Consider the following 72,089-nt stretch of genomic DNA (forward strand, 5'->3'; position numbering starts at 1 on the left):
AGACAATTATTTCAGGTGAGAAACACATCTGTTAGAAAATATTTCACAGTATCGGGGCTCCTGGGTCGCTCAGTCTTTGGGCATCTGCCTTCGGCTCAGGTCATGATCTCAGGGTCCTGGGGTCAAGCCCCACATCGGGTTCCCTGCTCAGCGGGAAGCCTGCTTCTCCCTCTCCCACTCCCCCTACTGTGTGTTCCCTCTCTTGCTGTGTATCTCTCTGTCAAATAAATAAATAAAATCTTTTAAAAAAAAGAAAAAATATTTCACAATATCTAATAAGATAATAGTAAAAATTAAAATTGCATTATTTTTCAATTCATTGATTTCCTACTTTGAAACTAAGAAAAAAAATGAAGCATAATATTTCCCTTCAAGTTTTAGGCCTGTGCATAAAGACCCTCTCAACCATGAACTGAACAGTAGCTCTCTTTTTTTGGTTTATACCTTCTCCTTGCTCATAGAGCTGTTTCCTTCTACCTTGTGGCACTGTAACCACGGCTCCCCCATGCATCTTTAGTTTTAGGGTTATGTACCAAGGCTATGCCAATGTCATACCATTTCTTCTTTCTCTGTACATGGTTTTCTAAGAACATTTCTGCATTCATATCCAGGGAGTACTCTCCTGCCTGCCTTGAAATTTAGGTGAAATTTTGTATTTCAGGATTCAGGAATTTAAACAATTAGACTTTCACTAAAATGCCTTTTCCTTGGTGCTTTAAAAAAGTTGTTTATAAACTATTACTAAAAGTCTAAATAAATCATTATGTTACAAATACTATAATGTTAGACTTTTTTTTACCTTTCTATTAAGAATATATTTATATTATATTTTTTACATGTATATTTATATGTAAGCGGTAGGCACTGTATAAAACATAAAAAAGAAATGTTCATAATTTATAACCATATAGTGGTCATGGAGTCTGCATATGGGGGAAAAAAAAAAAAACTTCCTTACAAAAGAACTACACAGAAATATTCAAACTACTAACTTTTGAAAATAATCAACCGCTTGATTAAATGAAACTTTTTTTTTTTAAAGATTTTATTTATTTATTTGAGACAGAATGAGAGAGAGAGAGAGCTCATGAGAGGGGGGAGGGTCAGAGGGAGAAGCAGGCTCCCCGCCGAGCAGGGAGCCCGATGTGGGACTGGATCCCGGGACTCCAGGATCATGACCTGAGCCGAAGGCAGTTGCTTAACCGACTGAGCCACCCAGGCGCCCCTAAATGAAACTTCTTTACTCCAAAAAGTCTGTAGGAAAAAAGCAATGAACTTGAATATCAATGTTTTGAGTTATTAGCATATTAAAATGTGGATGAGCATTTCATGAAACAGGTTTAGTTCTGATAATAGAATCGATTTAGTCTAAAAGTTGCCTGTGATCACTTTTGTCACTTTTCTCTTTAGTGCCACCTTGTGGGTTAGCCAGTAACAATAAATATGTAGGGTTTTGAGTGGGGTTTTTTTTCCTGGGCTGTGTTAAAGCTCATCTTAGAAAATATTGCAGTAAAACTCAGATGTGAAGCAATTTCTTTGTCTTCTCAGAGAAGCAAGCACTTCACTAGAAGATATTTGCCATAATTCAGCAACTGACCATTCCAGATACCAGAACAGTTTCTCGAATGTTGGAAATACTGGAGTCTGTACAAAAATAGGTATTCATTTAAAGGATAATCACCAAACTTATCTTGGGTAACATAAGTGGCAAGCTGCGACTTGTGATTTTTCCATAAGAAAAAGTGTTTTCTAAACTCAGTGTCATCACTTCTACAACAGTGTCCCATGAGAATTGATTCTAGGTGATTTGAAACACTGCTTAATCCTGTTTTAGAAGAATTTCCCATATCTGCTTTAGACTCGTAGTATGCAGCTTATTTCTAGCATCATATTTAATTTGCATTGAGTTACCTGACTCAAGTTTACTTTTTAACTTTGCTGAAGTTATAAGGGAATAAGGAAAAAGTACAGTATGTTGAAATGTCTCTTTTATTGGAGACACACAGGAAATGTGTTCTATGTTCTCTAACATTCTCCATATACTAGAGATGCTATAATAATCTTTTGATTAACCAAACAAAAAAGAATAGCTGTTCCTCTTTGAAACAGCTAGGCATGTTAGAATTTTTGCTAAGTTTTTTGTGGTATGATGAAGAAATACATTTTGAAATTGCATTTATGGAGTCATTTCAGAGCAAGTGAAGATCGTGTATTCTGGTCACTCTGAAAGTGTAAATTCCGTATCTGAACTCCTCCTGCCCTAACAAGAGTTAAAGGTTGTACTAGGTGTTATTCAAAAAGTAATTTCCCCTAACCGTGCAATAAAGCATCAGATTTGATCTATAACCTGAATATCATAAGCTATCAGTTACCTATCCTGGAAGCACACCACCGACAAAAAAAAATTCAAGTATTTTTATAGGCTTGCTAAAATCTTATTATAGAGCCAAAGTAGCTAAATAGTATCAAATAAGGCTGCAAAAACTTTAGAATTTAACTCCCTAGTCATTTTTTAACTTGAGCAAGTCTTATGCTTTGTCTCTAAAAGTCGTATATTGTGCTTTCCAATTCAGGAAATGCATTTTAATTGTTCATTTTTACACCCTTTGATATTTCTGAATTTTCCCATGACATTCTGACACATAATCAGTCTCCCATGGATATGGCACAGGAGCAAATTAAAAGGTGCCTTAGAATGGCAACATTCAATATATAGTCCTCCATTTAACCTTTATATGACTATCATTAAACATGTCCTTGTTCTTAGAATTTATCCTAAGAAACAAAACCAAAAAACTAGGGAAAGGGCTTTCTTCTCTGGAGACCAAGAAAAGTTGTGACCATTTTTCCACTCCTGCTTCAACATTAGCTTTAATAATAAAAGTGTGTCTTCCTTCACTTTAAACTGAATGAACTGCTGTGCAGTGCCATCCCAGAACACTCCTTAGACACGTGTGTTGGCCGTGGTGGGGCTGCACTGTATTCAAATAAGCAAGACCTCCATTCATCATACAGCATAACTCTAGGAATGAATTTTAGCCTCTTCTCATTTTTATTATATTCATATTAAACATGTGGGGTTTTTTAAATTTTTTTCAAGATCTTATTTATTTATTTGACAGAAAAAGAGCACATACAAGCAGGGGGAGCAGCAGAGGGAGAGGGAGAAGCAGACTCCCCACTGAGCAGGGAACCCAACGCAGGACTCGATCTCAGGACCCTGGCATCATGACCTGAGCCGAAGGCAGATGCTTAACCGACTGAGCCACCCAGTCACCCCCATATGCGTTTTTTAAATCAGTTACAAAGCAACAAAACACATTTCACATCTACTCTGTTACATATTCCAAATTAAGCAGATCCTGATTAATTGGGTTACATTATATACCAACAGCCATTCCCTTTAATATCAAAAGGCTTTTATGATCTCTAAGCAGTTCCTCTTAAAGTGAGACAGGGCAAAATATTTTCTTGACATTTCTGAGAATTTCAGTTTCAAAGGATCATGTATTCCTTTAATCTTCCAACGTGGAAAAGTAATGAATATCGACTCGTTTTTAGAAGCGCTAACATTCAACTAGGTAAACTTAGTAAGTGATAGCTATTAATGTTCTCTTTTGTCTTCTAGACAGAAAAATCAAAGCTATTTAAAGTAAAGGATGTGTTTAAAATCAATTATGTCCAGAAGTTAAGACAGTAATGTTTACAAACACCTTCTGTGGTCATTATGTCTTTTTTGGGTGTGTGCATGTCTTTATTCATCTATATCTATCTGTAAAGACAGAGATAGAAATAGATGAGAAAAGTATATATGTTTCTATATGGTCTGAATAGGTGTTTTATTTGTCACTGTGCTAACCTGCAGTGTTATAAAGCACACAAGTACTGCTCTGTGCCTCTCCATTTTCAGTGCTTGCCATGATAGTCAAATTAAACTGCTGGCATGATAGTCATCCAAATATATAATTCTAAAACCGTGATTATAGGATCATTTCTTTATTTCTATGAGATTTACCTCTAGTAATTATCTGTTCAATGGTCAGAGCTCTATAGCAGTTCTCTTTTAAATGTTCAGAGCAGGAGCTATACCTTCTAGGCTGTGCAAATAATCAAGTCCTAGCAACATTATGAAATATAATCCACATTATGAATTGAACAGAATGAGCCCCCAGATCTGATTGCCTAAGGCTCAAAATGTTAATGCTCATGACACACCTCATACATTTTAGCGAGTTGAAACTGCATTAAAACAAGAGAATGAATTGTGGTCTTGACCTTAGACTCACGTCACCAGCCTTTCTGCTCTTGCTTACCTGAGAAGGGAGTTTCTGCTCTGCAGACACAGGGCTGGCTGCAGATGTTCCCCTCCTGTCTGTTTCCACAATTCCAAAAAGGATCGGCCTCAGGAACTTTATCTTCTGATGTTCCATTGTGAACTGACTTAATTAAATTTTTCCCAAAGTGCAACATTCCCCGGTTCTTTCTCAGGAGAGCAAATTGAGGAGACACAGAAACAGGTCTAAATGAAGTGCTTTTTTTTTCTTTAAATTAATTCAAACAATAATGCCATGAAAAAGCACTTTGAATTTTTCAATTCCCAGGCAATTGGTTCTAAAAAGAAAACCATTCTAAATTATCCACACGCTCTCATTTATTAGTCTAGAGCTCTTGCCCAAGGAATTCTTTGCAGAGGTAATATATAGAACATCATGGTGATTTACTTGCTTTTCTAATATATTTTGCCCAAAAACTCTATAGAACTGAAAGTATGTCAGCAAAGAGAAGTGACTATAAGAGAAGGCTCACTAATAAACAAGTAACTAAAAATAAAGATAAAAGAGCCAATTTATAAAAATCAAATTTTGTTGAAGGTCAATGCCACAGACATCACTGCTTATTTATTGATAACGACTTAAGAGTAATCTGTAATTTTTTCCTAATCCTCAAAATAGGTTTCTGCCAGTCATGTTATCTCCTGAAGAGAAGTGTCTTATGAAATTACCACTCGATCTTATAAAGTCCAGACAACCTCTTAAACAAAACAGAATACCCTTCATTTGCCCAATAGCCATTCACAAATGTTAAGATAATGAACAGTCAACAAAATAACAAGTTAACAATGCTTTAATGTAAAGATAATTCTTCACATCCTTTGGAATCCAATCCAGTACCATCAAGATCTAGAAAAATACAACCAATAAAGGCATTAGTTTTTGGTTTTTGTGTTTTGTTTTTTGTTTGTTTGTTCTCTCAAAAAGCCATTATCTACTTTCTTTACTTATTTAACAACTCAAGAAGGGGGAGGGGGGGATATCCTAAGTAGGTTGCAAATTCTTATCTAAATCCTTCTTGAATTTTACCTTTCCAATACAGGACAAATTGTGTGAAATGGGTTGTTAAAGAAGTATTTAGAAGTGACTTTCCAACTCTTATTAACCTTATGGAAAGCAGTTTAGCAACAGCTATCAAAATTCACAAATCTAAAAACTACAGCAAGACTTCTGAGATATCCTATATTATAACTGTTGGAGTGACTCTCTTCTGTTAGAATAAAAGCTTCTTCAGGGCAGGAAACACATATATTCATTTATGTATCTGTAAAGCAAGCAAAGTCTTTGGGATATACTAAAAAATTAGTAAGCATATGTTGAATGAATGAATACTCCATTCGGTAGTATCGTCATCAGCTTCTTGGCCCCTTCTTTCTCTAGTTTCAGTCTTCGTCCTCCTTCCTCTCTTTGGAACACTCCTTGGCCTCCATGCCTAGTGAGGGTATCCTTCAGCATGGCCTACTATGAATTCCTCTAGTGAGCCACCCATTGGGTTTTTCCATGCCCAAGACCCTAGTTCTGGCCTAGAAACATGGCATCGGAGTATTTATTGAAAGCATCTTTATCCACATTTTTGAGGGAATGAACTAACAAACAAAAACGGTATCATTTTCTCTAAATAAGTATATACAATCTAGAATCAGTATCTGATCCTCTCAGCTTCAGTTTTGGAAACCAAAGTGATGTATTCTGGAAGAAGATTTTGAGACAATTTAGGCCACATGGTGGAGTCATACTTTACATAGGAGTTAGATTCTGAAATTGTCATATAAAGTGAAAAGCCCCTATGGTCAAATTTGCCCTTGAAAATCCCCTAAAACTGGGGTCAAAAGGCAGTAAACCATAGTTCTGTGCATCCATTCTTTTATAGCAATATACACATATAGATGAAAATGTAAAGTATGTACAATAATACAATATTTTCAGTATTTTTAAGCCTGCTTCTCCCTCTCCCACTCCCCCTGCTTGTGTTCCCTCTCTCGCTGTGTCTCTGTCAAATAACTAAATAAAATCTTTAAAAAAAAAAAAGTTGAGTAAATAAAATACCAATATATTGTGACTCCACTGTTATAACAACACTGCTACCAATTCACTACCATGTTTCTATGATGCCAAAATAGCCACCAATGCAAAAAGTCCAGTTAAAAATAATGGTAATGCCTGCCTGCCTTTGCAACAGGTAGAATTCAGGGCTCATACAGGGTGAGATTCCGCACAGGTCAGAGGCCCAGCAGGATTGGACAATAAGCTACACACACAGGGAGTCGGGATTTTTAGTGCTGGAGAAAGAAGATACAAATATGGAAGGGGGAAAAGGTTCAGATGAACCCTGTGATGTTGGATCATTGGATTAGAATTGGTAGAGTAGATATAAACTTACGGTTTTGTAAATAGAGAGAGAGATAAAGATATTTAAGTGTGTGTGTGTGTGTGTGTGTATTCATTAAGAGAACCTCAGAGTAACAGCACCTAAGTAGCAATGAGCAAACCTAATGCCCAAGTCTTGGTTTCTAAATACATTTTTCCAGGGCTCACTGCAAATTCTAAGGGAGGATCAGGGAAAGAATAAGATGAGCTTTGAACATATTACTGTGCCAGAAAATAAGGACGTTCTCCAAAGAATCATGGGGACATAACCAAATAACACAGGAGACACAACCAAATAACACAGGAGACATCTTGAAGAAACTCCCACTTACTAAATCTAGAACACTTTGAGCATTAAAAATTTTTAAATAACAATAACGGATTACAATCCACTGAAAAATATGACTCTACACTGATACAATAATAGATAAACAGAAAGAAAAGAAAACTTTTTAAGATTGGAATTCCAATTAATAAATAAATACAGGAGGAATTCAGGCAAGACGCATCAATGAATGCTACAAGTAGTGAATGAAAGTAGGATGAGGAACAGGCTCTTACACAGTCATGATGTATCACTCCACAAACAGTGTATTAAGAACAAAAGGAAAGAAAAAATTAACTTTATAGTAGGAAAGTCTAACAGACACCATCTGAATCAAATGTCCAAAGTTAACATTACCAGTCATGGGGCCAAATCAGTACCACGTGCCACTTAGTAGGATGCAATGAGAAGAACACAACATCACTTCTTTCATACTTCAGCTAGGAAAAAATTCACATCCTAGCTATAATCAGGAAGAAATGTCAGACAAACAGAACTTTAGAAAACTTCTATAAAATAACTGACCTTCAAAAATGTCAAAGTCATGAAAGTAAAGTAGAGACTGAGGAACTCTTCCAGACTGAAGGAGGCTGGAGAGACAGGACAATTGAGTACAATGCGTAGTCCTGAACTGGACCTTTCTGTATAAAGATATTATTAGAATAACTGGCAAAATTTGAGCTAGGGGTCTGGAAGAAGGTATTAAGTTTGCCATGCTATTCATGCAGCTCTTCTGAGAGTCTGAAATTATTTGAAAGTAAAAAGTCAAAAAAACGTCCAGGATCATTAGTACTTTTTTAACCTCCCAATGTGCAGCTCCAAAGTTACACATGCCAGGAAAGGAACATTGGTTGAAAAACAGTAATAACAGCATCAATAACAAGTCAGAGAAGATGAATTAATCATATGATGTCAACCAACCAATTTTTTCACAATGCTTTTTGGGCTTTATCTACTCTCCCAGCATCCCAAAGACCCCGGTTTTGCTCATTCACATTTTTCCTTTGATATATTCCATGCACCCATTTTAAACACAGCAAAAGATATTTTGAGAATACCTTTTGCAACTGCTTTTATCTTTTTCTTTCTTTTCCTCTTCTTCCCTCTCTTCCTTCATTTATTTATTTTGGAAGCAGCATTCATCCTACTAGAAGAACACATCCTAAACATAAAATACCTTGCCTCACCCCATTGACAAAGTAGCAGCTGGTAAGTCAGAAGAGACTAGCACCATTACACATCTACCATTCTTCATCCAGCCAGCAGTCTCTCACGCCTGTTCTTCCTTTCTTCCCTGGACCAGGAATGTAAAATTGTTCTTGAAATTAACAGAAGTGAGCCTCTAGCAACTGTTCTTGCCCTGTAGTCTAAAGTACTCAAACCCCTCACTTAAGATATAAAAAGAAAGGAAATCAGGACTGGAAGCATACCCCCTTTCTTAACTCTATTTTTTTATATTTATATTTATTTATTTTTTACCATCTAACCTATCTTCCCCTACATTAAGTCAGGGCTATGAAACAGTCTGCCACTCTAAACAGCACTTGCCAGGAATATTGGAAATTGTTAGAAGAACTCTCAAAAGATCTAAATTCAAATTACCTTAACTACAATAAAAATAGCCACCATTCTGTAGTAATGACAGGAGAGGTAGAAAGAAGACAAAAAGAGATGGTCTAAGATGTCAAGCAAACTCACAGAATACCAGAAACATCTAAGAAACAACAGCCTCAAGTTATATTTGCAGAGATAGTTTAGTTCTCTTGCCAAAACCTGCCTCACAAAAACTTAGGAAATATACTACTAAAAAGCCTAGTGCTTTCCTCCTAGAGTCACTCTGATTTGATGATGATGATGATGACAAAAACAAAGCAGCTAAGCAGCTAAGCAGCACTATTTGTGGAATCATGAAAACCATTGCTAACATCTTCATTCCCTTTGCGATCCGTAGTCAAGAAGTATTGCTACTTAAACTGCATACCACGTTTATTGCTCATTTCATGTGATACAGTGTTCACACATAGCTAGTATGAGTGCTGTTGCTTGATTTCATCCAGTAGCCCCTCTCATTCAGTTGGATCTCTGTTCTGAGGAGAATCCTGGGTCTATGTTCTTCTAGCCTAGGGTCTGCCCCCACACCTCTCAAAGGACTACAGCTTTCCTTAGGTATTCTGAGTACCACAAGGAGGGAACTGGGATGTGTTCCCCAACTTACATTGATCTCTCTTCAGCATGACCACTAATGTAAGTGTTAAATCATAAGGTTTCTTTTCTGAAACTTGTCCCAAGATTATCATCCCCCTAATTTATTTATGTACTTATTAATTCATTTATTTGGCTAATATTTACTAAGAAGCAAGAGTGCAGCAGGTACTATTCTTGGCATAGTGAACAAAATGGATTAAAATACCTGACCTCATGGAGTTTGCATTCTAATATGGGAGACAGACAATGAAAAAAATTTTAAGTAAAATAAATGACAATAAGAGAAGGGATATAGAGAGTGATAGATCCAGGAATAGAGGTTACAATATTAAAGATGACAAAGAAGTCCTCACATTTGAACAAAGACCTGTAAGAAGTGAGGTGTGTACATCATTAGGGAATGAGAAGAGCAAGAGCAAAGGCCCCGAGACAGGAATGTGACTGGTGTGTTTGAGACATGGCAAGAAGACCTGTGGGGCTGGAGGAGAGTAAGTTAGATGGAAAAAAGAAAGAGATCAGAAAGATAATGTGGAGTCAATATTGTATAACATTTTGTAGGCTTTTATAAGAACTTTGCCTTTATTTTGAGTGTGATGAAAAGCCACTGGAGAGTTTTGAGTTGAAGGAATGACATAATCTGTTGTGAGTTCTAGAGAAATCCTTGTGGTGGATTTGATGAGCATTCACATAAGGATAAAGGAGAAAGAACAGTTTTGAGACAATTGAAATAGTCCATGCAAAAGATGACTGTGGTTTGGACTAGGGTGGTAGCAGTAGAAGTGGTAAGAAGAGATTTGGTTTGCTAATTGTACTTGGAGTATGAGTGAGAAACCTCAAGGTTGATGCCAGATTTTGATTTGAGCAACTAGCTGGATAGGGTTGACATTTATTGAGTTAGCAAAGGCTTAGAATCAGGTGTGAGAGGAAGACCAAGATTTTTGTGTATATATTGCTGATAGTTAAGAATATGTGGTCAAAGAATTGATCATTATATTTGGCAATGTGGAGGCCATTAGTGACCCTCACATGATCAGGCTCAGTAGATTGTTGGAGGCAAAAGCCTAATTGGAGAGGGTTCAAGAATGAATGGGAAGAGAGCAGTAGTAACTGGAGCATACAAGCAAATACTTCTAATGTTTTTTCTGTAAAGGGTGGTAGAAAAATGGATATTATCCAGAAGAAGTTGTAGGATTAAGAGATGGGTTGGTAGTTTGGGGCAGGGGGGTAGATAGGAGTTAATTATAACAGATTTATATGCTGATGGGAATGATCCAGTCAGAGAGAAAACTTTGATGCATGAGAGAATGGGAAGAGTTGTTGGAATTATGTTCTAGAATGGGTGAGAGAGGATGGGTTCTAGAAGTAAAGGGGTGGGCCTTGGTTTGAGGACAGATAATTCATCTATAGGAACCCAAAGGAAGATGGTTAAGTGGGTACATGTGGTAGTGGGTGCTTGTGAATATTCTCCCCCAATTGTCTCTATTTTCTCAGTGAAATTAGAAGCAAGGTCACCAACTGAGTGGGTAAGAAGGTACTGAGGTTTGAGGAAAAAGGTAAAATATATTCTATAATAATCTAAAAGGATGAGTAAATAGAAAATGGAAATGTTGGGCTTTAAGATGATTGGGCCTAAGTGCCCACATGATGTTAGTAGACACAAATTTAAACTTTTTCTGGAGCCATTCTATGCCATGTGGATGCACGTCTATAGCAGTTGAGAGTTGGATTTAATAGGATTAAGGTTCAGGCAAGTGCAATGGAGGGAGAGTGGGGAATGGAAGATAAAGTGTATCAGCAAGGAAGCAACTGTAAATATGTACAGTGGAATCAAGACTGAAGAAGCAGGAAAATAAGGATATGAGAGTTAAAGACAGTGAAAATGAGGTAGATTTAATAGATTGTAGATCCTGAAAAGTTGAAGAAATATTATTGTTTAATATTAGTTATTGAAATGAAGGTATTATATTCTTAAGGCACAGTGAATCCCAGAAAATAGTGGCTCTTGTATCTCAATAGGTAATACATTCCTCTTTGTTCCAGAACTCAAATATACATATATCCTTTTCTATACTGTCACTTATTAAGAATTCACATTTAATTCCACTGACCACCCCCCTCAACTTTAATGCATAGTACAAAATTTCTGTATATTATGAATCCATTCTTTGGACTTTCTTTTCTTCCAGCATTCTTCCTAATTTTTCCTAGCCATGACTGACACTGGGCTTTCCACCAAGACTCCATTTTCATAGCAAACTTCATCACCATAAGCCCTCAACTTACAGAATGAGGTGGAGGAATTGGTATGATTGTATCAATTAATGCATAAAAAGCATTTGACAAAACCCAATACTCATTCATAATTTAAAAACCGTAACCAAGTTAGAGATAGACAATATCTACCTCAACTTGATAAAGAACATCCTAAAAAAAAAAAAAAAAAAGCCCTATAGAAATCATTCTTAATGATAAAAGATGAATACTTTCCCCTAAGTCAGGGAACAAAGCGAAGATTCATTTCTCACCTCTCCTATTCAACATAGTACTAGAAGTTCTAGCCACTGCAATAAGGCAAGAAACGGAAAGAAAAGGCATATAAATTGGAGAGGAATAAATAAAACTATCTGTTTGCAGATGACATGATTGTCTATTTTAAAAATATCAAGGATTCTACAAAAACAAAACTCCTAGAACCTAAAAAATGATTTTGGCAAAATCACAGGATAAAAGATATACACACAGAAATCAATATCATTTCTATATAGTAACAACATATGAAAACTAAAATTAAAACACATTTATAATCGCTCCAAAGAAAATGAAATACTTAGGTATAAACTTTACAATACATGCAGACTGTCTGTATCCTGAAAAATGCAAATGCTGAGAAAAGAAGTCAATAATCTAAATAGACATACCATGTTCATAGACAGGAAGACTCAACATACTAAAGATATCAGTTCTCTCCAAGTTTATCTGTAGGCCTAATGCAATTCCATTAAGTAGATGTGAATTAAACCACAATTAGCTATCACTACATACCTATCAGAATGGCTAAAATAAAAAAAAAATAGTGACAACACCAAATGCTTTCAAGGATGTAGAGAAATTGGATCACTCATACATAGCTAATGATAATATAAAATTGTTGTTTTATACTGGAAAACAGTTAGCAGTTTAAAAAAAATTTAAACATGTGGTTACCTTGCACAGTAATTTTACTCTCCAGCATTTATCTCAGAGAAATGGAAATTTATGTTTGCACAAAAACCTGTATTTGAGTGTTCATAACAATGTTATTCATAGTAGCCAAAAATATGAAACAATCCAAATGTCCTGAGTGAATAGTCAAACAAACTGGTACATCCATACTATGGACTAGAACTCAGCAATAAAAAGAATGAACTATTCATATAGGCAACAGCTAGGATGAATCTCAGGGAATTATGCTGAGTGAAAATAAATTATTCCCAAGAGGTTATATACTATATGATTCCATTTCTGTAACTTTCATTAAATGATAAAATTATATAAATGAAGAACTTCTTAGAGGTTTCTAGGAGTTATACACAGCAGTAAGAGTGAGTGGGAGGAGAGTGGGTGTAATTATATAAGGGATCTTTGTGGTGATGGGATCATGTGACTTGTGATGGTCACATGAATCTACACATGTGACAAAATTACATAGAATTAAGTACACACACACCACACACATAACACACAGACACACTCTCAAATGAGTGTCTGTTAAACTGGTGAAACCTGAATAAGGTCAATGAATTGTATTCAATGTCAGTTTTCCAGTTCTGTTATTATACCATAGTTATCCAAGATGTTATCATTGGGGGACGCTGGGTGATGAATATACAGGATATTTCTGAATTGTTTCTCTATAACTGCATGTGAATCTCAATTATCTCAAGTTAAAAAGTTAAATAAATAAATTATAGTAACACAGAGGGAGAGCGAACAAGAGAGAAGGCTTTCCTGTGAAGAACAGATAATTCAAGCAATCTTACACTTTTGAAAAGAAGCAATCAAAATCAAACAATTTTAAATCTATAACTTACATTAAAAGTTATACACCATTTTGGGCAAAAGTGAAAGTAAAAACAGGAGCATACATTGTTAGCTTCAACATTAATCTTTTAGACTACCTCTGGTTTTGTCTCTGTCCAAAAGAAAAAAAAATCTCTTCGGATCCACTCTGAAGCCTTTCTTAGACCAAGAAGCCTCTGATACCTTTCTAAGCAGCTTAGTGTCAGACATTCTTTGAGTATCCTGAGTCTGTTTGTAACTTATTAGAAAAAAATTGTAAGTTGCTTTCTCACCACAACACAATGAATTCTCATTTTATCCAGTTCCTGATTACTCTGTGATCTTTAGCATAACAGAGAAACACCTTTCAGCCCCTTACAATCTATAAAAGCAAAGTTTAGATGGGAGGAAGTGTCCTCAAAGCTGGATTATCAGACTCCCACTCCAGTGTGATCTTCCCACCATCTTCAGCTGCCTTTCACAGAGTTTAGCCAGGCCTGACATTTCTACATTCTAACCTGCCAGCATCTAATGATCTCTCTCATCCCTGAACTTTTCTAACACTTATTACCTATACTACTGTGTTGATTTTAAACGAAGCCTTATTTATATGCAATAAAACAGCATTCATTTTAAGTGTAAGCTGATGCATGTTGGAAAATTAATTCACCTCTCTGTAACCATCATAATTAAATTATGGAACGTTTCCATCACCCCAAGTTGATCCCTTGGCCTCTTTCTCCACCTCTCAGCCCCAGACAACCATTATTTTGTGTTCTATCACTATGGATTAGTTTTACCTATTCCAGAATTTTACTGAAACGGAAGCAGAGAGTGTATATTCTTTTGTATCTGGCTTATTTGACTCAACATAATGTTTCTGATACTTATCTATGCAATTGTGTGTATTAGTATTTGTTTATTTTCATTCTATTGTATATATATATATATATATATATAGTTATACTGCATATATATATACATGTATATGTATATATAACTATATATATATATAGTTACCCATTCACATGTTGATAGCCATTTAGATTGTTTTTAGTATCAGACTATTACAAATACAACTACTATGAATAATCATGTACATGTCTTTATATAGGGTCATATGCTTTTATATCTCTTGGGTAAATACCTATGAGTGCAGTGGCTCCTAGGAACAAATGGTAGGTATATATTTAACTTAATAGGAACTCCCAGACTATTTCACATTCCTACCAACAACATATGAGAATTACAGTTGTGCCACATTCTTGCTAATACTTGTTTAGTCTTTTTAATTTTAGCTCTTTTAGTAGGTATGTAGTGGAATATCATGTGGTTCTAAGTTGCATTTTCCTGATGATGAATAATGTTGAAAATCTTTCTATGTGCTTATTAACCTTTATATATCTTCTTTTATGAAGTGTCTGCTCAAGTCTTTTCTCATTTTTTAATTGAATTGTTTGTCTTACTGAGTTCATGTATTCTGGATGAAATCCTTTGTCAGGTACACAAATTGTGAATATTATCTCCCAATCCATGGCTTAATATTTCATTTTTCTTAAGAATGTCCTTTGAAGATCATAAGTTTCAATTTTAATAAGATCCAATTTATCATTTTTTAAAATTTTATTATTGGTGCTTTTAGTGTCTTTTTTCTGAAATTTTTGCCTGCCCTAAGGCCATGGAGATTTTTTCCTATATTTTTGTCTGGAGGTTTTATAGTTTTATTTTTTATGTTTAGGTCAATAATATATCCTAATTCTCTTTTGATTTAAAAATAATAATAAAAGCCAGAACTCACCTCCCTCTGTCTTCATTAATATTAAACTTATTTAAATTGAATTTATTAGTGGTTCAGTGTTTTATTTTAAAACCCCAAGAATTACTATCAATGTAATAAATCAGAACAGTAATATTTATTAATGAGGATTTCAAATATATAAACCGCTTAGTTTCTTAGCAAAAATATCACATTTCACATGTACCAAGGTAAAAGCACTAACCATAAGAATTTCCCCCCAATCATGTTCTTATCAAGTACTCTGTCCCTGCTTCTCCTTTTATTCTCAGAAAGATCTCAATAGGTCTATCTTACAAGGAAAAGTGACAAAGGAGAGAGAGCTCAGTAAAAATTCTACCTCCTCTCATACTCGAGAGTTGGGAAAACTACTACACAATCAGTATATTCTAAACCTGCTCTTGCTCTCCATCTTCTTCCCTCATACCCTAATATATTTCTAATGATTTATGCTCTGAAATGGATTGGCCTCAGGAGACATCAGAGGGAGTTTTATAATGACTTAAGAAAAGCATTTTGTAATATTAAGTCATTTTTATATAAGTAATGTGAAAACACATATGAATAAGCATTTCACTCTTTGATTTAAATATCTAATTCCATTAGTTTTATATATATACATGTGTGTATATATATATGTATACACACATACACACACACACACACACACATCTATACACATACAAATACACACAGATAGATAACCAGTGGTCTGTACCTAATGAAAATGAGGTTCCAAGACACCATTCCAATGTCTGCAATTCCAAAAAAGTGATTCTTAAAATTGCTCTGGCCCATTCTCCACATAAAATAACCCTGGTCTATACAATATGGCCTAATATTGTGTTATGTAATTTTGTCTTTTAAATGTTTCTGTGCTTATATATTTTTCAATACAATCCCTAAATAGGTTGTCTACAATGAGAAAGACACCATGCTATGTTCTATAGCAGTGATCTTGAACTCTGGCTGCATGTGAAAATAACCTAGGAAGTTTTGATAAAATACCAATGGCCAGGCCTACCCAATCTAATTGAATCAAAATCTCTGGGGCTGAGACTCAAGTAACCCAAATGATTCTCATGTTCAGGCAGATGGAGAGCCATTGTTCGAAATTAATGGTTTTGGGGCGCCTGGGTGGCTCAGTCATTAAGCATCTGCCTTCGGCTCATGTCATGATCCCAGAGTCCTGGGATCAAGCCCCACATCGGGCTCCCTGCTCAGCAGGAAGCCTGCTTCTCCCTCTCCCACTACCTCTGCTTGTGTTCCCTCTCTCACTGTGTCTCTCTCTGTGAAATAAATAAATAAAATCTTTTTAAAATTAATTAATTAATTAATGGTTTTAAAGTGAGGTCTCTGAGACCCTTTCAGGAGGTCTACAATGTTAAATGACAAAACTTTTCCCCAAACTCCTATATAATTACTGAATAGAACTTTCAGCATGTAGTATATACATTTTGATATATTGAATTGAGTCAATCATGATTTTGTTCTTCGTCCCACTTAATAGAGTGCTTTTGAAACAAGATATTCTTTGTCTGAGAGTAAAAGAATTGACAATAAAACAACAAATGTTCCGGTACTTTCTATTTTACTCAAAGGTTTAGAATAAGAGAACAAATCATTAAAGTTCACTGTTCTCTGCTTATAGAAGCAATTTGTAGGAAAGTTTCAAAAGCACCACCTTAATATAAAGAAGAAAATAACTTTTCTAACACTTAATAACAAAGTGTTAGAAACTAACCAAAAGCAGGAGGAATGGAATGGAAGGTGAGGTGATTGTTCCTTTGGCCCTTCAGGGAGTGTCCTGGGTTTGTGTTCTTGCCAGAAGCAATACCTAGCTATTTATGTTAAGCAAGTCAGCTGCTTGAGGTGGAAGCAAGCAAGCTTGAGGAAGACTATTCTATACACTTTAGCAAAAAAGATGAAGACAAAAATAGAAAAGAGGAAATGATCCAAAACAGAAAACTGGAAAAAAATTTTTAAGAGTCATAGGGGAATCAAAAGCTATATCCAAATAATACTGAGCAGATAAATATGGCCTAAGGGAAAAAGGACAGCAACTTAGTATTACTGAAACTCAAATTAAGTACATGCCTCTTCTCCCAAAGTAATGCACCAGAAGTCAGAGAAAGGCAAATTTAAATATTCACAAGAAATCATTCTTTGCTATTTGATTGGCAAAACATTATAAAAGTTGATTATATGCATTTTTGGGAAGGTATAAACACTTATCTCTTCCACTGTTATTTGGATGTAAAAATGGCACAGTTTTTGGAGGATAATATCCATTAAAAGATAACATTACTTTGACCAAGTAATCTCAAAAGAATCTATTCTTGAAAAATAATCAAACGTGAGCACAGAGATATAGTCACAAGAATGCTCTTTGCAATATTATTTGTGACAGACTAAGCACTGAAAACCTCTTACATGGCCATCAAAATGAAAAGGGTTAAATATAGCATGGTACTTTGTATTTTGTTGTAGTTAAGAACAATAAGGTGGATCAAAAAAATATATACTATGCCCCAATTATAAAAATACCTCAACTAAATGTGTGTGTGTGTGTGTGTATGGATTTAAAGACAGAAAAAAATTTAAATAATTTCCTACATTGGTTCATGTAATATGGGAAAAGGCATTGAATATATAAATATATAAATAAATATAAGGATATATACATGTATTCCTAGATATATGAATATACCCAAATCCATAAAAGTGGACTTTTTAAAGAGAAAGGAATACCCTGCTGCTTTTTGTAAGGGTCAGAGAAGGGAAAATTCCCACAGAAGAGACTTGGGAATCTTCTAGAGAGACTGAAGTCTTAGAAAACAAGGATTTGTAGCATTTAGGACTGTGGAATAGTGGAGTGCTTTCATTGTGTTTTTCTCTCTGAATGTCGGAGTATGGGAGGAAAAAGGAGGAAAAAGTAGTATGTAGGAAGTGAGTAGCTGGAGATGGATATAGATATAGATCTAGATATAAACTCAAAGAATAAGATTTGGATTTCTAAACATAGTGAATTAGGAATGTATTCATGTCGCCCAATTAGTGAGATATTGACCCACACACTACCTGACTTTTTCAAGGGGAATTTATATTGAATAGGATGAGTTGGGAAAAAGAAATATCCAGATAAAATTTGACAATTTTTACTTTAATTAAAGCATCAGTTTCTCCTGCACTCTAGGAAATAATTTTTTTAATTATTAATATCCCTTTCACATTTTGGGGTTAAGGTCTAAAAGTGTTATTATATGTATAAATGGTTGCAAAGGATATAATTTCTTGTGTATTTTAAATAATGACATTTTTAAATAGAATTGTTCCATCATATTTAATGTGAGTCAAATGCATCTAAATGCCATAATAATTCAAAGAATACATGAAAAGCTCTCCTTTGTCATTCTTATATCATTCCTTTTTCTATCTGAATGTACATTTTCATTTCCCAGTCCCAAAGAATTTAATCTTAAAGCAGTATATTGTTATGCTTAAAAGACTTTTATTGATCAACTTGTCATATTCTTAATAAAATATGTATATAAATTAAAATTTTAATTTCCAAAAATTTTATGAGACCATTAAGTATGACAGCCTTTCTTCTGGACTGAATTATCATTAAAATAGCTTTTAGTACATAATCAATCAAAACATAAATATATTTAAAATTATTAGAATTAGTAAACATAAAAGTAAAATTATACTGACAATTCATCCCTTACTGAAATTAAGGTGCTCTTTATTTTACAATGAGTTAATGTGTCCATGGATGATTACTAATTTTATCAATAATGAGGGGTCAGTGGAAATTAACAGCCAAAAAAAAGAGACATATTAGACCACCATTAGGAGCTGGACTTAAAAATAGTGTTGTTAAATGCATCACTTGCTGTAGAATCCACAATGTATTTCTATTAAATTGCCCAATTCTAATACCATATCCCTTGGAAAAGCTCATTTATCTCCAGAGTTAATGTGTGCCCCCATTTGAAAATCAGTTACAGAGTATATCAGGATGACATAAAATGATGGCAAGGGTCCAATAAGTCACATGAGAAACTCACTAAGAAAAGGATCAATAACATCATAGTCTCACATTTATATACCAATGTACAAATAGATAATAAGTAAATCTTAGCATATGTGCTGCCAAAGCGAGCACGATAATAAGTAAATCTAATAACATGGGTGATAAATAGAGCCTCATCCTGAATACTACAGCTAAGTAAATGATGTGAAATGATGGAAAACTATAATGTATTCCAAATAGAGATATTTGAAGGAAGGCAGGGTAGGACTGTACGTCATTCGTCCCTTATACACCTGATTGTGGTAGCATACTGAGAAGCAGTTAGAAAAATATCCCAGAAATCATGAATTTAAATGATACTATTATTAAAATATACCACAGACAACAAAACCACTTAGAATTTGATGATGATTTTTTATGCAGATTGTAAATCTTAAAGAAGCCCCAATAAACAGCATTTCTCTTTCCCACCATCGCTTCTAATGTTATCCCTGAATTAGGAAAATGAGGCCAGTTATTCACAGGCAATTTTAAGGAGGCTTACATCAGCTTACAACAAGGATGAGCAAAGGAAAATTTAACCTTTCTGTGGACATGCTCCCTCCTAAGTGAAATAGGGGAAAGCTGAAATAAACATTCCCATTTGCTCTTGCCAAATTTTCCAGTCCAAGCCCTCTCAGGGACAAAGTGAGTAAATGGAGGAGAGAGACCCATAGTTTACTACTTTAGCTCCCTATATGAAAAAAATCAGGAATAGGAAATAAATATTCCCCAATAATATAGATTATAAAACAGGCAGAGAGAGAGGAGAAGATATTAATTATGAAATTAACTACCTGGACAGTTTGCTGGAGTCTTACTTTCCTCTTAAATAAATTGTCAGTGAGGTTTTAAATTGCACCTGCTAATATTTTCAACCCTCAGAAAGAAAATGAAACAGTAGGTGAAACTATTCTAAAGTTATTACTTCTTTCTCTTTTTTTAATTTAAAATTTGAGTATGGAATAAAAGTATATCAAAATTCATAAGATAACAAGGGTAAACTGTGAAAAATAAATCTGAATGATCTTTAATGAGAAAGGAATAAATGATAGATATGGTGTGTCTTCCCTGTGCCAGCCACTGTTCTAGATGCTGAAGATTCTAGAGCGAATCCAGTAGACAAAATCCCTGCCCTGATGGAGTTCATCCTGTGGGAGAAGATAGAAAATAAATAATATATGATGGTAATAAGTACTATGGAGAAAAAATAAGACAGATAAGGGAGACAGGGTACACACTGGAGGTAGATGGTAAAACCTCACACGCTTTGGGGGAGAAACACGAAGTAAGAACAAGCCCTATGGATATCTGGAAGGAAAGGCATTTCAGGCAGATGGATCAATAAGTACAAAGCCCTGCAGGAGTTCACTGAACAAGTGTGAGATCAGCATGAAGTCCACATGGCTGGAGGGAAGTGAATGAGGGAGAGAGTTGGAGGTGATAAGTTCGGAGAGGTGGCAGGGCTCTGATTTGAACTTTCACTCTGAGAGAAGGTACACCATTGGAGGATTGTGAATAGAGAAGTAACATAATCTTACTTCTCAGAAGGACCATTCTGGTTCCTATTTAAAATAGAGACAGTTTCAATAATACAGGCAATAGATTATGGCAGCATGAATTCAAGTAGAAATATAGAAGACAGTGCAATGGATGGGTTTGGATCATGGATGGTTTTTGAATTTAGGAACAATAGATGTGAGATGTGAAAGAAGGAACTAAAAATAAATTCGAAGTTTTGACCCAAGTAACTTGAAGGATTGAGTTGTCATTTACTAAGATGAGAAAGACTACAGAATAAGCATATTTGGAGAGAAATTGAGGAATTTGATTTTAGACATATTAAGTTTGAGGTGCTTATTAGACTTCCGTGTAGAACTGTTGAATAGCAGTTGGATATATGAGTCTGGGATTCGGTGCTCTTCACTAGAAATATAATGCAAGTCACATATGTAATTTTAAATTTTCTAGTAGCCACATTTTAAAAAGTTAAAAGAAACAAGTTTATTTTAGTAGTATATTTACTTTTTAAGTCTCCAAAGTATTATCTTTTTGACATGTAATTAATGTAAAAATTAACGAGATACTTTACTTTCTTTTAAAAGAAAACTAAGTCTTCAAAATTTGGTGTATATTTTGCACTTCATAGCACAGTCTCAATTCAAAATAGCCACATTTTAAGTGTTCAATAGCCACATGTGACTGGTGGCTATCTTGTTGGACAGCACAGGTTTAAAAAAATAGATGACTACAAAGGAAACAAAAAAGTTCAAATTAAAAAAAAAAAAGTGAATGAATTATAGAAAGAATAATACTGTACTTTAAGATACTTTGGGCAACAAGTAAAAGCCTCACACTCCAAACTTCAAACAAGCTTAGAGGAAAGTATGTTACAGCTATTAGAGGAAGTCCTGAAGTGCGGCAAATGCAATCATGTCATCAAAGACCCAGGCTCTTTCCATGTTTTTACATCATTATCTGTGTGTTGCCTTTATCGCAAGGCTGGTAGAAAATGGCAGCAGTAGTCTCATGTCACATCTTGATACAACAGCATTCAGAAGCAAAATGAAGCATTTCTTCTTGTGTGTCTCTTTTAGTAAGAAAAGTTTGCCAAGAGACCCACCCTCCCCATAGGATTCATTTCATATCTCATTGGCCAAAGTTGAGTTAAATGCTATTCTTTAACTAGTCACTGTCTAGAAGTGGATATGGGGAGTTCCAATTCTGGATAAGATGAAGTAAGCATTTTCTAATATATCTGTAGTAATTAAACCAGGAAAATATAAATGGAAGTGATATTTGAGGACTCTTAAAAGTGAACATCAGCATACAGATTTGGGAAGAAGATAGGGATTCAAATCACCCCTGAATCAATAGTGAGTCTATTTCTTTTTTTTTTTCTCCAGTATCCCACAGCCTGGATTCAAGGTAGGCCAAAAAGCCAGATGTACACAGTGGTGTGGATAAAGAGATCTCAAGAAGAAGCCCTCTAGTCCAATCTCAAGGAGCACAGAAGTCTACTGGCAGGAACCATCATTTCAGCAGGAGCACACAAGCACCTAAAACTCCAAGGAAGAGAAACTTTCCTCTCTGACCAAAGGAGCTGTGGTCCCAAGAATGTGGCAAGACTTCTGTTGTTTTTTCTCTCTGTGTATCTTGATGAAAATAGAAGACTACAGAGGAAACTCTCTGAAAAGTTGGTGCAAGTTTCAGTTTGTCCTGAAGTTGGGTGCAGGTGCAAGAACTGTGTGACAGAGCAGGGTGATAAAACCTCAGCTTTCCAGCCAGAGGACCATAAAAGGGAGCCATAGGAACCATAAACTACTGAGGAGCTCGTGGAGAGGGAGGAGCTCAAGAAAGAAACATTATAAGGTTTTTTTTTTTTAAGATTTTATTTATTTATTTGACAGAGAGAGACACAACAAGAGAGGGAACACAAGCATGGAGAGTGGGAGAGGGAGAAGCAGGCTTCCCGCTAAACAGGGAGCCCAATGCAGGGCTCGATCCCAGGACCCTGGGATCATGACCTGAGCCGAAGGCAGATGCTTAGTGACTGAGCCACCCAGGGACCCCACTCTAAGGTTATTTATGAATTCTTGGGCTCATCCTGGAGCTGCCTCTAGGATCTCTATGGATCTAATCCTAAAGAGTATATTAAATAATTTGATAACTGAACTGAGAGACAAAACCCTACCAGCTCCCAGACTGGCCACTGGATGTGGGACAAATCTGCATAGCTCAGCAAAGGTTTTGAAATCAAACAGGTATTAAAACCACAGCTCATAGAAAGCTGACTGGAATTAATAGCTTGAACTCCAACAGGTCAATTGGCTGCTAAACAAAAATATCAACAATGTCCATAATATTTAAATAAAACCCAAAGTGTCATAACCTCATATTCAAAATGCCTAAGTTAAATCCAAAATTACTCAACATATAAAGAACCAGAAAAATCTCAACCCACATGGGAAGACATATCAATAGATGCCAATACTGAGATGACACAAATTTTGAAACTGTCTTACAAAGACAGGTAGCTAGTACAAAAATGTTCAACAACTAATGAATGAATGGAAAGACAGTAAGTCTCAGCAATGAAATAGAAAATGTAAAGAAGACCAAAATAAAATCCTTAGAACTAAAAAATACAATAACTAAAATTTACAACTCATTGGATATTCTCAGTAGCTGAAAGGATATGACAGAAGCAAGATTCAGTGAACTTAAGGACAAACTAATAGAATCATCCCATCTGGGCAATGGAGAGAAAAAAATTTGAAAACCTGAACAGGGCCTCAGAGATCTGTGAGACAATACCAAAAGGTGAATATTCATTTCATCAAAATCCCAGAAGAAAAAAAGTGTATAGTGCTGAACATAATATTTGAAAAACTAATGGCTAAAAACTTCCTGTTTAACAAAAGGTATGAACTTATAAATTCCAGAAACTTGGTGAAACCCAAACAGGAGAAAAGCCATTAGTATCTTCATATCCATATTCATGCACATTGCATTCATACTACTGAAAACTAAAGAAGAGAATCTTGAAAGAAGTCAGAGAAAAGTGACACATTTATAGTAGAACAATCATTAGAATGACTGTGGATTTCTCATCAAAAACCATAAAGACTAGAAGGAAATAGAAAAACACTTTTTAAAAATAAATTTTTTTTAAGATTTTATTTATTTGACAGAAAGAGAGAGAGACAGCTAGAGAGGGAACACAATGGGAGAGGGAGAAGCAGGCTCCCAGCTGAGCAGGGAGCCTGATGTAGGGCTCGATCCCAAGACCCTGGGATCATGACCCAAGCCGAAGGCAGACGCTTAACGACTGAGCCACTCAGGCACCTAGAACAACACTTTTAAAGTGCTAGAAGAAAATACCTGTCAACCCAGAATTCTATACCCAATGAAAATATCAGAAATGAAGATGAAACAAAGACATTCTCAGGTGAAGAAAAATTAAGAGAATTCATTGCCACTAGACCTGCTGTAAAAGAATTACTTTAGCAATTCTTCAGACAGAAGGGAAATGATAAGTAAATTTGGAATATAATTAATAAAGAAAGAGCCATTGAAATAGTAAATATATTGGTAAATATAATATATTACTTGCTTCTTGAGTTCTTTAAAATATGATTGATAGTTGAAAAAACATAGGTTTTCAATAATGAGGTATATATGAAATTATATCACAAATGGGTAAGATAAAGCCACCTATACTGTGTGGTAAAATGTATACATTCTGCTCGAACTACTTAAGTATTGATTTTAAATAAACCGAAAAAAAGTTAAGTAGACATATTATAATGCCTAAATCACTAAAGAAGAAAATGTAAACAAGGATATATATTTAAAATTAAAATGGTATCCTAAAACAATGTTCAGATAACCCAGGCAGGAATGGGGAAACAGAGGAATAGAAAACAGGGAAAACTAATGGGAAGAAAATGGTATATACCTCTAACCAAATATATCAATAATTATATTAAATGTTAATGGCCTAAATGTGTAAACTAAAAGACAGAGATTGTCAGAATGGACTTAAAAAATGTCTGATTCAACTATGTGCTGCCCATAAGAAATTCACATCAAATATAATGCTATAGATACATTAAAAGTTTCTAAAGGACAGAAACATAAAATATACTATGCAAACACTAGTCAAAAAAAGCGGTAACACTATGTTAATATCAGACAAATTAAACGTCAGAGTAGAATAAATTAACAAGATAAAGGAGAAACATTACATAATGATAAAAAGAGTAGAATGACTAAGATATAACAAAAAATGCATATATATAACAAGAGAGATTAAAAATACATGAATAAAAATGACAGAATTGAGAGGAAAATTAGACAAATCCACAATTACAGATGAAAAGTTCAACACTCATCTCTCAGAAATTGATAGAATTAGTAGACTGTAAATCAAAAAGAATATGTAAGAACTGAAAAATACCATCAAAAACTAGATTAGTCAGCACTTCTAGAACACTCTACTCAATGACATCAGAACACATCATTTTCAATTAGACATGGAATATCACCAAGATAGACCATATCCAGGATAATAACAACAAAACCTTAACAAATGTTAAAGAATTAAAATCTTACAAAGTACTTTTCTGATCATAATGGAATTAAAGAAGAAATCAATAAAAGACAATGGGAAAATCCACAAACACTTGGAAATTAAACAATATACTTCTATGTAATTCACAATTCAAAGAGAAATTCTCAGTTGAATAGAGAAAATATTTTTACCTTCATGAAAAAATCAACATATCAAAAAATTTGGGATGCTCCTAAGCAATGTTTAGAGGGAAATTTATAGCATCAAATTCTCATATTAGAAAAGCAGAAAGGCTTTAAATCAATAATCTACCTTCTAACTTAATAAACTAAAAACAAAACTTAAAGTAAAGCCAATCAATGCAAGCAGAAGAAAGGAAATAATAAAAGCAAATATCAATGACTTTGATAACAGAAAAATAAGAGAGACAACCAAATCAAAAGCAAGTTCTTTGAAAAGATCAATAAAATTGACATAATTCTACAAAGACTGACTTTAAAAAAGAGAGAGGAGATATTAATTATAAGGGATGACAAAAATCAGAAATGATATTTCAGAAAGATCAGGAATGATAAAGCAGATAACACTCCAGACATGGAAAATATAAGGGAATACTATGAACATTTTTATGCATAATAACAACTTAAGTAGTCCTATGATTATTTAAGAAATTGAATTCATAGTTAAACACCTTGTAAGAAAACAATCTTTAACCCATATGGTTTCATCAGTCAATTATACCAAACATTTAAAGAAGAAATAATACCACCAATTCTAAACTCTTATAGAAAATACTAGAGGAAGTAATACTTTCCAACTCATTTTATGAGGCCAGTATTACCCTGATACCAAAACTAGAAAAGACAATACCAAAAAACTATAGACCAATATTCTTCATGAACATAGATGAAAAATCCTCAAAAAAAATCAGATCAATTTTAACAGTATAAAAAACAAATAGTAAAACACAGCCAAGTGGAATTTATCTCAAGAATGTAAGGCTAGTACAATACTCAAAAATCAACCCATGTAATCCATCATATTGACAGTATAAAAAGAAAAAATCATATGATTATATCAATTTATGCAGAAAAACATTTGAAAAAATTCAACATCCATTCATGATAAAGATCCATAACAAACTAGATTTAGCAGATAGGGATTACTTCAACCTGGTAAAGAGTATCTACAAAAACCTTATCACTAACATCATATTGCATGGGGAAAAACCTGAATGTTTTCTCCCTAAGTTTGAGAATAAGGCAAGGACATCCACTTTTATCACTCCTAGCCAGGGAAGGAAGGGAAGGAGGGAGGGAGGGAAAGGGAAGGGAAAAGAGGGGAGGGAAGGGGAAGAGGGGGAGGGAGATAAGGAGGAAGGGAGAAGAGAAAGGTATACAAGTGCGAAAGAAAGGCATAAGATTGGCCCTATTTACAGATGACATAATTGCTTCTGTAGAAAAATCCCAAGAAATCTACACACAAAAAAAGTTCTTTTGTTTAGCAAGATCACAGGATATAAGGTTAGTACAAAAATATATACACATATTTCTGTACACTAGCAATAACCAGTGAGAATCAAAATTTCAAAAGTAATACTATTTAAAATAACTCCAAAACAAGAAGTAATTAGGTATAAATTTAACAAAACATGTACTGAATCTGCATCCTGAAAGCTATAAAACACTAATTAAAGAAATCAAAGAAAATCTGAATTAATAACAAGACATTCAACATTTTTGGATTGGAAGACTTGACATAGTAAAGATGTCAATTCTCCCCAAATCAATCTACAGATTCAAAGCAAGCATTCCACTCAAAATCCAGCAGAATGTTTACTGGATATAGACAAACTGATTCTAAGAGTCATATATATAGAAATATGAAAAGTCTAAAGGAGCTAGAATAACCAGAACAATTTTGAAAAAGAAGAATAAAGTATGAGAAATCACATTATTCACTTTTAATAATTACTATAAAACTGCAGTTGTCAAGACAATGATATTGGCAAAGGGAAAGACACATAGATTGATACAACAGAATAGAGAGTACAGAAATAGAATCAAATAAATACGACCAATTTATTTTTTACAAAGGTGGGAAACCAATTCAATGGAGAAGGAATAGACTTTCCAAAAAATGGTGTTGGAACAATTGAACATCCATTCAAAAAAAGAGAGAGAGAGAAAAGAACTTTGACCTAAATCACACATTTACAACAAAAATTAACTCAAAATGGATCATAGATATAAATATAAAATACAGAACTATAAAATTTTCAGAACAAAACACAGGAGAAATTCCTCATGACCTGAGATTAAGCAAAGTGTTGTTTTTTGTTTTGTTTTGTTTTTAAAGATTTTATTTATTTGACAGAGAGGTACACAGCGAGAGGAGAACACAAGCAGGGGGAGTGGGAGAGGGAGAAGCAGGCTTCCTGCCGAGCAGGAAGCCCAATGCGGGGCTTGATCCCAGGACTCTGGGATCAGGACCTGAGCTGAAGGCAGACGCTAAATGACTGAGCCACCCAGGTGCCCAAGCAAAGTGGTTTTAAGTATAACACATGGGTATAAATCCATAAAACATAAAAATTGATAAACCACTAAAATTTTTAAAAATTGCTCTATGAAAGACATTGTTAAAATAATAAAAAGACAAGCTACAGACTGAGAGAAAATATTTTTAAATTATATATCTAACAAAGAACTTGTATCCAGTATATAGAAAGAACTATTACAACACGATGGTAAAATAACCCAATTAAGAAATGGACAAAGAACTTGAAAAGACACTTCACCAAAGAGGACATATGTAAGTTACAAAAGCACATGCAATATGATCAGCACCATCAGTCATTGGAGAAATGGAAATTAAAACCACAATGAGATACCAGTACATACCTATAAGAATAGCTAAAATTAAAAAGATTGACAGACAATACCATGAGCAGACAAAGATGCAGAGCAATGGGTAGTCATAAATTGCTGATGGCAATGCATGATCCAGTCACTCTGGAAAATGGTTTGGTGATTTCTTATGTTAAATATATACTTACTATATGACTATCAATCCTACTCCTTAGTATTTACCCTAGGGAAATGAAAACTATGTTCACAAAAATACTTGTACACAAATGTTTACTACAGCTCTATAAATGATCACCAAAGGTTGGAAACAGTCCAGATGTCCTTCAACAGGTAAGTCAATAAACAAACTGTGGTTCATAATTATAATAAGTACTACTCGGCATAAAAAGGAACAAAGTATTGCCACACACACAACTTGGATGAATTTCAAAAACATTATGGTGAAGGAAGGAAGCCAGTCTCAAAAGCTTGCACACTTTAAGATTACATTTATAAGACACTCTCAAAAAGATAAAATGATATTAACAGAGACTAGATCAGTGATTTTCAGGGGGTATGGATAAGTGTGAGGCTGTAACTACAAAGGGATAGCACAATGAAGTTTTTTGAGGTGATGGAACTGTTCTCAATTCTGACTGTAGTGGTATTACCACCTCTCCATATATGTGTTAAAATCTTTAGTACTGCATGCATACACACACAAAGTGAATTGTACATTAATTTAAAAAATAAAAAAAAAACCAAGTGGATTAGGCACATGACTGCATGTATAAGGGGAGTGTTGGGTAAGGATTGAGATAATTCAACCATACAGGAATCCTTTTAGGAAAAAGAAAGGGAAAAAATATGTGTTCAATATACACAACCAGCAATGATCATTATAAGCATACAATGAAGGACAAATAGATATAAGAGATTAGCTTAGATCTCTTAAAAATTGTGGTAATGGATAAATTCTAGATTGAATTGAGACGTATGAAAAATAATGCAAAAATAAACTTGATTTTTTTTTTTAGTTGTTTGGAGCAAAAATAAGGAAGCAATAAGCCCTCTGTGAAGGGCAGATGGTATAAGGTTAACAGATGTCAGTGAGAACATGGGACTATTTAATTGTTATTATGCCTACATTTTATCTGTCAAGGAGATGACCTTATATACACCAAAACAGACAGAGAGATAGGCAGATAGATACAAAGACAGACACACACACACACACACACACACACGTGTATGTGCATAGAAATAACATGGGAAGGATATACACTGAAATGTTAAGAGTTGTTATTTCTATGTGTAAGATTTTCCTTTTCTTTTTTGCTGTGCACATGTATTTGCTGAATATTCTTCAATGCACACTTAATACTTTTAAAATAAAACAGAACAAATAAGTGGTTTTAAAATGAAAAATAGCATAAAAGAAACTTTAAGAAAACAGAAGCTCCAGGTGAGAAGGTTTTAAAAGAACATAGAGATTTTATGAGAGTTACAATTAAGTACTCCCCAAAGCACTGCAAGAAATTTTGGAGTACAGAACATATGCAAAAGTAATTCCAATCTTAAAAAAAACAAAGTTTCTGAAAAGTATGGCAAGACCCTACACCAAATTATTGAAGGAGCGGATTTGGAGAACTTAGAAACAAAATACTACTAGGATCCTAGCTTAGGCTCACTAAAAATAAGTCATGACAGAAAACTTCATTTCTTTTTCCAGACAGTTATTACAAGAAGTCCTCAGACTTGACCTGTTCAACACATTTTTCTCTCTCTCTCTGCTGACAATGTCTTGATTTTATTTGGGGAAATTACTTTGTCTATTTGATAGACTTCTAAGACTTACCATGTCCAATAGTTAATTCATTTTTTCCCCTAAACCTGCTCTTTTTAGTATCTTTCCCATCCCAGGACAGAGCAAGTGCAATCTTCTGTTACTCCAGCCAACCATCCTGGAATCATCCCTGATGCATCTCTCTTTCTCACACTGTACCTTCAAATCCATCTGCAAATACTTTAGGTTTTACCTCAAAAATACATCAAAGATCCAACCACTTTCTCACCACTGCTGCTACCACTGCCCAGTGGCCCAGTGCTCGGTGCCATACGCCATCTTTTCTCATCTGGCTTGTTCCAATAGCCTCTAAGTGAAATCCCTACTTCTATTCTTGACTACCTACACCCTATTATCCTTTTAAAACACAAATTACATCATGTCACTCCTGTTAGAAAACTATCAGATGACTCTTCATTTTACTCAAAGTGAATGCCAAGGTCTTTACCATGGCCTTCAGGGCCCCTAATGAAATGCTTGGGTTTCTTCTCTCCCTCCTGCTCTCTCTCTCTCGTTCATCTGGCTCTAGCCAGGGTGCCTCCTTGCTGGGCGTTAAACCAGCCCTGCACACTCCTGCCACAGGACCCTTGCACTTGTTCTTTCTCTACCTAGGAGTCTCTGCTTCCAGATCCCCACATAGCCAGGATGACCATATGCCATGTTTCTCTGAGAGAGTCCTCATTTGTGCCTGCTATCTAGAATGACAGGCACAATCTTAAAAGTGTCCCTATTTGGATGATAAGTTATATGGTCACCCTATTCATGGCTCACTGCTTCATCTCTTTCAAGTCTGCTCTATCTCAACTTCTCCTTGAGGACTCTCTAACATCTGATTTAAAATTATAGACCCACCACAGCACACTTAACCTCTCCTTGTTTTATGGGGGGTTTCTTAAGATTTTATTTATTTTTTAGAGAGAGAAAGAGAGAGCACGTGTGGAGGGGAGGGGCAGAGGAAGAAGCAGACTCCTCGCTGAGCAGGGAGCCATCCCAGGACCCTGGGATCATGATCTGAGACTAAGGCAGACACTCAACCGACTAAGTCAAGCCACCCAGGTGGCCCTGGGTTTTTTTTTTTTTTTTCCTTTATGGTTCTTTTCACCTCCTGCTTTACCATATTTCTTCCTTATTTATTGTGTTTGCTATCTGCATTCTGCACTAGCTATGTAAGCTCCATGAAGGCAAACATGTTGCCTATTTTTTTTTCAATATTGTGTCTCCAGCATCTAAAAGTGTCTAGTATATTGTGGTTCTCAATAAATATTTATTAATAAATGAACACACAAATGAGTGCCTAGAAACTTGTTTTCTCACTAGGTATCAAAGTAAAATAAAATACAAATTTATCTTTGGGGACCTTGAAAAATAAATACTCTATAAAACATTTCTTTAAGCCACATTATCCAACATGCCCTATTATCTAAATAAAATTCATTATCCTAGTCTTAAGAGATGCTGGAGTTTTCACTTAAATATTTTCCTGATTCAAATAAATGTAGATAATTATATTGAATAAGTAATGCCACGATTCCTTTATTCCTTTAGTTGAATGTGACTGAACTTCTGAAGTAAAAAAGTGGGGAAGGCATTGATTGGAAAGATACTATGGAGTCTCAGAGAAATGAAGGACAAAAACTTAGCACACAGCTTCTGGGATTTATTGAGCCTAGACACAAGAATTCAAACGCAGACAAAATTCTCTCCTCTCTTCTCTGTTCTTGCTGTATTTTGGCCTTACTCTCTCCTATTGCTGACTGACTGGAAATTCTCCCAGCTGCAGTTAAAAAAAAAAAAAAATACCAGGAAGGACTGACTTCTATTGGTCCCATCTTGAATCACATCCAGTTTGGAAAGAGCAGGAAATGCTATGTTGCACTCCTCCCCTATTCCACCCACTAACAGTCACTGTGATCAAAAACTGCAGGTTCCTATCACAAAATGGCAACAACTCTTCTCATGTGAACAGAAAAGAGGGAAAGAGAACTACTTCCTCAGAAGAAACCAAGTCCTTTTACCAAAAGAAATGAGAGGTGAGAAAACAAAATATAAAAAGTCCACTTCAATATCTTTTTATATTTTTAAAATGCTGTATAATGGGATGCTTGGGTGGCTCAGTTAACAAGTTAACTTAACTCAGTCAGTTAAGCATCTGCTTTCAGCTCAGGTCCCGCATCGCCTGCTTCTCTCTCTGCCTGCTGCTCCCCCTGCTTGTGCGCACTCTCTCTGACAAATAAATAAATAGTCTTTCTTAAAATAAATTAAAAAATAAATAAAATGCTGCATAACGCTATAACCTATTCCAGAGATTAATAAACACAATATGGTGTTCACTTCTAAATGCATAAGACTTTTCTCTATACACTGAATCTCTGATTCAGCACTTTGATAAGCTCTTTGCAATTTTACCATCTAGTGGCCAATTTATTTTGCTTTAATAAAACACATTACCAAAATACTGTACATCCCATAGTCATTGATAGTCTCTCTTTTTCACTGTGTTAAATAGTGATATATACTTTCAATTTATCTATGGTAAATGTTAGAATATGACAGCTGTATTTGTTTTTCACGATGTAAAGTGAATGATAATATCTCACAAGCTGATTTATTTCCTTCTTCCCTATCCACAATGATCTCACTGTGCTACTTCAGCTTAAAAATATGAATATCGAGGCACCAGCTGCTTTAACATTAGAGAACAGTTCTTTCCCACGAACCAACAATTTTACTTAAAAGAGGAAAGAAACAGAAAATAAAGGAGCATTTCTCAGGGCCACCTAAACCAAACACCAAATCAAAAAAGAAAAAAAAAAACCTAAGTGTTGACAACACTGCAAGATTTCTTTTGTTAAGGTACAAGATATAAAAATTCCCAGGAAAATAACAAAACCAGGCAAAGCATGGATTTTCATAATTAGAGTTGTCATTATTATTACATTGTTGACACAAAAATGCTTCATCCACATTACCAATTAAACCTGCCATAAAACTCATGGAAAGCAAATGCTATAAATTGAAACTAAAATGTTGTGGATGATGTGTAAACAAACTATTTTTTTTTCATTTTGTTTTGTTTTATGGGTTTTTCACTTTAAAGGAATCTAACAGTTTTTATCTCCTTTTAGAAAAGCACGCATGCAGAGACTGCAGCAGTGACTTATACTGTGACATAGTATGTTTTTGACACAAAAAGTACTTGTCACAAATGCGGGATACAAAAACAACTCTCCTAAGTGTTTTAAAGGGAGCCCGGAAAACCTAGCTTTTATCAGTCAATAATACATCTGACATAAATAATGATTGAAAACTGACAGCTACAAGATGTGACTTGAGGTCCTTCAAATCCCTGAAAATGAAAAGGTAAGAAATACCAATTTTGCATTTCACCGTAATTTTGCTGTAATGCAATTGAACTACTCATTGCAGCGAGTACTGTAATAATTGTATTAGTAATTGGTGAGTCGTATCATGAATAACATCTTTAATTGAATACTTGTTCTCATAGGATACCTATAGCTGTGCCTCAAAATTGAGTTCGATTTGGCACCACAGAAAAATAGATTTAATCTTTCATCTTCCACCTGTCTCTTATGAGTAATTTTATTTGTAAAAATACACAGAAAGAAAAGAAAAATCAGGAGGTTAAGTAATGATGTAGAGTTTTAACTGGTCATGGTCCTCAAAAAACAGTGAAGATTAATTGGGAAGATGTCTCTGAAACTTCTGAAACCCTACAAAACTGCAGTACACTTTCGTAAAACCAAAGAGAAATGTCAGTTCTAAATGGCTTCAGGAAAATCATGCCATCACAAAATATATTCCTCAAAAGACTCATACGCTGCTTAGGGACTTCAAAACTTCCCATTTGTACACGTTGACTGCTTGATTCTGGCGTAAACTCTGGGCTTTCACACTCCAGGCTCATTTTTACAGGATAAGATAGAGGTAAGAATCAGTAGAGATGGCCGCTCTGCCCGCTCAGCTCCCCAAAATGCCAAGACTTTCTCAGTTCCATTATCATAAGGCTATCATTTTATACTAAGATTTTATCTTCATTTTAGAAAGAGACTAAATATATCCAACTCTTCCTGGTTCAGGCTATATTGTGGTACCATGAAGCACAAGCTCAAATACCCATGCTTTTTTGTACACTCACGTGAACACCTTTGCTTACAAAGGACGTCGCCCTCCATGACAAAGACTGGCTAGATGCTCTCACCAAGTCCATTTATCCTTCTTTCTGAGTTCACAATTCTATTTTATCTCCAGCCTTTCTTGGAGTTAGGAGCTGCCGTGTGACTAAATTCTAGCCAAAAGGATGTGAAGAAGTAATGAATGCAACTTCCAGATTTGGTCCCTAACAAGCTGTCGTGCCCAATCCACCATTCTTCTTCTGTGTCTGCTGGCTGAACAAAGAGGTCTCCAAGATCATAGAGGAACACAGAGGCAGCATGCTAGGTTAGAACCTAGTTGATCCCATAAATGAACAAGTGAAACACAGCCCAAATGCCATGTGCATGAGAAATAAATATTACTATGTTAAACAATTGACATTTGGGGACTTACCTCATTTAGTAGCTAAAGTAATCTCAACTAATACACACCCCTACTCCTAAACCTGGTTGGGTGGTAACCAGGGTAGGGAGAGATAATTTAGATTGCTATTCAGAAAACATTCACTCCCCACTTCCTCCTGCTGTGGGAAGGGTATACTTATTGCCATACTGATGTTGCATTCCGGCCAATGGCATGTTAGCAGATGTGATGTGAGTAGAGGCCTTAAATATGCTTGTGTAGTTTGGGACTTGGCTGCAGCACCCTACTGGACCATCTGAGAAGAACATGCCCTGGATAGCTGCAGCCCTTCAGCCCAAGGCCCACAGCCTGGGGCAAAGGCCATTTGACCCACAGTTGGAAGTGGAGTCATCCAGCTGAGCCCTTGGTAGATCAGACAAACCACAGGTGGTTAACCTAAAGATCTGTGGGCAAGAAAAGCATATGCTCGTAAGCCGCTGAGTAGGCAATAATTGATGATATAGACTGGCAGCCTTAGTGTAGTGTGGTTAAGGGTGTGGACTATTAGGCCAAATTCTTTATGTCAAGGGGCGCCTGGGTGACTCAGTCCGTTAAGCATCTGACTCTTGATTTTGGCTCAGGTCATGATCTCAGGGTCATGAGATTGAGACACACATCAGGTTCCACGATGGGCATGGAGTCTGCTTAAAATTCTACATCCCTCTGGGGCGCTTAGGTGGCTCAGTCAGTTAAGCTGTTGCCTTCAGCCCAGGTCACAATCCCAGGGTCCTGGGACAAAGCCCCACATCGGGCTCCTTGCTCAGCGGGAGCCTGCTTCTCCCTCTCCCTCTGTTGCTCCCCCTGCTTGTGTGCTCTCTCTCTCTCCCTCTCCATCAAATAAATAAATAAAATCTTAAAAAAAAAAAAAAAAGATTCTATCTCCCTCTCCCTCTGCCCCACCCCCCACTCGTGTTCTCGCTCTCTCTCTCTCTCTCAAAAAAGAAAAATGTTTTCAAATTCTTTATGTCAAACCTATATAATTTATTAGCTATATTTCCTTGTGAAAGTTATTTAAACTATGCCTTGGTTTTCTCATTCATGAAATGGGATAATAGTACCCATCTCATAATAGTACTTAGTAATAATAATAATAGTACCTATTTCTCATTCAGTTAATGTTTATAAAGTGCTACAGTGCCTGGCACATAGTAGCCATTGCCATAGTGTACATGAGACAAACAAAATAAACTTCATTAACCCATAAATGTATCAGCAAAATAACCCTATCAAGAACATGATGATTTCTATATTGGTTGCTGCTACCAGAGGATGCTTGAATTCTCCAGGGAGATTCTTCTCTGTAATCAGGAGTCTGTGTTACATAATGTTAAGAGTTCCATCTGTTGAGACTTCCTTCTGATGAGTCAAACAGCCTGGATTTAAATTCTTGTTCAACAATTTAAGACCTTGTTCCCAATCCAATTCCCTCATCAGTAACTGGAGACTGTCACAGTATTTAGCTCTGCAGAGTTACCACTATTATAGTAGAGGCTCTATAGAAAACATTGTAACACAATAAACAATGCATTATAATTGCTTAACAAATGCTAGCTACTTTTAATTTAGGCAAACAATTTTAGGAACTACAAGGTCACTTTTAGCTTGTTAAGAAATGGATTGTAACTTCAAAGTATTTTTTACCACAATTCACCAAAAGGTAACCTCTAATCTACTTGAGGCCAAGTTGATTTTTGTTAAAGAACACCTAAAACCAACAAAAATAAAAGTAGCATTTCTCTCCTGTACTAACACAAATCTCTTCAGCGTTTATCTTCATTTTGTTTGGATGTATCAGTCTAATACAAATCATGAAAATCATAAAAATGATTCCTATTATTATGTCTGTGTTCTCTTCTCTTTATTTTTATGTAAATAATGCTGTCTCTACCTTCTATTTACTAACAATATTTCTGGTATTAATCAAAAAGTGCCCTCGGCTCACATTCAATTCAACACAATTTAATTTAAAAGGTAAGAGATGTGGATTATGTGCAATGCTAAGCCACAATGTGTGTTACCTTTTACATGAAAATAACCTTAATTTCCCTGCTTGACTGATGAGAAAAGAAATAAAAAGAATGATTGCTATAAATCAGGAAAAATTCATAACTTGCTGGAGGTCTAGCAGCTGTTGATTTAAGGTTTGCATCTTTGATAACACGATGTTGCTGAAAAGATATCTTCTTGACAAAGCAGTGAACATAAAAATTACATGGCTTTATTCAACATTTAAATATTTTCTCTGTATCACTTACAGAAAAAAAATTTTCTTTTATTCACTTATACCGAAATGTGTTTGAAGCATACTGCATCTCATCAGCAAGCTTTACAATAAAATTCAGTGTTTTCTGCTTCCGTAGGTATACAGTAGACTTGTCATACCACAAATAAAAATAACTTAAATTATCCTCACTTTAGAGAAATGGTCTACTATTATTATATACAAGTAGTTCCTGCCATTGGTAATACAAACACAGAATTGTGCATACGCTTGGGATATTATTCATTTCTTTTATTAGCAGCTAGAAGTAGGTGATTGAAAAATTAGGTGACAAAACAAAACAAGTATTGCATTGACTGGGAAAAAATATCTGCAAAGTGGAATCTTGAAAATGCATGAAAGAGAATAACTTGGCCAAGCACTTAGAAACAATAGCAGTGTTTTTATTTATCTAGAGGTTGCTGTGTTATGGTACATGTCCTTGCACTGTTGACTCACAGATGATGCAATTTTATGCTGAGGTTTTGTGTTTCGTATATATCAGTGAAATGCACGGAGATCATCAAGGAAGAACCAAGAATGACACTAAGATTGACCTTGTCTCCTCACTCTTTGACAAAACTCAGTGTGCTTTCGTTCTTGTATGAATTGCACTTACCTTAGAAAGTCAGATTTGCTTCTTATTATTAAATACGTTGTTCTTTTACCTAAGACTGTCTCCCAATGTCATTGTAATGCCATTGTAATGCCATAGGTATTCCAGCACTCCAGCCATCAGAGTCACTTTATTTGTTGAATATTCAGATAGAGTGATTTGATTGCCCCTGCCACATACCTCAGGAAAGCCAACCCTCTTTTGGCCCCCTGAGAACTGGAGCGGAGTTGCCTACAGTTCTTCTGGATTACCTGTCACTCTTCAGGTTTACTCTGAATTCTTACTCTTGCCTATTTCTTGATCCCTATCCATGGTTTCTCTTCCTAGTGGTACCATTTTCTCGCTATACCCTTTAATCCCCAATTGGACATTATTCCCAGTTCATTGTCCAAAGCACCATTACCCAAGGTTGTGTGTCCAGCAGGGTATTACTGGAGGTTTCAGGAGAACAGAAAGCAGCTTTTGGTTGCATGTTGAACATCACTGCCCATTCATTAATTCATTCATTCAACTAATATTTATTAAGTACCTACTATGTACAGGCAGTGTTCAAGATAATGGAGATGCAGCAGTGAACAAAATATTTTCCTAAAATACTGCTTTTAGAGAGTTTAATAAACAATAAACAGTAAAATGAACAAAATAATTAACTGTAATAATAACAAACAATAAAATGTATGTGAGTATAGAGTCGTGTGATCAAGAAGAATAAAGCAGGGAAGGTAGAGGGACTGTTGAGAAGGGTGCAACTTTATGTAAAGTGGTCGGGGAAAGATTTATTCTACCAGTGTTATTTAGGTAAAGATGCAAAGGAAATAAGGGAGGAAGCCATAGAGAGAAGTTTGGAAAGAGAGCTTAGGTAAAGGGAATAGCAAATGCAAAGGCCCTGAGACAGAAGCTTGCATAGTATGTTAGAATAATAGCAAAGAGGATACTGGGGCTAAGTTCTGAAATTTTTTACTATCTAGACTCTTCTCATTTCAGAATCCTGTATTAACTATATTTCTTTATTTTCTATATTCTTGAAGCTATGGTATCTGGGCCCTCACATCCGGGGAGAGATTGCCCCTCCAGGGCCAGCTAATTCTTAGAGATAGTGAATTACTGTCCAGGAGGAACATCTCTCATTAGCCAATTCAGAACCCAAACTCAGAACTGTCTCTGCTGTCTTGCTTTTACACACCAGGAGGCAATATTCCTCTGCCCTAATCATCCTAGGGCCAGGTACTAGACAACTAGAGACCAGCCCCAGAGCCCGGAGTCCACCAAATTATTCATACTAATCCAAAACCTGTTCAGTTGCTTATCCTGCCTCACTCATTCCTTACTTGGAAACCCACAATAAAGACTTTTGCCCATGCTCTCCCCCTGCTTCTTATTGGTCCTGGTGCTTATTCATGTGGCCTTGCTCAGCATGGCATCCTGTCTCTTCTTGGGAACTGTAACAAACTATCCTTTTAATGGCAATCATCTCCTGATCTGTTGGCCTTACCATACATGAATAAAACGAAATCCCAGGTACATTTTAAGATAAGGGCCTACCAGGTAGCCAGTGACAGCTCACAAACTCTTTTTATTCCTCAGTAGAAGAACAGAGGTTCTTTCTTTCCAATAATGGCTCCTACTTAGGCCAGGTCGTGAGGTCTACCTTGACATAACTAACAAACACATTAATTAGCTTACCTACACAAAATAAAGGTCTTCTATGACACTAAAATTCAACTCCACTTCTGATTACATGATCATACATCCCTGTCATCACTCCATAGCCTCATTCCAATTTCCATACCATTTAACTCTTTAATATAAGGGGTGCATCCCAAGTCAGATGTAATCTACCACCTTAATTTTGAGCAGTGTGTTCACTAAGGAAGTGACCAAATCTAAGCTAAACATATCCTTTTTTTTTTTTAAGATTTTATTTATTTATTTGAGAGAGAGAGTGAGTGAAAGGGAGAGAGAATCTGAAGAGACTCTGTACTGAGCACAGAGCCCGACATGGGGCTCAAACTCACAACCGCAAGATCATGACCTGAGCCAAAACCAAGAATCGGACGCTCAATGGACTGAGCCAACCAGGTGCCCCTAAGCTAAACATATCCTACACACAAGGTGTTGTGGCCCAAGAAAACTTACAGGTTTTTCAGAAGTAACGATCTTCAGACCTTAACAGGTTGGTTTCCCTAGAGACTCTATGTTCGGCACTGTCTGGACTTTAAGAAAACCACCCATCTGGTTTGATAACACAAAAGTGTCTAAGGCAGGAATGGCATCATGGGCCACCCTTAGCTCTAGTTGGGAACATGGGTTGGTTTCCCAGACTGTTGTAAACAACAGAACTCTCTTCATACTTGATGTTCCTCCAAAAGGGAGGCTTTCTTTTTTTGGGGGGAGAGGCAGAGGGAGAGGGAGAGAGAATCTTAAGCAGGCTTCACACCAAGTGCAGAGCCCAACTCGGGGCTCAATCTCACGACCCTGAGATCATGACATGAGTCCAAACCAAGAGTTGGACGCTAAACTGATGGAGCCACCCAAGGACCCCAGGAAGGCTTTCCTTGGGCAAGTAAATTTTGTAAATACTGAATAATATATTCCACCTCTACGACCCTGGAAGTTGACTATTCACATTAGACTGTTGCAACTGTCTGATTTGAGTGGGGGGGAAAAAAGTAAAAAATGTTAAAAAGCCATTAAAAACTTGATCTCACAGATTGTGGGCATCTTAATGACTTAGTGAAACATGAAATATTTTGTTTTATTTTACTTTGTGTTTTCACGTTTTTCTTCTTAATTTTCATGTTTGTTCTGGGTTGTCAAATAGACATATACATAATATTTTCGTGGACTTTTATTTTTTTTCTCAAAAGACAGTTAAAACTTTTAATCTTCTAAAATGCTGCCTTGTATGTGAATTAATTCTTTGGGAACAACAGAATTCTAACTTCTAAGTGTTGATAAATGTCCAAATTCCAAAAATGACAATATCATTTCTGTTACTCATTTTCTTTTCACAATTTATGTTAATTCTTAGTCCTAAAATAACCCCAGTGTGTTATTTTTCAATTACATTTCTATAGAAAGATGAAAACAGAATCATGATTCATAGTAACAGTATGTTTGCCTTAAAAAGAATTTTGTGCTACTGGAGAGGAAAGTCTACATATCTGTTTAACACATTACCATATTTTCTGGTTTATAAGCTTTGGCAGTTTATAAAGCACAGCCAACTTTTATAAGCATACGTTGGGGATTGGGGGGAATTGGGGGGAATTTTATAGCAAGGAGAGTAGAAGGAAAATGCATCTCCCTGCCCTGACAAGGTCAGTGGATCTTTCTGCTAGGGTGTTCTGAGAGCTTTTGCAATCAGACACTCTAGGGAAAAGCTTAGCGCTCTGAGTGGGGAGCTCTGGAATTTGTTTGAATGTCAGTATACTACAGTGTCATAGGATTTCACCATCTAGTGGAATTTACTGAAAATTATAGCCAGTTACCCTGAATGACACACATTTGGGGTGTGTTGTTAAACAATATACTTCTATATACAGTTTTTATGTGACAGTGTGAATTTCCATATTCTGAATTGGATATGATGTGATTGATAAATTGCAAAACATATTTTGCAAACAGAGATTATCTGTTATAGCAGGATCATTTCTGGGTGCCAACGCATTCATATAAGGAAAAAAAATGAAGCAACTGTTACAACGGCTGCTTTCTTTATCATAATAGGGGTAATAAGGATGATATGAATATATGGAAGCACTGTGCTAATGGTAGGGTTAATGATAATGAGCATACAAAGACTATTACTAATGACTAAAACCTAGATGGGCTCTAAGGCAATATTTATTAAACCTTCTAGGGAAAATAGGATTTTATTTTTGCAGTTTTCAGACTCTTTAGGACCTGAGGCCCTTTTTCACACCGACACAACAGTTTTTGCGAAACAACTTTTGGTAACTAAGGTTTTCTAGGAACAAAACTATCAGGTGGTGGTAGACTAGAAGATCCTCTTGCTAGCATGGCTACACACAGAATCTCTGTCATTTCTTATATTGTAAAAATACCCATTTTTTCCAGATGCCACAAAATGAACATTGAGTTCTAGTATCTGAAAAGTCCATTCCATTCTATAACACATTTTAGTATCTCACCTCTCTGCTCTCTTCATGGTTCTCACTGTCTTTAGGGACCAATTGTTTCTCCAGTGCCCATTCTGGAGCTTTTCATTTCCCTCTTTCTCAACTCATAGATGGCTGCTAAATCTGATCTCTCTTTTTTTATTTAGGAGTTTATTTTAGGCAATGTGTCATTGTAACTAGTTAAGCTAATTTTAATTACAATTTTAAGTAAGCTTTCAAAAGGCATAAAACAAATGATTTAGTGAAGTCCAGATATATTATATCTACTGAGTTCCCTTCATCCACTTTGTAATTTGATCAAAGGGATGAAATTGAATATGTCTGCTATAATGGGTTCTGTATAAGCCCATGCTGTTTGTCTCCCAGGCTTCCACTACTCTCTTCATACATATATAATACTTTCTTTCTTAATTTCTACTCTGTTATTCTACTAAGAATTTAAGATAGTAATAGCCAGAAGGCTTCCTTCTTTCTCTTTCTTTCTTTCTGAAGTATTTTTAACTTGCTTATTGTTCCTATTGTTTTTGAAATGCTTTGGTTGCCCCGATCCCAAGAAATATTTCCCAATGGAAACATAAATGCAGTGGGTAATTTTCCTGGCAAGTAAGGGTGCTTTATTTAAACCAACTGTGCTTAATTGCTGTGTTCCATGTGTTCATTTTTAGCCTATTGAGTTCAAATAGCTTATTGATGTTACCATTAATCTTAGGCACCAAGCTCATCCTTTCAGCTAATTATTCCCTGATAGAATCATAAGAAAAATCTGTAGTTTCTGAATCATGTGCCAATTCAATCAGAGGTTATGTTTGTCATCCATTTTAGAGTACTTTTAAATAGCTTATACCAACTCCACAACATATTCAATTATGTCAGCCTCAGCATATTTAAATGGTAATTCTGTTTGTCACTTGGGTACATTCTTTACAACAGTAAGTCAAACAATTACTAGTTGGTCTCTGGAAATTCACAAATCACCAATGAGGTTTATAGTCTATTTATTTTACATGATAAGTTAAAGATTGTAACTTGAATTTCTACTAATTAGAAGTAGTTTCTATTTTATTAATACAATGTTTATTAACATAACTGTCAGTTCAAATACACAGCAGTTAAAAATCAGTTGGACCTATTTTAAAGAGTTTCCACAAAATAAAAAGACTGTTTCTACAATTTTGTATGTACAGGAGTTTAAAGAAAATAAAGTTCTGTTATTCCTCCTCTGAACAGCGAGGAATAATACTAATCCCTTTAGAAACTCTCTGCAGTGAAAAAGGGTAAGGTGTGTGTGCTAATATAACCAAAGTGCAAGAAAATGTCACCTTTGCTTATTATGTCAAATCAAATCTACCTCTGGACCCACAATTGCTATGGTCAGCAATGTCAGTCATTTTAAATGGCTCCCTTCCCTCCCTTAGGAGGATTGCAGAATCCCGAGCTCCCCTGAGCTTACAGAATCCCAAGGAAATAGAGGAGGAGAGATTTTGGTCACAGTTGAGATGTTCATCATGCTCATCCACGTGCAAAGGTGGACCACTCTACAGCTAGTATCCATGTCATCACTGCCCACTTCAGCTGTGGTCCCCCATATGACCATCCTTAGTGCACAGCCCTCCCTGAGACCCATACAGATGTCATTTATGAGTTATGGCACCTTCTAGGCTCTGCTTTCTGGTGAGACCTGGTGTCCACCACCCAAAAGGGCAGTCAGCCTTTGGCCTCTTCTCTGAGGAATTCTCCTGCCTTCTGAAAGGCTAAGCTTTCATTTCTCTGCCCCTCCCCAAACAAAACAATACAAAACAGCAGAATACAGAACACAATACAGAATACAACACAGAGCAACAACAACAACAACAACAACAACCCAGCCTTTCTTTCTCTGATCCCTTTTTTTGTGGCACATCATGAAGTACTGGACAATCAGACAGCCAACCTCCAAACCCGAAGACCACAAAAGAAACCATTCATGTTCCTGATCTCTCTAGGGAGACAATAACTTACCTCCCAGCTACCGAGGAGGAATGGCATGCTTCTTATAAACAGAAGAAGCAATACAGTTGTGTTTTCAAATATCACCACATTAAGTGCTTAATCACTTATCTTTCATACAAGGAAAGCAACACAACATTTTTTTCAAACCAGGAAGAAAATCTTTTGAATGAATTTCAATGCCTATATTTGAAGCTAATTTATACTTCATCCCATCACCCATTTCTGTTTTCCAGCTTTCTTCTATCTCTTCGCTGGCTCTTCCCTAATTCCCAAGACAGTTGGAGACAAATTAACACTATGCAGAAAACAGTTGGCATCAGGCTTTTAATAAACAAAATGTTATTATACATAATAATAATAAATATTATTTAAGCAATTCACTTGGTTAGAAGGTATGATGCTTATGAGGCTAAAGTTGCATTCTTACCTGAGCCAATTAACTTCATAGAGAGAAAACTCTTTCTATAACAAGACTGCATCCCTAACAACAGCCAGCAGAGTAATTCAGCATGATAACTACACAAGATTTCAGAGAACATTTCCTGACAGTTGGTCAATTCCATCATTTTAGTATATGACAGACAGCATACTATTATATTATTATTCACTAGGAAGAGGTGTATTTCTCTGCAGAACATCTTGCAGAATCAGGACTTACCAATGCTTCAAGAATAGGAAAGTTGACTTAAGCTCAGTGCAAATTATTAATTTCAGAGTAAACCTAAAATTACTTATACTCAATGTTAATAAATAAACTAGTTAGAATAAACATTTAATTTAAATGATGAAATGCTGAGTTGCTAATAAGGATTTTAAAAAGAAGAGGGAGGAAGATGATTAAAATGTAACCATGATATGCGGTTGCATTAGTGGAGAGATATGACTAATAATCACACCATTGAGATTCTTTATAACCCACTTTAATATTTTAAGGTGGCTTATAGGATACATATGCTGCAAAATACTCATTAGTATGAAGCTATATGTTAGCAGTTAATTTTGTTGTTACTGAAGTATAGTTTATTGATTGCTATCTTCGAGCAGCTCATAATGGCAATTCAGGGGAACCGTCAGTGTGATGAAAACCTACAGAGAACACCGCTCTTTCCTTAGAACACAGATCTTATTACTACATCTGAACAATAATCTCTGCACAAGCCTCCACTGGGGAACCATGTGACCCTGATGCTTCAATACCAAGTTCCAAGCAAAAATAATATTTTGCATTACCAAAGTCCAATTGGTGATGTGAGCAAATTGGTATGGAATATGAGATCATACTGAGATATTGAAAGATCAATCTGAGGGCGCCTGGGTGGCTCAGATGGTTAAGCGTCTGTCTTCGGCTCAGGTCATGCTCCCAGGGTCCTGGGATCGAGTCCCACATCAGGCTCCCGGCTCAGCGGGGAGCCTGCTTCTCCCTCTGACCCTCTCCCTTCTCATGCTGTTTCTCTCTCGCTCGCTCTCTAAAAAATAAATAAAATCTTAAAAAAAAAAAAAAAAAGAAAGATCAATCTGAGCAGCTGTCCTTCCCATGGTACCATGCCCCTTATCCCTGGGCTCTACATCCTATGGTGCTTTCTTGGGTAGATATCACCTACAAAGACCCCAGGTTTTTTAATCCCTTTCTCTCCTCATAGGTCCTGGGCCACCACAGTTAGGAACAGTATATAGTTTTATATATTGATGCAAGGGTTTGGTGCAAGGAAGAGGAGATTAGGGCATGTGTTCAGTCTGCAAACTTAAAACTGGAAGTTTTGAGTTATTTTGTCCCAACAGGGAAAAAAATATTTAAAAAAAAAAAAAAAAAACCACATGAAATGACAAAAGCAAAAGGGGAAAGAAAGCAGAAAATAAAATAGAAATCAAGAATGAAGCTAGTATATACAAGGTATTCTATGCCATTCTGCCAACTCGCTGGATACAAGACAGAAAGCTAAGCTTTCATTTGCCTGACACAAAGAAACATGGTTAGATACATGACTCAAGGTGAATAGTACTCAGGAGAAGCTGGAGTATCCCAATATTGGATCAGAAATAAATATATCCCGTTAATTTGCACAGAAGACCCTTTGTGATATAAATAACATCCCCAATACAACATTTGTAGAAAATGCAGTGTTGAGTTTCAGGGTAGAACAGTGACATCATGTTAAAGCTTAATGTGGAAAAAAAAAAAAAAAAACAGTTCATAAATGGGATGCACCAATGAGATGGTCTGGTTTAATGTTGTAAAAGAAATGTTTTTAAACCTTGTTCCACAAGGGAGGAACCATCCCTTAGGGAGCATTTTGGAAATTTGAGAGGTTTTGGTTTTGGTTTTGTAATTACTGTGTTTGTGGGGCACTACAGGCATTTGATGGGAAGGAGGCAGGGGTGCCAGACATGCTTAATGCCCAGGCGAATCCCACCCAATGAAGATTTGTTTTACACCTTCATATCTTTCACATGTCTTGCCAGACATTAAACTACTGAATATATGCTTGCCCATGTGGTGGTATTTCAAGTCCGGAAGTATGTTTTCTGTGTTATTTGATCATTTGCTAATGCTTAATTTTCTCCATTTTGACAGTTTGTAATTTGCCATGGCATTGTTATCCCTGCCTTGGCTAAGGTTCTTTCCTTTTTTCCTTACCATTTACGTATAAGCCAGGTTATTATTACTTATCATTCCATTAGTTTTAATTAGGGTCCACCTGCTCTCTGCCCTTAATTTTCTTTTCTATATACAGATTGACTTCTGGCTCCTTTATCTTAAAGCCAAGTATTCACCATAAGTAACTGTAAGCATCAGACTACTTCATTATGTTTTCCAGTACAATCATGCCTGAGCACTTACATATTAATATATATTATCTATTATTTTATTATAAATTACATTCTTTTTCTTTTTCCTTTATTTTATAGTGTTAAATTCTTCTTCTTCTTAAATTATGTTCTTTAAAGGTTAAAATATTTTCTTTTATGATATTTTATTATCTCTGAATTTTATTTCATGATTTAAAAAAAAGAGGGTATACAAAGTATTTATTACCAAAGGGGCTTTGAGTATGATAGAGATGAAAGCCACTTGTAAGGGAAGTGCCTGCAAAGAAAATAGACTACCATCTCAATTCTTGATTGGATATCCACTGATGTAGCATATGAGGTTGCCTAGGTGGACACGGGGAAGGAATTAGAGTAAAATTAAAGTAAAATAGTGTGAAATTGGGGAGAGGGGTTAGTGGGCTAGCCTGCACACTTCCATTTAAAAATCATTGAGCTTGGGGTGGGAGGGAACACCACAGAAGATAACCAATGGGATATCCGACAGACAAAGGAGCCCAAGCCAAGCAATGGAAGGAAGGTTATAGGGTGCACCATTGGGATCCAAAGCTGATGGAAGAAGTCTTGCAGGAGCCCATCTCCCCTGTCAGGGATGATGCAGTGGAGACTATCCCATGGGGCCCTTGAAGAACAAACACATACATCCTATAGGGAAGCCAGGATTTGGGTGCCTGTTGTATAGAAGTCATCAACTATGAAAGGATCATAGTAGTACTATTGAGTAGTGCTATTTAATATCTTCTCTCATTTTTCTTGCCAGACCTCAACACCCTAAGGATACACAGTGGCCCCCAAAAAGAGGGGAAAGCAAAGGATAGGTTCCCCCCATTCCCTAGCAAGCCTCCCTCCCTGGTCAAGTTGGCCTCCCAGGCCAACTCCCTGAGTTGGAAGATAGGTAGTGCTTTGAGCTAGATGTGAGATGGAACCTTTAAACTGAACTCTGTAAACCTGCAAAGGACTAGAAAACAATGGAACTTGTCCAATCGTAGGTAAGGGATGAAAAAGGCCATTCAACTGAGGATGTCTGAACTCAATTATTGGAGAAAAAGTAAGATATTTTATATCTATATTACACTGAGTTCATATGACTGAATATGCAGACTAAAAAGACAGACAGATATTAAACTAATACATCTATAATTTGAGGCTAAAAATGATTCATCCTTTGAGAAAAAAAAGTTGAACAATTTTTTATCTAGTCCAACTAGACAGACTATAACCTAGATTAATACAGACAAGGATCAGAGCCCAACATTCCAAGCTGTCCTTAAACAGTATTCGGAAAAGATGCTCCTCTCTGCCTGCTTTAACTTCTTTGAGCATTTAAGTCAACTTTGAATAAGCTTTACCAGCTAGAGTATCCCAGTTTCCACAAAATTCAGAGTTGTTAAACTTGGGTTGCAAAACCAGGAAAAATAAACCTCCAGATGTCCTCTGAATGCTGAGTTTCCATGACATCATCACCAAATTCAGGAGACTATATTGTATAATCTGGCCTCTTTTGTGATTTTACAGCTAAACTCAGATCCTCCCACGTGGATTAATTATATTTGAAATTGTTAATGCCACAAAAGAAGATTATAAGAATATTTCAAGAGTACCTGGGTGGCTCAGCCAGTTAAACATCTGACTCTTGATTTCGGCTCAGGTCATGATCTCAAGGTGGTGAGTTTGAAGCCCGTGTCAGGCTCCATGCTCGGTGGGGAGTCTGCTTGAGATTCTCTCTCCCTCTCCCTCTGCCCCTCCCCTCTGTGATCATGCTCTCTGTCTCTGTCTCTCTCTCTCCCTCTAAAATAAATAAATAAATAAATCTTTAAAAAAGAAAAAGAATATTTCAATTTGATGAGATCCCACATTGCTTCTACCAATTTGTTTCTCAGGTCACTACACTGACTTGGTGAGGAGTTTGAGGCAGTACAGAAACCCCTGTCATCCAAGACCCGTCAAAGGTGAGTTGCCCTTCACTGTGTGGACAGAACTTGTTGTAGGTTATCAGCAGCCTCTTGAAGGAAAGAAGCTTTCCAGTTGGCACCTGAGGCAGAATCTGTTTTTATTGGACAGAAAGCAACAATTTCTCTTCTGTGGCTGTCCCTCCCACCAAAAACTCAAGTATCCTTGCTACTTCTATGTCAGCTTTTTAGCAGGAAGATGATATGACCAAAGCAAACTTCAAGAAGAATAACCTGATGACAAGTCTCAGGGTGGAAAAGAGGAGAATCTGGAGGCTGCAGAGACCTTTAAGAGGCTTGCTAAAAGATGCCATCCAAGTCATGCAAAACTTCCACTCTGAAGCCTCTGGCCACATTTTGCACTCTCCCCACCACACACCCTTTTCTTAGCTACCCTAAACTGATCTGCAGACATGTGGTGCCCTTTGAAACGCCCATGCCTTTTTACGTGCCATTTATTATCTATGCCTGGAAGGCCCACTCCATACTTCTCTTTTTCTTTGCGAATCTCAACCTATTCTAGGGTTGGTTAGTTATTTCTTCATCTCTGCAAATGGCGCTTTTCCCATACCCTGTTGAGGGTAGATAACCATGTTATATTTTAATTAAATGTTTAAAGTCATTCTTGCCCACAAGTTATTTATGAGTAAGGTCTACGCACTCTTTATCTTTATTTCCCCAGCATCAAACACAATGTCTCAACAGGTTGCCAGTGAAAAAATGCACAAAATCAACACCAAGATGAACAAAAGGACCGTGGACTATCAGTAAAGACCTGAGACTGAATGCCATGAATTTGTAGTGCACAAAAACAGTTTTGTGATTTCCTCTGGCAATGCTCAGTGTCCCAGTAGCAGAAGGTCATAAATATCTTTTGATTTTGTTTATACAGGTGCTATTCCCTCCTGTTAGCAATAGGCCTATCATGTGGACCTCAGTGCTGGGCATGTGACCCAAGCTGGGTTGATCAGAGTACCTTGCTCACAGTCACAGTAATTGGTTCAAGGGTGGGCAAGGCACATAACCCAAGCTGAGCCAATTGGAATCCTTCTCTGAAAATGACTTTCACTGTAGCTGATTAGAATGATTCTTAGCCCTTGATGGCCAGGTTAAAAAATGTGAGTCATTACAATGTGAGCTTCATGAGAATATGGGCATTTAATGTCTTTTTTATAGCTGGACAGTAATGGGTACAAAATAAATATTCAAAAAATGTACGTTGGATGAATGACTCCAGAGCACCCAACAGCTGTATTTTCAGACATAGTTGGAGTTTGGGCTACTGGCAAGTATAAGTCCTAATAGAGAAATCAGATTAGGAGCTTTATTACATTAGTATGGTCTTTACCAAAACGTGCCCTCTCCCTTCCCCCAAAGAACCTCCATTTATTATTATTATCTATTATTATCATCACATTTGAATAAGAAGAAACTAGGAAAGAGTAATCTTGGAACAAAAGATCATTATATTTAATTCATTTGACTTTATGAAGAATTAACTTCATTATCACTGATTCTCTTATTTCTCTGCCATCTGGGAAACTTAGGTCAGACTTGAGCCAATTCATGGAACTAGGGCACTAGGGAGTGTGTAGGTTGAATAGGGGGGTCTCAAAAAGATATGTCCAAGTCCTAGCCCCTAGTACCTGTTACTGTGACCTTATTTGGGAAAAAGTCTTTGCAGATATAATTACATTATGGGTTTCAGGATGAGGTCATCCTAGACCCTAAATCCAATGATGAGAGTCCTTATAAGAAAAATGCAGAGGGGTATTTGAGGACCCACAGACACAAATGGAAAGGCCATGTGAAATCAGAGCCAGAGATCAGAGTTACGCAGCTGTAAACCAAGAAACACCAAGGATCGCCAGCAGCCACCAGAAGCTAGGAGAGAAGCATGGAATTGGTTCTCTCTGAGAGCCTCCAGAAGGAACAAATCCTGCTGCCACCTCGATTTCAGACTTCTGGCTTCCAGAACTGTGAGAGAATAAATCTCTGTTATCTTGAACCACCCAGTTAGTGGTAATTTGTTACAGCAGCCCTAGGAAGCTAATACAGGGAGCTATTCGATTAGAGATTGACAAACAAGGCATTATGAGAATGTAAGAAAAAGGAGTAATCTGTAATCTGAGACAGGCCATTATGTTTAGTATTTTATGCTAGAAGAAGAGTATCAAAGTGATAGCACTCCCAACTTTGCATTTCCTTTGGCTAGGACTGATAACTATCTATAGCCATAAAAGCCAAATTTCAATCAAACTTGTCTGACCAAATTTATTACACCTAATCCAGAAACCACAGTATAAAATTTTCCATTATTTGCTTTTAAAATCTCATTGACATAAAATCATGATCACGTAGAAAGTAACTTCACATTTTTTTTTCCTGTACCTATATTGCTTATAGCTCACCTTGAAATCTTTATTTGAATAGATATGTAATATCATTTCATTACTTATCTATGAAGGAAATTAAAAATCAGGGTTACTGATGTAAGTAGCCTACTTTTTTTGCCATTGTTAAATCATGAACTGAGCTACATCACGACTCATAATCATATACACATTCTTTGTTGTAGACAAAGGAAATTAAAATTTAAAATGGATTTTAAATTTTATTCTAATAATATGCAGAAACAAATGAGGAATGAGTATATCTGATTCTGGGCCTCTGCAAGATTAAGTCCAATAGTTTGTTCTAACATTTTCCCATCAAACATAGTAAAAAAAAGTTGAGTTGCTGTTGTTCTGCAATCTGACATTTAGGCTTATGTTTTTAAAATTTTTATGTTTCTCATGTTTCTGATTCATTATATTGTGCAACGAAAGCATCTCTGTTTCACTTAGCATTCTGTTGAATCTGCAGAGATCTTGGTACTTTAAATGTATATGCACTGTTCTTCCAGCATAAAAATCAGCCATTAAGTTGGAATGATGGAATAGCGATTTCTGGTTTTCATAGGGATTAACAAGGCTTACTTCCTCCTACAGAGATCATCTAACTGACATGTTGTATGTACATTGATGACCACATAAGAGATTGACAGTTGCAAGTAACTCATGTCCTGTCAGACATCCATTGGATTTTTCCAAATGCAGTAAATGATCTTTGGCTTTTCAAGTAGCTATTGAACGATGCTACCATACATTAATTACTAAAGGCACTAGGGAAAGTCCTTAACCAAGATGTGGATGGATAGTTATTTAGGAAACCAAGAGCTAGAAAGAGAGCTATTTAGTATTAATGAGATTATAGAGTAATTTGATTCATTATGGCTACTAGCTGAAATTGAACAGAACAATCTAAGTTCATTACCAGGCCTGATTTCCTGAGCAGGGAAATAGTAGAAATACTGTGTATATGACTACCTTCCCTACACCTTCATTTGAACTTTTTTTTTAACTGTTTCTTATCAGTAAAAATTATCCTCTTCCTATTTTTCTTTACTTAAGGTAGCAGTGCACACCAAAAGAAATCATTTATGATATGTGTAATGAAATCAGAAAACTATAATTGCTCATGTGAACAATTCCCTTAATACAATCTTACTTAAAAAAAAAAAAAAACTGACATTACCTAAAAATTTTTTCAATGAAAAAATGAAAAAAAAAAAAAAAAAAAAGCTATCGAGTTAGGTTGCTGTTTACTTTCCATGGCCAATACCATTAAAATGAAATGCTAAGAATTCAATTTATGTAAGTTTTTTCAGTTAAATTATTTATAACAGGAAATTCTCTCACCTTTCTGAAGTGAAATAAATGCAAATTTAATTCATTAGATGACTAGACTGGTATAAAATCTTAGAAGAAATGCAAATGGTATTTGAAAATATAGAAATGATACTTGTTTTGGGGACACAACAAATCAATCAGCATAAATTGTCAAGCTTACAAAAATATCACTAAAATGTATTCTATGTTGCCCATTAAAAGGCATGCTTTCTTATTTAAGACATGTTTCAGAGGGGAATGAGAGAAGTAGGAACCATGGTTTCAAGTCGATCTGAATGCCATAAACCTTGCAGCACAACCATGTCCCCACCTCTCAAGACAGACCCCTAATGAAGACACCGATGAAGAAAGACCTGGCTTTTTTCCTAGCATCTCTCCCTAACAATTCTCTGATTTTTTTCGAAGTTATGTGACCTCTCCGAGCGTCAGTCCCCTCATCTGTATTAAATGGAATTTAAATAGTAGATGTATAAATTGCTAGTCATGCCCCTACCACAAAGATTTTATAAGAATCAAGTGACATAATGAAAGAATGTGTGGCACATGATAAAGCACCACAGAGCTGTCATGCGTTAGTAGCTACACCTGAGTCCCAAGCCGCCAGCCTGGAAGTCTCATAGAATCAAGTACAAAATCTACCCAAGCACTCTCTCCGTGGCTGTCCCTCCTCACTGGATCTCTGGGAAGTATTAGGCCAACTGACATTTGTTGAGTGCCTACTACCTACTCCTTTTTATAACCTGATTTCATCCCCATGACAATTCAGAGAGCTAAAGTCTGCCATTCACATTTTACAAATGAGGAAAGAGACTCCTATGAACTAACTTGCCTCATTTCATTTGGAAATAACAGCAGAGATGAGATGCAAACTCAGCTATGTCTTGCTGCAATGCCCAAACTTTTTTTTCCTACCTACAGCTGCAACCCCTCCGAATTTCTCCTTCTGGCTACCGTGCAATTGGAGGGAGAGATACACATGTCTACTATAAGCACAACCACAATCCTCCTCTGTGTTCAAAGGTAGCTGCTTAGCTTCCAGATTGTCAGTGTCCAACCATCCCTGAGGCCCCCAAGAAACTCAGGTGTCACTGTCACCATCCAAATGAATTCCAGGGCACTGCTGGAATTCATTTTTTAAAGTCCTGATGAAGTCCTGTCCTTTTAAAGTCCTGATGAAGACACAAAACAAAGCTGCCTTGAGCTGACATTAATCTAAATCTTCATGGGCCCTGAGAATTTAGCTGCGGGATCCCAGACTATCCGATCGTCATGACAATTTGATGAGGACAGTTGAAGATGGGCAGAGACCTGTCGACTAGGGCAGCAGAAAAGTACACAATGAATTTAGGGACCAAAGCTGGCTCCAATGCTTCCCATCACTAGCTCGGTGACCTTTGGCAGTTATCAGACCTCTCTGAGCCTCATTTTTTCTCATGTAAAGATGAAAATAGCACCTCAAAGTGTTGGGAGATAAGTGAGGTCACGTAGGGGAGGCTCCTAACACAAAGAAGGCGCTCAACAAATGAGAGTTTGGTGGGATTAAAAAATGAAAAGATACCCCTCTTCCAGTAACAATGCCCACAAAGCTTTTAGAGATTCAGGACAATTGTTGCCACGAATTAGCAGCACAGGAGAATGTGCATGAAGAAAGAAAAAGAGTGTTTGGTTCTTTGGCCAGGGATAGGACAAAGAGAAAATATGTGAGAGGAAGAAAAGTATAGTGAAATAAATTTCAACCACAATTTAAAATTTGTCTTGTAGGGTCTATTTTTTTTTATTTCAAGAAAATGACAGCTCATTCAAGAAAAATAGGTAAATGTTATTTGCCATTGATTTTTTTTGTTTGTTTCTTGTTATTGTTTTATATTGTAGTCATGGGATAATTTTGTTTAAAATGTTTTATAAAAATCCAGTTCAAATGTAAAACAGTGAACATGGTATTACAAAGGCACAGAAACCGTATCATTAGCTTTGCTTGTTACTCAGCAGTTGAGGGAGGCAGCACTTTAAAACATCTGAAACATCTAGAAAACCAAATTCATGACCTCAGAAAATGCAATAATTGTTTTGCAAATTAAAATCCTTTTCCCCACTCCAGTCAGTAACATAATCTTTGAATGTAAATGTGGTATGCACTGTGAGTAACCTGAAGGAGGAGTCACACATCATTTTGCCTTAGGGCCAGCAAAATATCTCCAGTTGACAGTTATTAATTTCTAGTCAAATTATCCCGGAATAGGGTCAAAGAGAACTAATGGTTTTATTTTACATTCCAGCAAGTGTTGTGCTTCAGCATTCAGAATGCAGTGCTCCGTAGAGAGAGCTACAGCAGAAAGCAGGAGACCTGTGTGACCCCTCCAAAAAAAGTATTAGTCAGTTTATTAAGTGTATTAACCCTTGCCCATGTCTCAGGCACTTTCCCACAAACCATATTAAAAGTATCAAAGCCGTTTATTTGTTCTGGATCTATAGTGAGTGAAACGTACAAAGTTTTAACTTACTAAAAATATAAATGTCTAGTTACGTATGAGTGACCAAGGATTAAGAGAGCTGTTATTGTTTTCATTCAGTTTTCAATTTGTCTTTGATTTTGGAATTTTAGCATATTAAATATGCATATAAAAGTAAAGGAGATCTGGAGTGCCTAGGTGGCTCAGTCGGTTGACCAGCTGACTCTTGATTTTGGTTCAGGTCATGGTCTCAGCGTCATGGGCTCAAGCCCCATATCTGGCTCTGTGCTCAGCAGGGAATGTGCTTGAGATTCTCTCTCTCCCTTTCCCTCTGCCCCTCCCCCTGGTCTCTCTCTCTCTCTCTCTCTCAATAATTAAATAAATAAAATCTTTTAAAAAAAAAGTAAAGGAGATCTAAAGACTATTACTTATATAAATTTTTTTCTCCTCAGTTCCTAGCTAGGCAATTAATGTGGGCAATCTCATGATAAAATCAGTTGTTTTATTCCATTCAAATGTAATCCTTTCAACTGGCTCACAGAAGTTTAAACAAATTCAGTGTTACAGTGTCACACGCAAATAATTCTAAACGATTCTGTTTTGGGTTTTACAAAATTGTGGTGCCCATCCAGGTACAACTTTTAGGTAACTACAAAAATCATATTGAAATTTGATAGTTGCGGGTGTAATATAACCAGTAGCATGGTAAGTGGAAAGAGCAGGAGACTTAGAGTCAGATCTAGTATCCGCCTCCTAGCTCTGCTAACATGGCCTTGCACAAGTCACTCTTTGAAACTCAGTTCCCTCTCTTCAAAAACTCATTGAAAATAATATCTTTAAAATTATTAAGAAATAGCAACAAAGGTTACTGTGATGTTTAGGAGAAATGTCTAGGAAAGTATCTTTGCTAACCGTAGTGCACTCTAAAGATATGGTACTTTTTAAAGCTTGATTGAGATATAATTCACATACCATATAATTGTACCCATTTCAAGTGTACAATACAATGGTTTTTTTTAGTATATTCACAGGATTTTGCAACAATCTAATTTTAAAGCCTCTTTGCCTCCCCTAAAAGCAACCCTATACCCATTAACAGTCATCCTCAATGTTTCCTGCTCCTTCCACCCCCATCTCCAGGCAACCAAGAATCTATCGGCTATCTCTATAGATTTCCTATTCTGTACATTTCATATAAACAGACTCTTATAATACATAATCTTTTGTGACTGGCTTCTTTCACTTGGCGTAACTTTTACAAGATCCATCCATAGTGTACATGTATCAGTACTTCCTTTTTATTGCCAAAAAACTTCCCATTGTATGGATAGACCACATTTCATTTATCCATTCATCAGGTGATGGGCATTTGAGTTGCTGACATTTTTTGGCTTTTATGAATAATGCTGCTATGAACATTCATGTCCGAGTTTTTGTGTGGATGTGTGTTTTCATTTCTAATGAGTATGTATCTAGGAGTGCAACTACTGGATTCTATAACTGTTTAACATTTTGAAGAATCTGCCAAACTGTTTTCTAAAGCAGCTGTGCTGTTTTAAATTCGCCAGCAATGTATAAGAATACCAATTTCTCCACCTCGTCACTAACACTTGTTATTGGTTTTTTGTTGTTTATAATAACCATCCTAGTGGGTATGTAGAGGTATGACATCAGGGGTTTTATTTGCATTTCCTTAATGACTAATGAGTTGAATACCTTTCATGTGCTGACTGACTGTTTGTATAGCTTCCTGGGAAAATTGTCTTAACCCTTTGCCCATTATATAATGGGGTTTTTGTTTTATTACTGAGTTGTAAGAGATCTTTATGCTATTTTCCGCCATTGTGTGGATTGTGTTTTTACTTTCTTATTGTTATTTACACCACAGTGTTTTAATTCTGATGAAGTTCAACCTATTTTTTCTTCCGTTACTTTTGTTTTCACTTTTAGCATTATAGAAAAAAAGGCTTTGCCTAACCTAAGGTCTTAAGATTTATTCCAAAGTCTTCTAAGAGTTATATAGTTTTAGGTCTTACGTTTAAGTCTATGATCCATTTTGAGTTAATTTTTGTTAATGGTCCCAGATAGAGGTTCAACTTTATTGTTTTGTGAATTTAATATGCCCAAAGCAATACATGTTCATTAAAGAAAAAGCAGAAAATATATACAATAAAAAGGAATAAAATAAAAAATATCCACAATCCTATTTATCCCTAAATAACTACTTTTAGCACTCTGATTTATATGCTTCCAAAACCTATTCTCTGTATGTATATTTTATTTAATTTTTAATGTGATCACATAATGCACATAGTTCTGTGGGCAACTTTTTTTCCTTCAATAATTGTAAACATATTTACGTATCAGTTTTTTAGACTTTTGTGAACCTCAAGTTCTTCAGCTGTATAAAAGCAAGTAGTTGTTAGGATCAAATAAAATAATGATGTAAAAGAATTTTGTAAGACTTTATTAATAGAGTGAATTTGTTTTGTTTTTATTATTGTGCTAAATTAATCCTTTTTACTGAAATGCTTTCTTTAAATACTCTATAAGAACCCTCATCCTATTACATTAGCAAATTAATAATTTTTTAATGCCTATGTCTACTAAATTCTTCAGGATTAGAAGTCTATATACTTGGGTCTCCAAAGGCTGTCACAATTCCTGGCCCATATTAGTGCTCAACAATTGTCAGAATTAATGTTCACTGTTAATACCTCTGAATCTTTTAGAAATGTTGTTCTTGGATCATGAAGTTAATATTATCAAATGTTTGATGAATATATGTTTATAATCATTATATCTCCCTGATGGATTGACCCTTTTATCATCATAAAATATCCCTATTTATCTCTAGAAACATTTTTTGTTTTAAAGTCTGCGTTGTCTTATATTAGCATAACCATTTCAGGTCTCTTATCATGTTTGCATGATATATATTTTTCCATCTGTTACATATAAAGTAAGTCCCCTCAACTGGTGGAGCTCTTCATCCTAACGGTCTGCCTTTCTCCCTAGGCAGAACTCCAGCACCATAGCAATGCAGCTGAGAGTGGTTGCCTCTGGTCTCCTCAGCTTGCCCCTTCTGGTGCGGAACCTATACCAGATGAGACAACTGGGGAGGAGAAGATTATGCTCCTAGGATTCAAGGCCTGCCACACCTGAGACAGTGTTTCTACCCTTCGAATGGGGGCGAGATGGGGTAAGGTCAGCCTGGTCCTCCTGATGGCTAACTGGAATTGAAGCTGGTGGGGAGGGAGGGGAGAGAAATACTGGCAGCCTGCCCCTCCTAGGATGCAATTATAGCCCCAGGATGGGAGCTGGGGAAGAAGAGAGCTCCCATTTCCTTCCCTACACCAGGTAGATTTTCATAACATGGGGGAGGTGATGGAGTGCGTTGTGGCTGAAATACCATAGACTCTGGTGTTCCTACCAAAGGTTTAGTAGATTTTTCTGAATGATTCTCCATTTGCTGTATACCCTCAGGAAAATTTCCAGAGACTTTAAATATTTTTTTTTATAATTTTCACCACTTAAATTGCTTAGGGTCTACTGATCTCCTTACTCTGCCATTCCCATTATGATGATTTTTTAAGTGTTAGTGAAATTTCTATAGTGGAAACTTTCCAGGCAAAAAGCATTACAGGTTCAGAAATATCCCCTCAGAAGCTTTCAAATTTCTTGTTTTATAAGAAAGGAGTTGAAGAGAAAAAAAAGGAGCCTAGAGGCAAAGGCCTAAGGATGCTGATACCTTGAGGCAGGTACCAAAAGAGATGTGAAGTCTTTAAGAATAAAAATAAAATGGACCTGGAGGGCATTATGCTGCATGAAATATGTCAGACAGAGAAAGGTAAATATTGCATGATTTCACTTATGTGTGGAATCTAAAAACAAAACAAAACAAAATAAATGAACAAACAAAACAGAATAGAAACAGACTCATAGATACAGGAAACAAACTATTGGTTACCAGTGGGGGTGGGGGGACAGGGGATGGGCAAAACACGTGAAAAGGACTGAGAGGTACAAACTTCCAGTTATAGAATAAGTAATGAGGATGAAATGTACAGCATAGGGAATATAGTCAATAATACTGTAATAACTTTGTATGGTGATAGATTTGGTGACTAGATCAATTGTGGGGATCATATCGTAATGTATAAAAATATTGAGTCACTATGATGTACACCTGAAACTAAAAGGTTATTATATGTCAATTATACTTCAAATTAAAAAACGAATAACAGTAAGAGTTTGAGATTGTGCTGATAATGTTTTCAGAACAGTTATGATTGGAAGTTGCCTGGGGGTAGGGCTGTTCTCAGGTCTGTTTCCGAAGTGGACCTGCAAGGTTCACTGGGTAGTGAATAGCAGCTAACAAGATTATGTTTGTCTTTTTTTTTTTAAACAGAAACCAAATTAACATAAAATCCAATACAACTTAGTATTATGATATAACCTATAGACCTTGGTGCCTGTCCTCTGCTTCATTCCTGGGGAAGGGATAAGTTTCTAGAGGGAGGAGAAGCTGGGAGATGAATTGGAGAGAAATGGAGAACAAAAGAGGAGGGTGCTGGGCGGGCAGACAAAACTGTCTCTGGAAGCAGCAAGTAGAGAGAGGCTTTTTGCTTCATGATATTCACCTGACATTCACAATCCCTTTTAAGTGGGGGTTCAAATGCCACAGAAGTGGGAGCTAGCAGGGAGATGGCATCAATGAATAGGCATTATGGTCAGCCAGCTGCTAAGTTTCCATAATTTCATTAATTTGGGAATAAAACAGTACTCTCTTTGAAATGTTTCCTCTACTCATGTTATAGTAGGATTCAGGAATTGTGTTCATTTCCTATGGTTGCCATAACAAAATACCACAGACTGGGGGGTTAAGACAACAAAAATGTATTTTCTCACAGTTCTGGAAGCTAGAAGTCCAAGGTCAAGGTGTTGGTGGGTTTACAGTCTCCTAAGACCTCTTCCCTTGGCTTGCTGATGGCCAGTTTGCTGTGTCTTCACATGGTCTTTGTTGCATATGCAAGTTAACCTGGTGTCTCTTCCTCTTCTTATAGGGATACTGGTCATAGTGGATTTGGACCCCGTCCTTACGACCTTTAACTTTAACTTTAATTGCCTCTTTAAGGTCTTATCTCAAAATATAGTCACATTGGGGGTTAGGGCTTCAACATATGAATTTGGGAGAACACAATTCAGTTCCTAAGTATCATGTATACAAATATCAGGAAAAATTGTGAATGACTTCTAAATGGTTGAAAAGGAGAAGAAAGAAAGAAATTGGGGTTCTGCTTAGCTCAATCACTAACTAGGGTTATCTCCCCCTCTGACTAACCTATTTAGAAAACTGATAGTAATGAAAAAGTTTCTCATCCATAGTTATGCAAACGGTTTCTCTTCATTCAAATGCAAATAGATATGCCCCACAGAGAATATAAATTCCCCTTTTAACCAGCTGCAACATCTTACTGGTTTCCTCATTAACTATGAGTTAAATAAAATCTTTGACACTGTTCATTTTATATTTGTATAAAAATCATGATTTTACCTTTTTAAAAATATGATCCTCAAAATACTGAAGATTATGTTGGCAGTATTATTGCTGTTGCTCTGATTTCTCTGCCCTTCATTGGTTTTCCTCTCTTCCCTAACTTTTATTTCCTGTTCACTGAATTTAATCTCCAGGGTTAGACATGGAAAATAGCAGGCACATGCAACGCTGATGATGGACAAGGAAACAACGGAGGCCACATCAGAATTCTGTCATGTTTCAATAAGGAGCCGTGTTACTGAGAAGAATGTTACCGAAGCTTTTATGACATAGATTAATGGTTCACAGATGTATGTCAGAATGTCATAGATTAGCATACATCTATAATAAGTATGCTACTCTATCAGAAAAATACATATATATTTAAACTTATCTTTTAGAACTGAGAACCTTTCTGCTTCTAGATATTCCAAAATTCATGTTTAAATATTAAGATTAAAATTTTCGAGGGGCGCCTGGGTGGCTCAGTTGGTTAAGTGACTGCCTTCGGCTCAGGTCATGATCCTGGAGTCCTGGGATCGAGTTCCGCATCGGGCTCCCTGCTCGGCAGGGAGTCTGCTTCTCTCTCTGACCTTCCCCCTCTCATGCTCTCTCTCTCTCATTCTCTCTCTCAAATAAATAAATAAAATCTTTAAAAAAAAAATTTTTTTCGATACTTAAGATTTTTAAATTAACTAGGAAAAGTCCACAAACTACATCCTTTGCAGTTATTATAAATTTCTCAACCAGTCATAAATAATGCCATACTATTTTTATTCTTTTTAAACCTCAAAAATGTCTATGCCTTGGTCTTGGAACGTTTTTCCTTGATTTCCTTAACCAACAATTCATGATCATAAAGCATTCAAGCAACATGAAGGATTTAATCAACACTTGCATAAATGCATTGGAAAACACTGTATAAGCAGAGATAACTTTAAGCAAATATGTACTGTTCTTCTAAGCCATAATTTGTTTGAAAGTAGGTTAGTTCCAGAATATAATGTAAAGTAGTCTTAACCTTAAGTGAAAGCAACTTGCCTCCCTCTCTTACCAAGGCGAACCTGTACCCAATATATAATAACAAGTATGTTTGCCATGATTTTGATGTAGCAGGAATCTTTACAAAGGGAAATCAGATAGACAAAGTAAACAACCTAATGCCTTAGATTACCCAAAGTCATCTTTATTCTTCTCCAATGATAAAAACAAATTAATTTGCTTTCTGGCCCTTGGCGTTTATGAATGCTAATTTAATCACGTAAATTTAGACTTCCTATGACAGAATTTGAAACCACATTGTGAACATGACTTTCACATAAGGCTTGTTCCTTTTTCCTGAATTAGAAAGTAAAATTTTAAAAAAACCTCTATGCCTATATTAGACCCTAGGCAAAATCAGCATAACCCTGCCATCTCCCATTAAGTTGATTCAGGACCCTGGGGAGCCATGTCACCATCTGGACTGGAGTGCAAATGGTCAGAGGGAGGCCTGGGAGAGTGTCCTCAAAAAGACCCCAGCTGGCTGAGCAGCCACCTGTTGCCAAGATGAGTGAGGGCACAATATATCGTGTTCATCATAATCCATCTGTTTCTAGTCTCTGAATATCTGATGCTGTCATGGCAGAGCACATCTGACACCAGGAGAGGGCTGACTTAGAGAGGCCAAGACTACAAGTCCAGCTAGGCAAAAGATGTCTAGAAGTTACTCATGATGACAGAGACAGAAGGCCGATTTGGTTAAGGAAGACAGAGGTAGCAGGCTTGGAGAAGCAGAAACACAGGAATTATCTGGAGCCCAGGAGCTCAGAGAAGCCATAAGAACAGCATGAGTGAGTGGGTTGTTTTAATGGCCTGCTGAACACAAGTGTCTCTGGATCCAGAGACGTGGATTTTAACTTCAGAACCAACAGATACATGTAGATTAATTCAACTCCTGACTAAGGCAAAGATACAGAATCTAGGATTAATTTGTAGGCTCAGTGGCAAATAATAATAATAAATAACAATAGCCAATATTTATATAGCACTTAGTAGTCCTTTGCATATATTAATTACTTCAATCCTTACCATAACCCTGTGAGGTGGATACTATTATTATTCTCAATTTGGAGATGAGAGAAATTAAGTGCAGAAGATTTTAGTAACTGCACCAAGTCCCATAAGTGGTAGAGCTGGATCTGAAACCCTGCAGTCTGTACTCTTCACCAGTACTGTATGCTGCTTTCATTTCCTTGTACCTTCCAAGAAACTCCAAAAGCTGAGCTCTTCTCTTATTTTCTTACTTTACACCCCACTGGTCCTATTCAACCCCTTTCACTCTGATTTCCCCTTTCTATCATATCATGAAAATCGGGTTGGATATTCATGCTGGAACCCAGGCAAATGACTGCAAATACATGGAGCATACCCTCCTCTTCTTCCTCCAAACCTATTTGCTTGGGTTGAAATGAGGAAGGACTCTTGTCTTTTGGCTAGAGAGGTTTGGCTTTTGAGTGCCTGAACTGTGTGAAGAACGTGAGGGGTGTGTGTGTGTGTGTGTGTGTGTGTGTGTGTGTGTGTGTTTATGCACATGCACATGCTCGTACAGATGTAAAGGGCAGTGGGTAGAATATAGAAGGTGGAGATTGAAGAACAGCTAAAGGTTGAAGATGGGAGCTGGAGAGGCTGTGTTTAGGAGAAACTCGCTGAAATTTGTGACTTAAACAGGTTGAGTAAAGCCCAAGTGATGAAATGTGGAACAGTTGGGGAAAGGGCAACAGAAGGGACCGAGACACTCAGCACAGCACCAGCAAGTGACAGTGGGTGACTCACAACCAGCAGACTTCAAAGAAACAAGAGCAGATTAATGGTCTTGTTTTTCAGGTCTCAGGAGAACTCTCCTAGAGAATCCTAGAAATAAAAGGGAGGTTTTGAATGGGAGCAGAAAAAAGTTGAGGCCCCTGAGTTGCACAGGTGAACACCACCAAGGAGCAAAATGCAGGTATTTATGTTAATGTGACCTCATTGTTTGCAGAGACTAGCAAAGCCTGGGGACATCCTAGCTTGCTGGATACTCAAGATTGGGAAGAATAAGGGGCGCCTGGGTGGCTCAGTTGGTTGAGTGACTGCCTTCGGCTCAGATCATGATCCTGGAGTCCCGGGATTGAGTCCCACATCGGGCTCCCTGCTCAGCAGGGGGTCTGCTTCCCCCTCTGCCCTCTGGTGCTCTGTCTCATTCTCTCTCTCTCTCAAATAAATACTTAAAAAAAAAAAAAAAAAGATTGGGAAGAATAAGAACGAGGCAGTATAAGCCAACCCCTTCCATCATGTCGAGCACAACTACCAATATATTTTACTGAATAAAGGTCAACACAAATGTTGTGTTAGAATTGCTTATTATCCATTAAGTCCTTCTTTTTGTTGAGGTTTTATTTTTGTAGTCATTTTTACAAATACTGAATTTTAATCATACATTAAAATCGTTGTCCTTTTTGTTATGGAATTCTCACAATGTGTAAAGTTTTGTGCTTTTTTCCCACTAGTACTGGCACTTGGTACTCAAGCTTGTCCCTCCAGATGTGACTCAGTTCAAGTCCTAAGAAATTTAACTGTGACCTTTTAACTATCCACTGAACTTGTGTTTTCTTAGTTTGCCTAAAGTCAGATTCCAAAGACCAGGTGACATAAGATGTAAAAAAAAAAAAAAAAAAAACCAAAAACAGAATAAGCACTTCTGATCTAAGCTAATGTGACTGGACCATATGTAATAGCCCTGCTGTCCTTCTCCTATTTTTTATTTTGTACATATCTTTTCAGTCATCAGCTATAGCAGGCAATCTTAGGGGGAAACAGCCTTTAAAAAATTCTCAAAAGGATGAAGTATGAGCAGATGTCCAAGAGAAAGATAAAATAACATTGCAAATAAAATGTAGAGATATATTAGCACACTTTAGCAAACTGTAATAGAAAATGTTGAGGACCTTTGAGTACAACACTAAAGGAGAAAAGGTAAAAAGTCTTATTTTCATCCCATCGTGTTCAATAAATCATGTAGTTCCAGTTGTTTTTGAGAAGTTTGTTCACTTACTATGAGTTGTCATTGGTTGTTAGGTCCAATTTATCATATGCAAAACACTTTCTCCTTATATGTTATTACAGATAAACATATTACATATAAGTAAGCATTTAGGTATTAATTTATAGCATATAACACTTTAACTTAAAATAAAACCCTTACTTACAAAACAATATAATGATGTTTATTTCTTTTAAAAAAATATATTCATTTTGGAATAGTAATAGAATAACTACACCACTGAGTCGATCAAATTCCATGGGAAAAGGAATAATATTGAAACATTTATATGTTAGGATATTTTTGTTTTTCCATACTTTCATAACATGTGATTATGTTTTTTCACAATTGATTGAGATAATCTTAGATCATTTTTTGGATTACAGACATAGCCTTCTTTCATTTTTCCTTTGTAATGATTAACATGACCTTTATTGATTTCCGCTTACTGACTTTTGCTAAAACTAAAAAATAGTACGCAAAGAGAAAGGTGCTAGACAGAGCGTGACCGTCTTGTTATTTTGTTCTATAGAAACTAATTCTTCGTGGAATTAGTTTCATTATGATTGCTTAGTCACTTTATCATGAAACCCCAGAAATATTCCCACAATTATAAAGATTGCCATAAACAAAATGAAAGAGAATAGCAGGAGCCAGCTGTGGAGTCTCCTGTTTTCAGGATCGTCCCCCATACTTGGACCTTGTCAAGCAGCATGAGTAGCTTGGCTCACGCCAGGTAAGGAATTAATATTTAAATTATATAAAGAATTCATACAACTCAACAGCAAAAGAACAAATAATGTAATATAAAAATGGGCAAAGGACCTGAATAGACATTTTTCCAAAGAAAACATACAAATGACCAATACGTATTTGAAAAGATGATCAACATCACTAATTGTCAGAGAAATGCCAATCAAAATCATAATGAGATCATCTCACACCTATTAGGATGGCTCTTATAAAAAAGACAAAAGAGGGCGCCTGGGTGGCTCAGTCGTTAAGCGTCTGCCTTCGGCTCAGGTCGTGGTCCCGGGGTCCTGGGATCGAGTCCCGCATCGGGCTCCCTGCTCAGCGGGAAGCCTGCTTGTCCCTCTCCCACTCCCCCTCTTGTGCTCCTGCTCTTGCTGTGTCTCTCTCTGTCAAATAAATAAAACCTTTAAAAAAAAAAAAAAAAGACAAAAGATAACAATATTCACAAGGATGTGGAGAAAAGGGAACCCTTTTGCATTGTTGGTAGGAATGTAAATTGGTATAGCCATTATGAAAAACAAAATGGAGATTCCTCAAAAAATTCAATATTTAACTACGATATGAACTAGCAATCCCATTCCTGGGTGTATATATATGAAAGAACTAAAAACAATATCCCTAAGAGATACCTGCACACTCATGTTCATTTCAGCATTATCCACAATAGACAAATGTCTTTTGATAGATGAATGAATAAAGAAAATGTGGCTTACATATTATATATTATAGAAAATACTAATATTCCATTGTATGTGTGTATATATTATTCAGCCATAAAAATAAAGAAGGAAATCCTGCCACCTGTGATGCTATGGATGAAACTGGAGGACATTATGCTCAGTGAAATAAGCCAAACAGAGAAAGACAAATATTGAATGGTGTCAATTATATGTAGAATCTAAAAAACAAATAAGGCCAATGTCATAGAAACAGAGAATAGAGGCCAGTGGATGGGGAGTGGGGGAAATGGGTGATGTAGGTCAAGGGGTACAAATTTTCAGTTGTAAGTTCTGAAGATCTAACGTACAGCATGGTGACAATAGTTAATAATACAGTATTGTATACTTGAAAGTTGCTGAGAGTAGATCTTAAGCATTCTTACCCATACCCAAAAGAAAGAGTTAACTATGTGAAGTGAGGAATGTATTAATTATCTTGATCTTGATAATCATTCCACAAATATATATGTATGTCCAATAACTGCATTGCACATTTTAAATATATGCAATTATATTTGTCAAAAAAATTAATAAAATACATTTTAATTAATTAAAAATCTTACTAAACTAATTTAGGATTGACACATGAGCAAGGAGAAAAGAATGCATCTGGCCTATGTGATGTGGGGAGTTGCAACTGAGATGCTGTCATAAACCCAGGCACCTCAAAGTGTTATAAGCCCAATTAAAGGGTGGACTAGAAAAAATCCAGCCAGCAGCACAGGAAGATATTGATGAAACTTGTTTGATTCCTCCTGAGTTCTGAGTGAGCCAACAACCAAGAAATTTCTTTTGAGATAGCAAAACAACAGGCCTATCCATGTAGGTGTCTGGTGTCCAGAACATCAAAGCCAAGAAATTAACATAAAATGAATTCAGACTTTTTATATATTCCTGGGGCTCCCGGCAGAAACAAATGCTTTTCAGGGTTCTCCCACAATCTGCACTACAAAACTATTCTCTTTCTCTCTCCCTCCCTCCCTCCCTCTCTCCTAAGCAGACATTAAATAGCAATAAAACTGTACCATGTACTAAGCCACAAGGCAAATTTCAAATAAAGATTGGATATCATAAAGACCACCTTCTCAATAAATGCAATAAAATTGGAAGTGACTAACAAAAATGTAATTCCAAAAGGCTCACATTTGAAATTATTCAAAATATACTTCTATACAATTCATGAACCCAAAAGAATCCATAAAGGAAATTTAAAAATATTTGGAAGAGAAAATAATGAATTATTACTTAACAATAATAAATTTAACTATAGTAGTATTTATAGGAAATATTACAGCCTTAAATGTACACAACAAAAAATGAGAAAGATTTAAATTAAATTAAGGGGAGAGGTAAATGAAGAGTTCTATTTTGGACTTGTTAAGTTTGAGATAAGTATGAAACATCTCCATTAAACTAATGACCTTAGTATAGGTGTCTAGAGTTCAAAGAAGGGTTCAAGTCTCAGGAGATGAATGTGGCAATTTTCTCCATATAGATACTATTTACAGTCAAGACAATGGACAAAATTACCCAGAGGAAGAGTCTATATAAAAAAGATGGGTAAGGACAGAGCCTTGGAGCCTCCCAGTATTTAGAAGAAAGGATGATGAGAAGCCATCAAAGGAGACTGGAAAGAAGCAAGCTATGAAGGAGGAGAAAACCAATAAGTATCCTGAAAAGGAGGGTAAGAAATAAAAGTGTTTCAAGAAGGAAGAATTAACCAACTGATTCATATGCTCCTAGGAGATGAAGTGAGATGGGTGCAGAGTTAACCACTGATTGCATTTTGCAAGATGGAAGACATTTCAAAGGATTCGGGGGAGGGGAGAGCCTGAATCAACCACTTAGGTAAGGGGGTAGGCTTTGCTTAAGAGTAGGGTTCCACCTCCTACACTGTTGGTGGGAATGCAAGCTGGTGCAGCCACTCTGGATAACAGTATGGAAGTTCCTCAAAAAGTTGAAAATAGAGCTACCCTATGACCCAGCAATTGCACTACTGGGTATGTACCCCAAAGATACAAATTTAGTGATCCGAAGGGTTACGTGCACCTCAATGTTTACAGCAGCAATGTCCACAATAGCCAAACTATGGAAAGAGCCAAGATGTCCATCAACAGATGAATGGGGCACCTGGGTGGCTCAGATGGTTAAGCATCTGCCTTCGGCTCAGGTCATGATCCTGGGGTCCTGGGATCGAGTCCCGTGTCGGGCTCCCTGCTCAGCAGGGAGCCTGCTTCTCCCTCTGCCTCTGCCTCTCTCTCTCTTTCTCTCTCTCTGTCTCTCATGAATAAATAAATAAAATCTTTAAAAAAAAAAACAGATGAATGGATAAAGAAGATGTGATATATATATATATATATATACACACACACACACACACACACACACAATGGAATATTATGCAGTCATAAAAAATGAAATCTTGCCATTTGCAACGACATGGATGGAACTAGAGGATATTATGCTAAGTGAAATAAGTCAATCAGAGAAAAACAATTATCATATGATCTCACTGATATGAGGAATTTGAGAAATAAGTTGGAGGATCATAGGGGAAGGGAGGGAAAAATGAAACAAGATGAAACCGGAGAGGGAGACAAACCATAAGAGACTCTTAATCTCAGGAAACAAACTGAGGGTTGCTAGAGGGGAGGGAGGTGGGAGGGATAGGGTGGTTGCGTGATGGACACTGGGGAGGGTATGTGCTATGGTGAGTGCTGTGAATTGTGTAAGACTGATGAATCACAGATCTGTACCCCTGAAACAAATAATACATTATATGTTAATAAAAATTTTTTTAAGTAAATTAAAAAAAAAAGAACAAGAAAAAAAAAGAGTAGGGTTCCAGCTCCACCTGTGACTGGAGAAAGACAAGGACAGGTGAAGATATAAAGTTCTCATTGAAAAAGAGTTAAATAGAAGATATAAACAGAAGCTAAACTGATGGTAGTGGATTGTGCGAGATATTCCGAAGGGACAGGGTATATTCAGAACTACATATGAAGCTGGCTTTGCCTGAAATGGGACTGAATAAAGGCAGTAGTCTAAGCCAGAGACATCAATGGCTTCAAACAGTGAACAGTCAGGGTTCCAACAGGAAGTGGATGGCACACTCACATTAAGATAATTCTAAGAGAGTTTATTTAAAAAGAAATTCAATTTCATGATCTGAGTGGGGATAGGGAACCTCAAGGGATAGTGCAGAAATCAGGAATTAGAAGCAGTAAAACTGAAATCAACCTTCCCCTTAGACTTAAAGGAAGATGGGAAGGATAGAGCACCAAAATTCAAAAAGGGAGCTGAGGAAAGCAGATTGCCTTGAAAAGACCCACATCCCACAGAAGAGACAAGAAAGTTTGACTTAAACTGTATTAACCATTCTTATAAAGAAAACTAAAAGAAGTGTTGTTGAGAGCTTACGTGTTCCAGGGACTGTACTGAGTTTACATTATTTAAATTCTCAACAACTGTATGATATAGATACTCCCTGGGGAAACCAAGGGAATAAATACCATGACCCTACTTCCCTTCTTCCTTCAGAACTCCCGTCAAAGCTCCCCATTGGCCAGAGCCAACAGTTAATCAGAGGACAAGGCATCACACTGACAGCAAGAGAAGAGTCTTAGCAGCAAAGAAACAAGCAGAGCATCCAAGGCCTAGGCCTACCATGGCGATAGAGGCAAATTAAATTCCAAATCTGATTTCAGCAACCATCATGATTAGTTGGCTTCCCATTTAGGTTGCTTGCAGAGAAAGGCAAACTGTTGAGGTCAATGCAAATATCTGCTCCACTTAGCAATTTATATTCTCTATTCAGAATTAATAAACTAGTGTTCTGGAGTTATTAAAAATAGAAACTTTATCAACTATCAACCTATAGCTTACATGGTTTTAGGATTCAAACCACACAAATGATTGGAGGTAGCTGTGCTATAAACAGAGGCAAAGACCAGAGGAAATTTTAATTAGTCATCAGTACTTTACAAAACAGAAGATGTGGCAATGAACACCACAGCATGGTTGCTGCAGAGCAACAATTGAGTAGCTCCTTCTCCCCTTAATGGTTCACACTGATCCGGTTTATTCCCATCCCAGCATGCTTCACTCCATTAAACTAATGACCTCAGTCCTACAGTACTTGGGGTGCTTCCTCTTGCAATCCACCTGAAAATCATCTTAGAGGGTCTGGAGCTTAAAGGGGTCCCAAGAGTCATCCCTTGGGTTTCCAAATCTTCTACAGCTAGAGATAGTCCACGGAACTAGCTAGGAGCTTAACAAAGTTAGGCTAAGCTGGGGGAGAATCTGATTTCAAAATCTAAGGCAAAAATAGTGATCTCTCCTTGTTGTGCTTTTTTACTTTATCTTTTTTTTTTTTTTTTATCTTTTTCTGCTTCCCTAAAATCATTTTCTAAAAACACTTGTAAGTTCAAGCCACTGGATTTGGATTTTACAACCCTTTTTGTTGTTGTTTACAGCTATAGCATTTTCTTTTCCTCCTTTAATTGTTTCCATTTCATTGACTAAGATCACTTAACCTGGGTTTATGAGGCCTTTGTGATCTGGAACCTGATGACTGCTCCAGCTGCATCTCTTTACGTGCTTCCCTAGTTCTACTTCCACACTGACCTTCTCTGCAATATATTAGACAGAGAAAGAGAGAGAATCTCCTGGAATATTAAACCAATGCACTTAATGGCATATCATTCCCCAAAATTCTACCCCTAGCAGTTTGGGCATACTAGGAAGGGAAGTCTTTCCTTGTCACTGTCCTTCTCCAAACTCCCTACTAATATTCAGTGTCGCTCACAGCCACTCCCAAATGCTTCCCTGATACCCACACTCACAAAGTTGGGTTAAATGCCCTGCCTTTGAGGTCCTAAACAGCCTGTACAATTAGCCCTACCTGTATTATTGGCATCTGTTTATTTTTCTGTCTTGTCCACTAGACAAGTAGATTCTTGCAAGCAGGACAAGCCACACAGGGGCTGAATGAATCAGTACCTAAAGCCAAATCTAGGTGCAACCTGGACAACTGCATCCTCACTGTTGTATTAGACATACAACATAACCTGGACCCCTAAAAGTGACTTCTCCATTTTATCTCCTTTTCATTCCCCGTACTTAACCAATCCCAAGTCACAAAACAAACTTTCTAAAAATCATTTTAAGTTTTTTCCCCAATAGTCAGTACCCTCCGCTTAGGCACACGTAATGCGTTTTCTGCTTTCATAATCAATGATATAAACCATTATCACAAATGATACTTCTGTGGGAAATGTAACTCCAAGTGAGACACCAATTTTCTCAGGCAACAAGTGTTTGTTCTAGTACATATTTCTGTGACAGCTTACTAAATGGAGCCCTCTTATGACAGAGTTTGAGCTCCTTAAATATACTGAGGTTTCAACCCCTACTTTATAGTGTTCCCCCCCACCACTTTCTGTTCTACCCCACTTTCCCTCTTCACAACTCATGCACAAATCCACAAGCAATCTCTACTACACACACGTGTTTGGCTTTCTGTTACAAGACATGTCAGCCTAATGGATTGGGGGTGTCACTGTTCCTATTCTATTCAAGGAACACGGTCAATAGGAAATAAATCTCCATCCATCAATTTGCTAGAAATCAGAGGGTTTCTCAGGTCACTCTGTTATTCACCTAAGAATACCTTGGAACTCAATAAAACTATTCAGTGGCACCCTATATTCAGCTGAGAGACACACATCCCTCCCTATCAGAAACAATTAAACATGTGCAGATAACCACTGAAGGGGTTTTAAGGAGTTCAGGCTTAATTTCACCACAACCAACCACATTTAGCACAAAGAAGAAGAAATCTCAAACAGGCTAGCCCTTTAGAATTTAAATTCATACAAGGATCTGAACAGCAAAATCACATGATTTCCCTAATTAGAATGCACTGGTGCACAGAGACCAAAAGAATCTTCACATAATCCAAGAATTAAATGGCAAGCCCCCAAATCACTGAATGAATAATGAACAAAGTAATTTAATCAAATCACCTGCCTCTTGAAGGCTTATTTCAGTTCCTGGAGTGGCCTGCTAGTATGCTACGTCTTTATTTTCCTAAAGGCCATTTTTATCCTGTTACCTGTTCAAACCACCCTAGTGGCTCCTTACTATTTGCAGGAGTTTGTGGACACAAACATCTCTCAGCGTCCAAGGTCTTCCACAATCTAGCCCCATCTATAGCATATTCTCATCCCCCTTGTGGCCCTTAGTTTGTCCCTCCAACATGTTGCCACAACTTGCCACATGTTTCCACACAGTTTCGCCAACCTAACAGGCCCCACACAAATTTATTGTATGTGAATTATAATCAATTTTAAAATGAAAAAAATGAAATCACCATTAATCAGAGATTGAATAAAACAAAGAGAGTAGAGTGGTACAGAATAATAGAGGGAAACCCAGGAAACATGATGGTCAGGGAATGTCATTCTGAGAGGCAGTAGCTAGTCTCATACCTAAAATAAGCAGGATCCAGATACACAAAGAAAGAGGGAACAGTGTTCCTGGAAGAAGGAACAGAATCAAGACCGTGAAGCCGAA

General features: G+C 36.5%; 1 long non-coding RNA gene across 1 annotated transcript; it reads left to right on the top strand.

The window, feature by feature from the left end:
- The first annotated feature begins 33,039 nt into the window (after window positions 1-33,039).
- LOC118008556 lies at window positions 33,040-57,942 on the top strand. Its single transcript, XR_004678714.1, has 4 exons — window positions 33,040-33,267; window positions 47,831-47,980; window positions 48,196-48,264; window positions 57,464-57,942. It is a non-coding gene; the product is annotated as an uncharacterized LOC118008556 (long non-coding RNA).
- Window positions 57,943-72,089: the final 14,147 nt, after the last annotated feature.

The sequence above is a fragment of the Mirounga leonina genome, unplaced genomic scaffold (assembly GCF_011800145.1).
Source record: "Mirounga leonina isolate KUSES-001 unplaced genomic scaffold, KU_Mleo_1.0 Mir_126, whole genome shotgun sequence".
In the NCBI taxonomy this organism is placed as follows: Eukaryota; Metazoa; Chordata; class Mammalia; order Carnivora; family Phocidae; genus Mirounga; species Mirounga leonina.